The 71,293-nt window shown below is 44.7% G+C and overlaps 5 protein-coding genes across 10 annotated transcripts in view; 1 reads left to right on the forward strand and 4 right to left on the reverse strand.

Annotated features, from left to right (window-relative positions):
* Window positions 1-5,926, reverse strand: part of l1cama (L1 cell adhesion molecule, paralog a) — a 43,789-nt gene extending 37,863 nt beyond the window's left edge. For all 3 annotated transcript variants that reach the window (XM_067239796.1, XM_067239797.1, XM_067239795.1), the window contains exon 1: window positions 5,786-5,926. The gene's annotated coding sequence lies outside the window, so the exon portion shown is untranslated. The remainder of the gene's footprint in view (window positions 1-5,785) is intronic.
* Window positions 5,927-22,612: 16,686 nt separating this feature from the next.
* On the reverse strand, window positions 22,613-30,226 carry LOC136945496 (nascent polypeptide-associated complex subunit alpha-like). 3 transcript variants are annotated; one of them, XM_067239365.1, is made up of 9 exons: window positions 30,072-30,208; window positions 28,615-28,686; window positions 24,900-25,193; window positions 23,823-23,908; window positions 23,640-23,717; window positions 23,404-23,550; window positions 23,139-23,267; window positions 22,874-22,996; window positions 22,613-22,778 (listed from the first exon to the last, which is right to left on the reverse strand). In XM_067239365.1, exons 2-9 carry the CDS (start codon window positions 28,682-28,684, stop codon window positions 22,764-22,766), a joined length of 942 nt encoding a protein of 313 aa, XP_067095466.1. In that variant the 5' UTR covers window positions 28,685-28,686; window positions 30,072-30,208; the 3' UTR covers window positions 22,613-22,763. The 3 variants fall into 3 exon arrangements, with proteins under 3 accessions (XP_067095466.1, XP_067095468.1, XP_067095467.1); XM_067239367.1 differs by lacking the exon at window positions 24,900-25,193 and having other exon boundaries at window positions 30,072-30,226; XM_067239366.1 differs by lacking the exons at window positions 24,900-25,193; window positions 30,072-30,208 and adding an exon at window positions 29,617-29,673.
* Window positions 30,227-30,277: 51 nt separating this feature from the next.
* Window positions 30,278-35,166, forward strand: dtx3 (deltex E3 ubiquitin ligase 3). The gene is made up of 5 exons (XM_067239368.1): window positions 30,278-30,748; window positions 30,925-30,965; window positions 31,743-32,554; window positions 32,767-32,984; window positions 33,231-35,166. The coding sequence occupies exons 2-5, from the start codon at window positions 30,953-30,955 to the stop codon at window positions 33,304-33,306; spliced, it is 1,119 nt and encodes a 372-aa protein (XP_067095469.1). The 5' UTR covers window positions 30,278-30,748; window positions 30,925-30,952; the 3' UTR covers window positions 33,307-35,166.
* A 16,497-nt stretch (window positions 35,167-51,663) lies between these two features.
* rnd1b (Rho family GTPase 1b) lies at window positions 51,664-59,566 on the reverse strand. Its single transcript, XM_067240303.1, has 5 exons — window positions 59,447-59,566; window positions 58,910-58,997; window positions 52,477-52,586; window positions 52,094-52,228; window positions 51,664-51,909 (listed from the first exon to the last, which is right to left on the reverse strand). The coding sequence occupies exons 1-5, from the start codon at window positions 59,564-59,566 to the stop codon at window positions 51,664-51,666; spliced, it is 699 nt and encodes a 232-aa protein (XP_067096404.1).
* Window positions 59,567-66,778: 7,212 nt separating this feature from the next.
* LOC136945616 (voltage-dependent L-type calcium channel subunit beta-4-like) overlaps window positions 66,779-71,293 on the reverse strand; it is an 8,841-nt gene continuing 4,326 nt past the window's right edge. For both annotated transcript variants that reach the window (XM_067239541.1, XM_067239542.1), the window contains 2 exons: window positions 70,587-70,637; window positions 66,779-69,954 (listed from right to left, as the gene is read on the reverse strand). In XM_067239541.1, coding sequence (XP_067095642.1) covers window positions 70,608-70,637 — 30 coding nt within the window. In that variant the 3' untranslated portion in view covers window positions 66,779-69,954; window positions 70,587-70,607. The remainder of the gene's footprint in view (window positions 69,955-70,586; window positions 70,638-71,293) is intronic.

Genomic DNA, 71,293 nt, shown 5'->3' on the forward strand with positions numbered 1-71,293 from the left:
CCCATGGAAATGTCAATATCAATCCGACGCGCAGCGACAGAATAAGATAAATTCTCCTCTTGCTTACAGTCACTTTACAGTCACTTATACTGCAGAGGCTGGTTGGCTGAGAGTTAAACAGAGGACTACTAGATTGTGTGGACTGTGAAATAATTGGTGTCCGCTATTCAGAAAAGCAATCATATGTTATGCCATTCTATATTTCTATGAATAACGTGAGGCGAAGGGGCTGATTTTCAAAGACAGTTCTCTCCTTTCTTTTTTGCTGTCTCTCTCTCTTTTTTCAAGGAAAAAAACTGGAAGATACACTTGACATTTGACCTCACTTCACACATTTCTTACCCCGTAGAGATGAATCACCATGACAGTGAAGACATACTTGATGTTTGCATGTCGGAATCACTGTCTGACATCCCATGCTAATGCATACCCAGTAAACCTGGATGGAGAATTGCAGTGGGGATAGCTGTAAATGCCAAGAATCAGTCAACATCACTAACTGTAAAACAGTCATGACTTCTTTTCACCATCACTTGACAGTGACGCACACACGTAGACTGTCTACAGAACACAGTCACTTTCTTGACAGTCAACACACAAACACGCCACACACACCCAAAGTTGTGAGGTCTTTGTGAACTATACCACACAGAGGAGTGATTGATAGATATTTTTGGTCATTGATTTAGTCAATAAAGCCTCTTTTATAAGGCTTGACCCGTGGAGGATGAGAAGAGGGGGAATTCTTTGTAACTCATAGACAGATATAATTGTGGCAGGGGTGACAGAGCGAGAGGGGGAAGTGGTCAGTGTCTCCGAAAGGCAGACACAGAGTTTCTCTTCGTCTCCCTCCATTCCCTTGTTTTTCTCTCATCTACACAGTCCCATCTTCTGTCTTATCTCTGGCTCCAGTGGCCCACGCCTCCTTTCATGGAGTTCCACTGAAACCGTTTTGTTCACAAAGCGAAAATACATAATTAATGGTCATTTCCTGTTTTATTACGTTTCACACCGACAAGCTTTTTTTTCTGCCAATTTCAAACTGGTCCTTTGTGTGACCGCAGCTGCAGAGTCCAACAAGTCAAATGGATGGACTCCATGCTCAGATAATGCAATGATATAGATTTAGAATCATGTGTTTTACGAGGTTGCACTTTCATCGCTTTTTTGAGACAATCTCATATTTGTCTCCCAAAGCTCCTTAATGAAATTCACTCTAATAATAAAATTCAAGCATATCAAATTAATTTAATCATTATTTGTACCCCCGCTCCTCCATCACCAGGGTCAATTATATAAGTGACTTCTCTTGATTGGTTGTTGTCTCAAAAGGGGGGTTTCTGGGAAGTCCTATAAAAAAAATTCAAGCATCCATTATTCTGATTAGGAGTCTGGAGGTTTGTTTTGGTGTGCTGCTAGAACAGAATGCGATTACTGAAACCCCACTTTTCAAGTAAACAGAGGCAGAGGAAAGATGAAGAGATGGAGGCTGAGAAAGACCAGAACAGAGAGAAAGTGAGAAGAAATGATGAGAGGAGTTTTGAAGTGTGCTCCAGATCTGAGGGGAGTGATCATTTTCTGTTAGCGATGTCTGGTGACAGGTAAGCAGAATGAAGGCTCTAAACATAGACCTACAATCCATATTGTCTCCCTCCATCATACTCCTGATTGAAACCCCTGCTTTCTCTTTGATCACAATCCCCCAAAACACCCAACTGGGCTTTACAAACTGTTCTTCTTCACTTGTTCTTTAAATCCTTTTCTATTTCTTTTTCTGTCCCTCTCCATGTACATCCTGTCAGTCAGAGCCTCATTTGACACACCCTTTCCCCTCTTCCTCCTCCTCCTCCACCTCCTCCACCTCCTCCTCCATCTCCCCTTTTATCCCTCTCCCTCTGTATGCCTCTAATCATGTCTTCCTGGCTGGCTTGTCGATCCATCTGACCCCTTCTGTCCCTAAATCACTCTAACGTATTCTCCACCCCACCCCGACACATGTCAGCGTGCCCCCCACCCCCACCCCGCCCACTTTACACCTCCGCTGGCCCCATCTGCAGAATCTAAATCATATGAGGGCTGCTGCAACACGAGAAGGACACACACATTTATATTCACTCACATACAGAGACACACACTCTGTCTCACACACACACTCTCTCTCTTTCTCTCTCTTTCTCTCTCTCTCTCTCTCTCTCTCTCTCTCTCTCTCTCTCTCTCTCTCTCTCACACACACACACACACACAGACACACACACACACACACACCACACACACAGTATTCTACAGAGTGCTTAGACACGTTGAAGACCTGTATGCTTCACAATGTTAGGTTGCACCGGGGGAAGGACGACGCCTGTGCTAAAGGAGGAATGAAGTGAGTGCAGGAAAAGCTCAAAACATTGAAAAACAGCCTTCATTAACATTTCTACTGAAGATCCTGCTCTTATGTCAACCTAAAACTTACTCTTCTACCTTTAAAGGAAGTTTTCCCCAGGTGACCCGTAGGTGGAAAGCTTTGATCTGGAGATAAGGCTTGAAAACAAGACACTGAGGGTATCTGTAGACCTGTGTTTATTATCCTAACAGAATGTGTGTGTTAGTACAGTGAAGTGTGTGTTTGTGTGTGTGTGTGTGTTTTGAAGACTAGCTTTGACTGGCACTGAGAGCCCAAGGCCATAACAGGTGGTTGAAGAGTGTCTGGTGTAACTCTGTCGTTCCCTGGAGTTGGTACTAACTGTCAGATTGAGAACAGGTAGGGCTTCTTTTACAAAACACACACTTCTCGTTTACACAGAATGCAACTAGACTGAAGGAAAGGGGCCAAAGCCAAGCCATGATAATCTCGTACAAAAGAATTTGCGCAAAAACATTGCCTCTGAATTGTAAGCGTATGACTCTTTGATTGGTTGAACACAATTAATTGGGATATGTGTGATTACATATCATAAAACAAACTCGGCAAAAACAAATTGTTATCTTCCTCTCCTCTCCCTATCCTGATTCTCTGTTTTCCTCTGTTTTCCTGGGCTGCGATCTTCACAGCCCATCCTCCCTGTGACCTTGCCCTCTCTCCCCTTCTGTTCCTCTCCCTCTCTCGTTTTAGTCACAGACAATCCATCTAGCAGCACATATAGAACTGTACAACTGGGGGCTTTGCCATAGAAATGACTCCCTGTCTTGTACAGTACTCGCCCTCTCCTAACCCCCTTTTCATTCTCATTCTCTCTCCTCCTCTCTCTTCTCTCCCCTTCTCACTTGCCTTCTCTCTCTCTCTCTCTCTCTCTCTCTCTCTCTCTCTCTCTCTCTTTCTAATTCTCTTTATCCCTCATCCCTCTTAAATCACCTGGGCCATCCATCCTTCTGTTAGAACAGCTCAATTAAACTGGAAGCATCAGAGAAAGAGAGCGAGAGCGAGAGCGAGAGAGAGAGAGAGAGAGAGAGAGAGAGAGAGAGAGAGAGAGAGAGAGAGAGAGAGAGCGAGAGAGAGCGAGAGAGAGAGAGATAGTGTACAGGGAGAAAAACCGAAGGAGAGTGAGAGAGAAATAGAGGAAGAAAGAGAGGGGCAGAGGGAGATTACATTTTGTGCCACAGCCGAGGTAATCATACACTCCTTTTTCCTCCTGCAATTTCCCCAAGAACAGATCTGGGACCAGCTTCAGTAACATGTCTTCGGTCTCCCCTAAGCAAGCTCCGCTTCTCGGCAGCAAACACCAGTACACTTTGCTATTGCATTAAACAGTATGATAATGTTGCAGCAGTCTCATGAGGATTGTGCTCTCCACCCGCACGCTCACACACAGGAGCACGCACACGCATGCCTTTACACACTAATGCGTGCACACACTCCAGCGACAGGAAGGAAGCTTTATCTTGATCTATTGCGTGTGCGTGTGTGTGTGTGGTGTGTGTGAAGTGCAGTATGTTTATGGATGTCGTACAGATGGTAACCAGTCATTGTCAGGCGTGTCTCTGGCCCAGCTCTGCTGGGACAGGCTGCAGGCTACTGGACCAGAGAGAGGAGGAGAGAAGGGTATTCTCTCCCACCACTGTCTGTCGACACACACACACAAACACACACACACACACAAACAACACCAGCAGACATGCAGGGCGTTTGTCAACTGCACTGACAATTCTATCTATGACAATGTTTCAGTGCCCGGAGCAATTGATTTGCTCCATACAGGGAGCCAGATGTGTGGTGGGAGGAAGATGCTGTGCTGGCACCAGGCCAGGTGTGCCCCCCACCTCCATCGGTGCACCTACGCGGTCGGAGTGGACCGCCGCCCCACCCATATTTTCCATCTTCCATGGCTGTCTTTTCTTTCTCTCCCTCTCCCTCTCTCGCTGTCTCCCTCCCCCTCTCTCCCTCCTGTCTCCTGTTGATACCTCCCTCTCTCCTTCCCTCTCTCCCAGGGTCCCTGCGGACCAGAGGTAGTTGGAGGTTGTCTGCAGAGACCCGTCCCAGATCTGTCCCTGTCTCCCTCAGAGCCTGCAGCACAACTGGACCACACACAAGACCACACTGGACCAGACCAGATCGGACCAGACCTGGTTAGACCAGACCAGACCAGGCCGAACAGAAGCTAACTGTACCAGGCTAGATTAGACCAGACCAGATCAGACTAGATCAGGTTGAGTCGAGCCAAGCAAATTGAAAGTCAGACCAGGTTATTGCCAGGTTAGACCAGGTTTTTGCCAGGTTAGACCAGGCTAAACCAGACAGTCCAGGAGAAAACAGAACAGAAGCAGCTCTCTCTCTTTGCCATAGACTCAACCTAACCCCCATAACACTTGATACCACACAATGCAATCAGCAGCCAGAGTTAACAACATTATAGCACTGAGCTCCGAGGTGGGGGAGGGAAGGACGTTGAAAGAGAGAGAAAAAAATGGAAATGTATTAATGTAGCAAGAAACAGGGAAAGGGGTCAAAATAACCATTCAGTACGTGTGTGAGGAAATGTTTAAATTGGCGCTATTCACAAATCAACTAGCGAAAACCTATTAGCATAGAAAACATGTTTTCTCATTAAAGAGAACAATTCATTTAATAAAACCAATCAATAAACTAACAAGGAAAAAAATTATAACAATTGATGATCGCCGCAAAACAAAAAAACAAGAAAAGGCAAACCAATGAAATGTTGTGTCTTGCCAAAACTAGAGATTACATTCAATATTAATACCAAGCAAGACCCTGTTGCATGCCTTGCCCAGGCTGTGCTCTCAGCAGAGTGAACGCAGATGTGAAAAAGAGAATTTCACAAAAACCCTAAACTAAACCAAGTCATCCTGACTTTTGGATGTATTTGGTCTAATTAGAGCTAAAGAGCTCAACATGTACATCAGTAAAACAGCATAGAAAGGCCAGAAGACAACGTCTGCCATCTCTTGAACCACAAAATCAACCAAAAAGAGCGAGTTGCTACATTTTCTATTTTAACAATAATGTCAACTTACTTAGACTAAGTTACACTGCTAGGACAATTACGTAAGTTCAATTTCAAAACCACTCATAAACTCCACACACATGCCAGAAAACACAAACAAGCAGTAAATGCATACATTCACAGAGCCTACTTTTACAGGCTACCATCTTGTGCTGCTTGAGTTAAGCTGCAGATGTGACCAAAGGTGTGTTGCCACAGTCCTCCACGTTCCCCAACATCTCTGCCCCCCCACCCACACACACACATGCACACACACACACAATTAATGCTGCTTATTAGCAAGCTTTCTTGTTAACGACAAACTCTGTCATCCCTCATTCTTTCTCCCTCACCTCTCCACAGGTTTTTAAAGATGGCCTCTAGGATTATTCTTTTCCTCTGGGCGACTCCCCGCTTCCACCTTTCTTTCTCTTATCTTCAGTTCTTCCTCCCTTTTCTTCCTCCTCTCTATCAAATTGATTGTGCCCTCTCCTCTCTGCTGATGCTGCAGTGATAGAAAAACACACCCTCTTCACGGCCGCGCTCTTTCTCCCCCTCCCATCCCCTCCCTCCAACCCCTCCTGCCAGGGCCTGATTGGCTGGCTGCTGGAGGTGACATCACCCTTTTTCTCTGCCTTTGCCGCTCCCCATCCTGTTCCCTCCCTCTCTCCCTCCCTCCCTCCCTCCCTCTCCTTCTCTCTCTCTCTCTCTCTCTCTCTCTCTCTCTCTCTCTCTCTCTCTCTCTCTCTCTCTCTCTCTCTCTCTCTCTCTCTCTCTCTCTCTCTCTCTCTCTCTCTCTCTCTCTCTCTCTCTCTCTCTCTCTCTGCCTCTCTCTGAGGAATCTGACCATTCCTTTATTGTCTTCCCCCCTCCTTCCTCTCTCTTCATTCCCCCAGTGCACCCCTCCTCCCCTCCATCCCTCCCTCCTCTTCTTCATGCAGTATGCAACCTCTGTGTCTCTCTCTCTCTCTCTCTCTCTCTCTTTCTCGCTGGCTGGGATTAGCAGGGCCAGGTTCCAGCAGTTGCAGCAGCCAGACAGAGCAGTTAGCATAGCTTAGTTTAGCTTCTTCCTATATGCTGCCGTAAAGTGCCAGTATAACGCACTCATTAGCATACATAGTCTATAACCATAGCTCTCTTAACCTGTCCCCAAATCACTGGGTGTTGAAGCTCATAGCTCGTACAGGTAATGTGAATGAGTCTTTATGATAGTGGTAATGATCTATATGGATTAACGAGCCCACAAGATCTCACATATGTAATGGAAACCGTCACTAGGACATGGTATCTATGGGGCTTCCATTAATAACTGGTGTGTAATCAAAAGAGACGCTGGCGTTCAGACACACGTTACGTAACACGGCGCATGTGAAAATGATCCCTGACGTCTTTCATGTGTGCTGGGGCGGGGGGTGGGGTGGGGGGGGTGGTGGTGGTGGTGGTGGGGGGGTGTCAGGGACTGGAAAATGCAGAGATACACTGATATTCAGGAAATGCGGTATCATCGTGAGTAGGAGGCTGGCTGTGTGTCTGTGACATGATAGCAGAGATGGCGGGGCGATAGTGACGATGACAGCGGCACCATGACGGAGACCTGCAGCGCTGCTCACAGACCGTCTGAAGGTCTGACTCCATGAGCTGCCGCTGAACACACACACACTCTCACTTCAGTCCTGGAAAAAGAGTTAGATAACAACACCACCAAACTGGACATTAAAATAAATCTTAACCGATTATAACCCGTTAAAATATGTGCAAGAGCGTGAAATAAATAAAGTTACAAAACAGTTAAGGAATGAAATACAACAACATAAATGTACCCACATCATCCCACATTCCTCAAAAACTGGTGTGGGATTGAGCAATCCAGTCCAGTCTCATTAAACTGAATTGTTAGGCAAAGCTCCTCTGTATCTATGCTCCCTGGTCACTTCCGCTTTACCAACACGTATCCTGAGCTCATGCAGGTACATCTCTCTGGTCACCCCAAAAGCCCTCACCTCTTGCGGCCGCCACTCCTTCCAGTTCTCAGCTGCCAATGATTGGAACAAATGACAAAAAACCCTGAAATTGGAGAGCCTTATTCCTGTTCATGCTTTTAAAAAACTTCTGTCAGAGCGACTGGCCTTTCATTGTACGTGTTAGCTCTCCTCCATCATGAGCACATTGACCCTGCACATAGCTGTGCCTACTTATTTCTTTAATGCCATGGCAGACTTGCATTTTTGATCTGCACTGCACTTTTAATATACTGTACAGTATAATGTACAGTATTTTGCCCTATCTTTTGGATTGTGTCCTGTTTTTTATTTTTATTCAATCCCTACCTCATTTTGTATTTTGTGCCTTGTATTTTTGTGTAAGTATATGTTGTCTTGCACATTTGCGCTTTGTCTTGGCCAGGTCGCCGTTGCAAATGAGAATATGTTCGGCTCACCTGGTGAAATAAAGGTTAAATCAAATAAATAAATAAACTGTCGGCTGTGCCACCCCAGCACAGCTCCAGTGTGAGGGTGGCAGGGTGCCCCTCTGCCAACAGTGCCACCAGGACACGCCAGACAAAGACTGGGCGAGGCCAGCGGAGCCAAGCAGGATGGATGATTGATGACAGACACGCACACAAAGGGCCAGGTGAAACATCTGGACTCCAGCCATGGGACTCTGGGAGCAGACGGGGAGGCTGAGAGAAGAGAAAGGTTCTAACATGTCAAGATCACAGCAGACCAGGAAACACAAGGTTCAACATAGTCCTGGACACAACTTAGCTCCTTATTAAGACCTTGCTGTTAAACCTCAGTAAAATCTAAACATGCAATATTTAGCAGCTTAAGGGGACAGAGTGGACCAAAGAATGTGAGGCACTGTTTAGAGGGATCAATAGTGGTAATGTGTCCCTCGGATTTCTCTCTCTCTCTGCTTCCTTCCACTGGTACACAGGGAACATACTCTTCAACTACCACTCAAACTCCACTTATATGGATTGTCCAATCACACACCATTTCCTCGCCTATTCATTTGCTCAATAAGGATGGGGCGAAACACATTAAATAGGGGCACATTTGAAATTATTTTATGTTTTTAATCCATTCTCTGTTGCTCAATTCGCCTGTCCATCTTTGACCATCCCTCATTCGACAGAGCAAGTGGGTATGACGTCTTTTGTTCTCTCCTCCTGTTCTCTTACCTTACCTACTCTCTCCCTCTGAGTTCACTGTAAGTGAGTTACTGGCAAGCGGAGGGGTAGATAATATATGAGAGTGAGGGGGTATGGAGGGATTGAGAAGGGGAGATGGTAGGAGTGAACAACTTGAACACTGGGGATGCAGGAAAAAGAGGATGCTGTCAGCAGAATATATGAAGGAGAGAGACAGGAGAGAGAGGAGAGTGTGTGTGTGTGAGAGAGAGAGAGAGAGATAGAGAGAGAGAGAGAGAGAGAGAGAGAGAGAGAGAGAGAGAGAGAGAGAGAGAGAGAGAGAGAGAGAGAGAGAGAGAGAGAGAGAACACCATTAGTCTAAAAAGCAAATAAGACAAACAAGTCCATAGGAAGCAGACTGGTGGCTCAGAAAGACAGGAAGAGGAGGAGAGGAGGAATAATGAGCTGGATGGACTGGTAGACTGAAAGGGAGAGGACTATTCTGGAAGCTCTGTATCATAGAGAACCTTCTAGAAAAAGTAAGAGTTTGTGTGCTTGCATGTGTTCACCACAGATTGTGAAAAACAAGACATCTTCCGGTAAACTCAGAAAGAGGGGCCGGGAGGGAGAGAAGAGGAAAAGAAAGCGAAGGACATCACAAAAACGGGTCAAATGAGTGTTGCGGACAGACATCTAGTTGGAAAGACTAAATGAGCAACTGAAAATAAAGATAAAAAAACCAGAACGACAGCTAAGATCACTTCTGCCCCATTTCATCTCTTTTATCCCATATTGGCTGATAGAGACAGGGAGACGGAAAGATCAATAGTTGGGCGCAGAGAGAAAGAGACAGACAGAGAGAAACAGAGACAGACAGAGAAAGCGCGAGAGAGAGAGAGTGAGAGAAAGAGAGACAGAGACAGAGGAGCTAAAGAAAAAAGGGAAAGAAAAAAGAGAAAGAAAGAGAGGAAGACAAAGAGATGTGGAGGGGAGTGGCCTTCAGGCTGGTGTCTCCTAGAGGCTGGTCTGAATATTATCTCTCCAGCTGAAGCAGGTCTGGTCTGGTCTGAGCAGGGCAGCTTTTTGCTGCTGCGCCTCATTGGTCCATTGATCCAGTTAAATTCATTATGGTCTGTAAGGTCGCCCAGCCGACTCTGACCTGGCGTTAATCACTTGCTAATTGATGGGAAATGACTCTGATTGAGTTTCCTCCTCAGGGTCCGAGTGCTGTGGGGGGCGCTCGTCCATCTGACAGACATGACCAGATCCTCACCGGGGCATCCGATCAGCCGTGTTTACAGCCGAGCACATATCTGAGCTCCATCTCAATCGCTGCCTGACATTCCGTTCTGGCGTTCGGAGGCTGATCTGATTGTTGTTGCTGAAAACGCTGCTGATCATCACGGTTGAAAACAGAGGCTTGGAGAGAGGAGAGGGATTAACCAAAGCGACTTTAGTGAAAGGAGTCATAAGATGTCAGCGGTGCCGATGGTTGCAAATGGTTGACATGCAAAAAGGAAGGGGTTTTGCATCAGCATTTGCCGACTTCTGCAAATGACTTCGCCTGGCTGCGAGGATAGCCACATGGTTGCTAACTCCTTCCCAGGCTTAAACCTAGAAGGGCCGGACATCCAGAAGGATATCAGAAGTCTGTTAGCAAAAAGACCAAAACAGTGCAACATTAAACGTCCTGCCTAAGGAAGGAAGGAAGTAACGATCTATAATCCTTTCTTCCTGCCTGGATCCGGAGCTGTGTACCTAAGTATCACTGTGAGGTTCCAGATGCCCACTATGCCCACACTATGCCCACACTATGCCCACACTATGCCCACACTATGCCCACACTATGCCCACACTATGCCCAAACTATGCCCACACTATGCCCACACTATGCCCACACTATGCCCACACTGTGCCCACACTATGCCCACACTATGCCCACTGCTGGGCCATGCAAGGATGGGGGTGGGTTTATGTCCCTGTGGGGAGGTGAGGGAGGCCTGGGGATGAAAGGTAGAGGGCTTGCCCGTAGCCAAACCCAGTCTAACCTTTCGAGTAGACAGACACTGTCACTCTGCATTTGCATAGTGAGGCCTCTCTCTATGGGGAGTGTGTGTGCGAGAGAGAGAGTGCGTGTGCATGTATAACTTAAGGGGCCATCTCTTACCTGGGCTTATTGACCAGCTGAGCCCAGTAGTCTCCCAGAAAGAAATTCTCTCCCTGAGGACGATCCCACGGCCATCCATTCACACGCCGTCCTCCTCATATCAGATCACTGACAAAAACCCTCAACCTGTAAGCATATAGAAGAAACACCATAAAACACTTATCCCCCCCCCCCCCCCCCCCCCCCCCCAGAAGCAGCTTCTCGACAACGGTTGAGGGATCATCTGGGGTACGCTTCACCAGCTGTGGATGTTGGGTTCCTCTCCTCCTCAGACACGCTCCTCACAGGCAGGGCAGAAATAGCAGGGTGATGACAAGCCAGACATCCTCTGACAAACACATAACACCCGTACGCGGCGCGGGCCTCTCGTCGCCGAGGATCCGCTCGTCGCCGAGGGCCTCTTCCTATCAGCCTCTGTTAAGTGTTATGTATGTGAGACGTTAGAGACATGAGGACACGAGGAATAAAAGAGGGGAAAAACAGTCGTCCTTGAAGTTTGGAGGGGGATAAGGAGAATCACAAGATCCACTTCTTGAGCCGTCATACATGACTGGTCGAATTCAAATCTCTGTCCTGCAGTATTGTTCTGAGATTGGTTACTGTGTCAGGGTCCAAAACTCCAATTACGACTTCTCAAACACTCCAGCTTTCATTCATTTGGTGGGAAATGTGACAACCCCATAGTAGTACTGTAGTTTCTTCACTACAGACGATAACAATGTCAAATATCTGATATGGCTGTTCAAACCATTTCCTTACTGATAAAAAACAGTAAAAAAGATTTCCAAAAGCTGTCTTTCTCCCCCAGGGCCCTTGGGTCAGATTCCCAGACAGTTCAGAAAGAATGAATGGAACAAGTGCTTGCCGCACTGCCATGGAAATGGTTAATCACTGTCATCAATCCCCCCAGAAAAAAATATCTCCATTCACCCAATTAGGGACATTAAACCGATTATACTAATGAACTCACTCTACATCCCTCTCTCATATGGGGAAGGGTAGAGAAGTAAGCTTATATCATTTCTCCATCTGAGAGGGCAGTAATACTGTGATTTATACCCAGAGCAGCAGTCTGCCTGTTTTAGGCTGACGGCATCTTGGCTCACACATACCCAAAGTACTTCTTATTAATGAACTGCTCCACAGTCTCCAATTCCCTTTCCCCATTCTCTGCTATCCTCCATTCAAAATGATTGGTAGCAATATAACCTTCTCTTGAAGCTGTTGAGTTTTCAGAACTGTCTTTTTTGTATTAGTATTTTGGTATTTTGCTTTTACAATGTCTCAAAGAGCAATGAAATGTTCAGACACAAGCCACAACTGACAACATGCACACTCACTCACGCACACACATCAACCGGCCAACCATGAAACATGCCTGCAACATGAAATTGAATACATGCCAGGGTTGAGCGACCAGACCAACTGCACTGAAATGGAGAATCCATCTCTTGACAGGATGCATAGGCTACTGATCATCATTTCTGGCAACTCTTCAATCCACAGATCGCCACCTGCTGGCAGAACTAACACAATGCAACTAAATTCAACAAAAATCCATACACATGTCGCCATTGTTCAATAATGAAAAAAGAAATATGCATGTGCAATGTGTTTAAGCATAATTGTTACAAAATAAGCAATCATCGCCTAAGTAGCCGTACAGCACAGCAAGGAACATATTCTCACTCAAGCCCTGCCAGTTGGAATTCTCTAGGTGGACTGCTAATTATTTTTTTTTACTTTAATTGGGAAACTAAATCTAAATCCACCACCGACACACCATGAGCAAATATCTTCTCAACTGTGTGTGTAAATAATGTGTGGCCAATACCCTGGTGCTAAATTGCATCTGCTACTTGCCCAGGAGGGGGCCGAAACATGCTCGCTGGCTAATCTAAAACCGTGGGGTTTGCAGTTGGGGCCTTGAATCCTCGCATGAAGGCACGGTAATTTCATTTATCACGCGTGAGCACACATCGAATTGCACACGGTCTGGCTTGAGGAAGGAGGGCAGTGTAGGATGTGAGTTTTTGTGCGTTTGTACGTGTGTGTGTGTGTGTGTGTACGTGTATGTGTGTGTATGGACCTGCAAAGTAGGGGAAGATATATCCTCTGTTGTGGCAGGTTCTTTGGTGGAACAAATTCGGCACACAAGAGCAGGTTAGGGGAAGAGACAGAAGGAAGGGAAGGAGGGAGGGAGGGATACTAACACAAGATGCTTGTGAGGTAGAACCGCATATATGGCCAAATTCAGCACACTAAATGAGTTTTTGATTAATCTCAATACATTTGAATGAGAAACACACTCAAAACCTCGAAATAACGGGACAGAACCACTGGTGGATTCAGAGGGGAGGGGCACAGGGTTGGAAAAGGCATTGCTTAAGTGCCTTCTAGAGTGGCAAAAACTAGAGCAAGTGCCCTTTTGGCTGCATTTTACATGGTGAAATAATGCTTGAGTGCCATCTTGGATGCCCCTTCATGCAATAAATGATGACGATGTGCCCTGCAGAGCAAAACAATGATAACACGTCTTAATGAGTGCCCTTTTAGTAGAGGAAATGTGATGCAGTGCCCTTACAGTGGTCTGAATGTAACTGTTCCCTATTTGAGTCCGCCACTGAGTGAGATGTTATACACTGAGGGATCAGTTGCTTTCCAGATAGCCAAGTTATATTTAACGAATGTTAAACTTCATCAGCTTTGATTACACACAGGAGTCCTACACAGAAGACAGTAAATACTTTGGAAAATGAGAACATGAAACACAATTGGCTGCAATTCAAAATGTCGGTTCTTACAGGGGGTTAATTACGTGACTTGTCTTTGTGGCTGTGTTGACTTGACCTTAGATTCAGAGCGTCTCTGGAGAGACTGCATCCGCCTCATGTCCCAGAGTGGAACGGCCCCTCGGCCACTTTCAGCTGTGTGGCGCCAACTTCCTCAGAAGCTGGTGTGTCATATTGCTCCTCAAATGTTGTGTTTGTTGAGTACTTGAGTGCCTGTAGCTCACTCTCACTGTCTAACAGCAACCCTGTCTTCCTCCTCGCTCCTCCCCGTGTGAGGTACTTTGCTGAATGCGGTTGTGAACTTCTCAGCCTTTTCCTGTCTGAGGAGAACCTGGTGTCCCACGTCTCTCCAGACATCTTGGCACCCTGACGTTTGCCTGCTAAGAGCTCAGATTTTCCTTTCAGCTCCCTATCCGGTATCTCCAGGTCGTTCTGTGGTGTACAGCTCAATCTAGTAACTTTCCCAATCATCTGCCTTTTAAAAGTGGCTCCGCCAGGCTCCTGCCCATTGTAGATTGATATGTAGACTATCACTTACCAGCGTAGCTCATGTTTCCTGCCCTCTTCTTGCTCGTCTTGTCCAGGCTTGTCCTGAAGTGTTGGATCAAGCTCTCCCAACAGTAGGTTCCGGAACTGAATGGACATGCGTTGTGGAACTGCGGTTCACAGTCTGATGTGGAGGTCACCGGCAGACCATGATGTCTAGATGTTGTCTCCAGACTATCACCTTCTCCGCTGTTAGAGAGAACATCTTACTCATAATTCCTACTGTACCAACCGGCAATTGATTGTATCGAATGTGTGTTTGGAAAGCGACCACTGTAGGATTGATTGACTCAGATGCATCCTGGCCACCAGCTGACATCCATGATCTTTCAACAACCTGAGGCATCACTCAGCTGCCTTGTCCATTCCTGGCCACCACACTTTTCAAATGCACTTTAGTACCTCACCCCTAAGTGCCCTTTATGGAGCCAATGCCAGAGCCCTGGCTCGTCATATACCATATTGGACATATGCAAAAAGAACCAGCTTGAATTTGTCTCTTCTCTGAGTTTGTCATCCATAACTGAAGCCTCGTCCACTTCCCTCACCCTTCCCTTGGTGCAGGTTCTCATGTTGTGTGCCATTGACAGCCACAAGTCTGACCTTTTCCTCGGCTTGGTGTGTTTGTCTCTGTAGTGGATGTGAAAGGGGGGTTGCATTATTGTGCTTTGCTGGCGATGTGGACCACGTGGATAATCTCACAGTTGAAGTCTTGACAACCAACCTTTGAATGCGTACACAAGGCTTTGAGCATGAATTGTTCTCTGAGCACTTCAGAGAACGGTCAGTGACCGTTTGAAATCCCTTCCAATGCTTCCTATTGCACGCCAACACCAAGGCAAGTGCCTCATGCTCAGTCAGAGAATATCTCTGTTCACAATCTGTCAGGCTTCTGCTTACATAATAGACTGGAACCACACTGTGGACCATGCCAACTGATGCCCACTGGTCAAGACTTGTTGGAGCGCACTTGTCATAGTAAGCGACTACGAGTCTCAGAAGAGACTAAGTGTCTCTTTCAGAGTCTTAAATGCCGTCTTCAGCTCAGACCCAAAAATGAAATATGAAATGGTACTTTAGAAACTTCCAGAGAGAGTGTACAAAACCAAATTGTAGATTGAAACCCGGAGCAGGCGAGGGAGGAAGGGATGATGATGAGTTACGCGATGACACCTGTGACAGCAGTGCCATTGACTCTGGACACACAGTTGCAGTTTTGCAATTAGAATGTATGCCTTTCAGGTTCCTTGCTGAACTGCCACTCCCTGTTCACTCCATTGACAAACAGCAACAGTGTACAGTCACCAAGGAAGCACCAGGTGCTTCGCAGGTGCTTAACAGCCTAGGTGCTTCCCAGGTGCTTCCCAGGTGCAAATCCTGCCACAGATAATCAAAATTATGACAGGCCAAAAGACAGTGGCTAGATTTGAACCTGTGACCTTGCTCCTTGCAGTGCACTGTCAGTTACTGTATAGAAAAGTAAGCTATTTGTCCCGTGGCAAGCATTATAAGATGTGGCTGAAGTTTAAACAGCTGTAATTCAGTGATCTTTTGAGATATCAAGGCAGGGGCAGGCAGGCAGGGCAGGCCAGCTGGATGAAGCTGTCTTCAAATCAAATGTATTTGTATAGCCCTTTATCACGCAAGCATGTCACAGAGGGCTTCGCATACATTCCTCCTACTGGAGGAACCCTAATAAGAATACTAACAAAAAGAATAGGTTTCCTCCTACCGGAGGAACCCTAATTAGCTTGGCATTCAGCCAACAGTAGCTAGTCACCTAAATCAATGTTTTACTGCCACCTATTGGCCCAAACCTGATGACACGTCTCTCTGTGACAGAGTCCTGGTGTTGCTTTCACATACTTGTTTTGGTGAAACTGAAAGTGATAAATTTGCTTCAACCAGCTAATCCACATCACCAATTGTATTATCACATTGGATTAAACTTCTTGAATGCTCTCATTTACGGCAGACCGTGATGGATCCAGAGGTATTGTCGTTGGCGACTGTTGTGACGGTATTCGTTTACATCTATTCACAGCAAATTCCAGATAAAGATTTTTTTTTTAAGTTAAGAGCTGCTGGGAGTTGAACCCAGGATCTCCTGTGTACAAGACAGGCGCTTTCAACCAGCTAAACCACAGCAACAATGAATCTGGAACATTGGATTCAACTACTTGAAGCCTCTCAGAGTGATGGATCGGACTGCATAATGGAAACACGCCTAACATGGGGCTCGAACCCACGACCCTGAGAGTCTCATGCTCTACTTACTGAGCTAGCCAGGCTTAACTTGATGCAATAAAAGACATTATCGGATACTATTATCGTAGTATCAAGTAATCGTTCTTCCCACATTTACTTTCTGCAGTCTGACTACAGTACGGTCATCTGTGTCGCCAATTCCCACGGTCTCCAAAAGGCCTACATGGGTCAGAGTTTGCGTGGAGGGCCGCACATTCTCCCGTCAAGTTAGTTTTTTATAAATCACAACCTTTGTGTGGGAAGTGGCGTACACACATTTTCAGCCCCGTTTTGTGCGTACGCCACGTTTATAAATGAGACCCCTGGTCAAAACGGGTGTATCCCTTGCGCCAAAACAGACGACACAACTTCAAAATTTGTTTTTAATGTCTTTCTATATAATAAAGTGGTGACAACTCGCAAGCAAACTTTTAATGTTCTTATAAGCAAGTCCAAGGTGGATACACTAGGGTGGATACACTAGGGCACTAGGCTGGCGTTAGATATGGTTAGAGTAATTGTCTGACAGCTTATGTCAGTTTAAAAGGATTTGCCTGACATTCAAATAGGGGCGTCAGGTGGCTGAGCGGTGAAGGAAGCGGGCTAGTAATCTGAAGGTTGCCAGTTCGATTCCTGTCCGTGCCAACTGACGTTGTGTCCTTGGGCAAGGCACTTCACCCTGCTTGCCTCGGGGGAATGTCCCTGTACTTACTGTAAGTCGCTCTGGATAAGAGCGTCTGCTAAATGACTAAATGTAAATGTAAATATATATACAGCTCCACAAAGCCTCTTTCTGTCATTTCCACGCATGAAAACAGTAGATCTAATGCACGCTTCTGTGCATGCGGTATCCACCAGATACTTCAGTGTGGTAACGAGAAAGTTTCACGTGCGCACCAGAAAGTATCTTGTGCGAATATTTTTTTTTCCCATGTCCATTTAGGGGCTCGTGGGTCAGATAATAAGTAAAGTGCTAATTTTGAAATTAAAATGGTGAGATTTAGGCAATAAATTGCAACCTTGTGTGTTATGGGAAGTGTTTGTGTTTCAGACAGAAAGGTTGGTTTATATTTGGGGAAAGAATGTGTTTGTTTAAGGGTTTGATTTTATTTGAAAATGTAACTTTACTACTATCTATATCTGATTTCTAATAACCACGTACACATCAAATATCCATTGACATGGAATCAATTGATGGCATTTTTCCAGTTTGGGTTATTTTACAAATTTGATTTTGGTTGAGGAAATGTATGTGGAAGATTATGAGAAAGGGATTAGAAGGTTACATGAAAGATTAGTTTAGAGTGGATCATGAAAGTTTATGGAATGAAGCAATAGGGAGTCAGGTGGCTGAGCGGTGAGGGAGTCGGACTAGTAATCCGAAGGTTGCCAGTTCGATTCCCGGTCATGCCAACTGACGTTGTGTCCTTGGGCAAGGCACTTCACCCTACTTGCCTCGGGGGAATGTCCCTGTACTTACTGTAAGTCGCTCTGGATAAGAGCGTCTGCTAAATGACTAAATGTAAATGTAAATGTAAGAGAACAGAGATCATTGGTTTAAACTTTGATGTTTTGAAAAGGGAACCATGCATATACTTTGAAGATATATGGACAAACATTTTAAGTCAAAATAGTCAAATCTAGGGTTTAAGAGTTTTTATAAAGGTGTTAGATGCAATTTGGTTAAAAATGAGAAACAGAAATGAACTAAAATTTACTTTTATTTGGGTTTTTGATTGGAATTTGGTTTAAAGTTTTGTTTGAGTTTTATCAGAGCCTGGCATAATGTTTGGGATAAACAGTTAGGCTGTGATGAGGTTGTATTAATAATGGTATTAGCGCATAAAGAGGGTTATTAAAAACTTTGTTCTGAAATGATTTGGGAAGAATCATTAAGTCTGATAAATTGTGGTTATGATGGTTGGAGCTAATTAGCTTGTTTTGGACTGCAGCCAAAGCAAGTTATGAAGTTCTAGCCTTTATAGAAAACATATCTGGGAAACATGTTTGGTTAATGGCTACATTAAGAACATTAGTTGGTCTTTATTTCATTTGAGAAGCATACAGATTAAATTCTGGTTTGGGATAATGACAATAGTTTTTATTATAGCTTTGACAAAAAGAGGTGTGATTTGGTAAAATAGAGAATCTAAAATTATATACGTAGGTCTTAAACTTTTTAAAAGAAAGAAAAGTTTTTTGGGGAGTGAAAGTAATGAGACTAACGTTGATTTTGTTTAAATAAGGGAACAAAGAAACAGATTGTAATTTCTAGGCATGACTAATGTAAGAGTTGAATATCAAATGATGTGTTTGCTCAACAATGGATAAATAGGGCAATGATCACCTGGAAAGATAAGAATTCTGAAGTACTTGTGTTTGCTCTACTAAGTAGTCCAAATTCCTGAAAAGGTTATCATCTGTAAATGTGTAGTTCACACTGATAACATTGATTTCATTTTTCTGGGGAATGCTAAAGCAGATGTGGCAGCAAAAGAAGCTACTTTGTTCTGAATTTCACAGACAAGCAGGAGATGCTGTCTGAGAGGTCCGCTGGCTGACCTAAAATCAGGAGACTGGATTATGGTGACGGATTGAAACGTAAAGTCCTGGAAATGACCCGAGGTGGATGGGGTCAGTCCTGGCTAGTTTCAGAGACGATAATCAAGGAGATGGCATGGTACATGTGAGTCAAGCGTGAACTTTGTTTGATAGCGTCAAACAAAAGAAACGTGGAAGAAGCGTGTTCTGCGTCAAATCAAGGAAAACTCTGCACTGTGCCTATAGTACAGTTCATTGACGTTGCCGTTTTAATCAACTAGGCTACATTGCTTATGAGAAGATTACACAATCACCATGTACACACAATCATGGCATTGGACTTTGTGATAGAGGAACAATGTGAATTGTCTTGGGAATGACGTTCCGTCTTGTATGTTGAAAAACGAATGAACAATTCTAAATAGTGCTACGACTATGGATGTAATGATTTAACTGTTTCATTGGTAACAATGCAAATGTTAAATAGATTCAGAAGTGAAGTTTTACTCTTGATATAAGTAAACAACGTTTTCTGTGGAATAAAGCTTATACAAACACTCCTATCATGTATACGTTCTGACAGTTACGTAAAGATGTTTCAGTTGATTTTGTTATGTTCCAGGGCAGAACGTTGAATGTTTGAAAACAGTTATACGACTGTCGGAAAAGGTGATAACAATACTGTTTCATTTATGTGACTTGATGAAGTATTATTTGGGAGTTGCATTAAAGCGTAATGTTTTGTTTTTGAGAAACCTGTTTGTACTACTGAAAGTTGATAAGAAAAAGACATCAAGAACATGTAATGAGATTTCAGGGTGTGTGCCAAAGTGATGTGTCTTAACATGCCGAGGTTGTAAAGTGTCTTAGCCGCCCGCAGGCTAGAGAGAAATGTCTGTTTACCTGAGGTCCTGATTGATCAGTAGGAGATCACCTTCGGGGGAGGGGGAGCTTCTTTTGCCATCTATAAAATGGAGATAGGTTTGCAGGGGAGTACAATGGTTGATTGTTTTAGTGATGACCATGTAGACAACAAGTATGCATGTTCTTATATACTGATATCTTCTGTATTGATTTCTTTGTCACAATCTTGTTTCTATTTGATTTTATGTGGTTAAGGAGATCTGAGAATGTGTCCAGGTCTGCCGGTGAATGCATCCGACGTCAAATGACCACTCTGGGTTTCTCCATTAGGTCCAAGCATTCACACTACTATCACACGACTATAATGCTGTATAGTCTTATTGATTATTACACTTTTTTTTTAATTAATTATTTTGATTTTATGTATTTTTGATTTTATTGACTATGTAGGTGTGGTTTTGGAATAACACATTTTATTCAGGATAAACAGGAGGGAGATGTCGGAAAAATTGAAGATGTAACCTTTTATTCTGTATACAATTATACTGTGTTTAGCTTTGTGTGCAAAGACAGGCCTACCCCCAAATCTGAACTCTGGGTAACACTAGGCTTACGTAAACAAGGGGACCTGGGCTGATCACTATATTTCTGGAGGGGCCATAAAAGAGTTAATCACATGGTCAAGCTTAGAGGGTCAGAGAGCGCACACACGCACTCACACACTCAGACATGCACGCGCGCAAGGTCTATGCAAGGGAGCCAATAAAGGAAGAGCCATTTGACAGTTGTATGCCTTTGTTTTAACCAATGACTGTAAAGAGCGGTTCTGCTTAAATAGGTAGCTAGCACAACATGCTAGCGGACAAACTTTGTATCACCATGGCGTGTGATGTTTTGTCTCCATGTGGGCCGGCCGCAAGCAATGAAGCTTTCTTAACTTGTTCACTGACAGACTGTGCAATGTTTGATAGATTAATATTTCTGATATAGGTAAATCAAAAATTAAAAATAACCAAATATGTTGAGCGGGTAGTAAATCAGTAGTCCTGAAAGACTACAGATCTCCAGTTATCAGGGGATTTACATGCGTTTACACATCCTCACTGACAGGAGACACTGAATTAGCTGTTGGTTAGCCCTCGAAAATGTTCGCTGCGCACGGTAAAAAATGAATGTTGATACAGAATGTTGAGTTTAAACAAGATAAGGGCGCACATTCTCACATCTGCTCAAAAGTTTCCATGACTGCCCGCACATTCTCACGTCAAGTTAATTTTTATAGGCCTACATCACACCGTGTGCGTGAAAACCAGCATACTCAAGTTTTTCGTGGTATTCAAATAATTCCATAGCACGCGATTATTTGTGTATATTCAAATTCAGTTAATAATTTGTTGTTGTTGTTATTCACTGTAATAATTCCAAGGACCACTAAGGTGAAATGAATAACAGGCAGTGGCGATTTTAGACGCTTTTGGGGGGTGCTCAAGCACACCTAAATTTAATCTCAGCACCCCTAAAAATAATTAATTAATTTTTATTATTTTAAATACGTTTTTGTGCTAACGTGTTAAAACAATGTTTATTTATTGTTGACACATCATTATTGGTTCATTTGATGCTGGTAGTTCATGAAGAAAGGGACTTTGTTTTTTTTATTCATTTAATATTTTGAATAATAATAAATAAATGTATACATTGTTATACAGTGAAATTAGTGATTTATTAGTAAGGGGGATTAACACTTTTGCAAGGCACTGTATCCATGTCACATTCTCATTGGGGGCTGAGCCCCTCTAAAGGTCTGATCCTATACCCCTGATACCAGGTAATGTTTAGAACACCGGTCATTTATTAACCCAGAGTCAAATTACTGTAATTCCATTGGTATTGGCATTATTTTGTATATGTTAATACAGTGTTCAGTTTCCCATTTTCCGTCAAACACAGGGGACTTAGTTTTGGTTGTTTCGCCAATATTAAACCCCTGCAGTATAAATTATACGAGGTGCTGCTGGGAGCTGAACCTAGGATCTCCTGTTTACAAGAGAGGTGCTTTCAACCAGCTAAACCACAGCACCTATGAATCTGGAACATTGGATTCAACTACTTGAAGCCTCTGAGTGATGGATCGGACTGCATAATGGAAGCACGCCCAACGTGGGGCTCAGTTCTCAACCTTAGTGACAGTATACCTTAACATTTACAAGTTCCAGATAAAAAAAATTCGAATACAAAGTTAGGTGCTGCTGGGAATTGAATGCATGGAACCCTTTTTATGAAACACGTGCTTTCGTAGGCAATTGACTTCATGAAGACCAGCTAATCCACATCACCTTACATTGTTAGGAGTTATTGTGTCATGTTACTTATGACTTGTGTATGTTCACTCACTTCTGCAGCATTTATTTTCAATATTGGATATAGTAGACAGGACATGTCTAATGCATGACCAGAATTTATATATGGTAACCTTATATCCATTCCACACAATAACTAGGGCCTTGCCTTTTGTGGACCATTCTCTCAATTTCCCATTCTGGCCAATTCACTTTCAACACATTTGCTTTAACAAACAAACTTTTTCCAAGTGTGGGTATCAGTTACTGTTTCTATTAAACTTTTTTTTATAGGCATTATATGACGAATGTAACCTGATTTTTAGTTCCCGCTTTTTCCAACTTGCAAGTTTTGTAGCACTCAATTCTCTACATTCTAATGCCAGATATGTTTGACAATTGTACCAGCAGTGCTCTCAACAGGTCCTTTTTCTATGGATTAGACTGTATAGACGGGTGTTTTCTATGGATTAGACTGTATAGACGGGTGTGTTTGTGCATGCACAGCACACTGTAATTTCTTGCACAACCTTACAAAAGAGTTACAGATAAACAAGGAAAACACATTACCTTTAGCGTTAATCCTAAATATACACAGTAAATAGAAACCATTTATGTAATGCACCACTTTATTTCCTTCAAATAATTTAGGCTAATAATGTTGTACGTTCGTTCTGATGCTTCCTCCAAGCTCTTTGGTGTCTACATGGTCAACTCCTGTAAAAAATAATAAAGTGTCAGTGTCAGCTGCACTGGCAGTAAAACATGGCAGAATGTATTAAACTACAGGCAGAATAAATGTGGTTCTTTACCATGATGGCATTGACAATGTCATTGTTGTTGTTCTTTAGTGCGCGGATCGCCTTCGCTCGTGACACATTGGCTTGTGACATCACCAGTTCAATGTCCTTGACCTCCACGCCAGTCTCATCCACCTACAAACCATAGAATGCAGCGAATTTATGAAAGAAACAATAAAGTAGCTATATATTTTTTGTAAAAACACATTCAGTGTACATTTATGCTATGTACATGAGTAGGACAACAACACAGGGAACTGAACGTGTTGACACTCACCTCCTCTTCTTCACTCTCCTCCTGTACTGTTGGTGTTTGTGTGTTCTCCTGGATACTGGACACTGCCTCTCCCTGGACCTTAAACTTCTCTGCAGCTGCTAACTGAGCTTGTTGTGAAAGGTCCTCAATCTGGGTTGAATAACAATGGACCTTTAGACAATTGTAGGCCTACCTCCTTTTACAATGAACACAACACACCTTGAATGAACACAGATTTGATTAAACGATGACATAAGGAATTATCACAGCAATAGCAACTATATACCTTGGCTTCACCAAATACAATGTACGTGTCAGATGCTGGGCTCTTGTACACGTCTGGCTTCGGGATGACAAACAGGATGTTCTTAGACTTCCTGATGGTGACTCTCGTCACTCCTGCCACCTGACGCAGACCCAGCTTGGACATGGCCTGGTGAAGGATCGAAAAGAAACTCGTCAAATGGGAACCTGGGTAGATTCCTTCAAACTGAACTACAGACGCCACAGGAAGTAACTGGCCTTTCTTGCTTTCTTTTCACTTCTGCTCTGTTTTGCTTTGCTGACTGGCTCCTCGTCGATCTCAGCAGCGGCAGCAAGCTTGGGAAAGAAGGAGAACGTAGAAGTTACTTATATTCCGACTACAAAGTCTCAGCCTTGAAATCAAGTCTAGTTAAAGGCTCACCAAAAGGTGTGTTGTCCTACCTGAGCTTGATGTGTTTGTGCCTGGGCTGAATCTTGCTCCTCCAACTCTGGGACAGAGTCGTCACTGTCTGAATCTGTTGCCGACCCTACATGCAACCCCAAAATGTTCAATTAGAAATGCATCGCAACCAGATTCAACAGTCATATTTACTGGTATAACAAACTGGTTTCTTAATAGCCCCGATTATTTTGCCTTGAGAGAAACAAACATGTAAAATGTGTGATACCAAGCTTTACCAATTACCATGAATAGCTGTGATAACTTTCAGAACTAGATTACAAAAAACAGCTAGGCAGCCATATGGATGCATAAATCCAGGGTTTCCCGCAGCAGTTTTCAGTTAAGGCGGCCGCCTAAGCAACACACGCCTGCCGCCTTAACTACGTCGTCGTCCCCTGCATTAGTCTATTCCCCCCCCCCCCCCCCCGGTCTGACAGCAAACACCACCCTACCACCTTAACTAACACATTTTCTGCGGGAAACCCTGTAAACCCAACAGTGATTTAGCACTTAATTGCTAATAATTTTCTCAGAGTACAGTAAATATTCTCTCATACAAGTTACTAATCAAAAGTGGAAACCATCAGTAATTGTTAACATTATAATGTGAATAATAGTTTAATCACATTTATGAGATTTCAAATGCCACACCTGAGGAAAAGGAGGGAAGATAAATGTTTTATACTGTAAAGCCATCAACAAGTATAATGCTCTCGCACTCAACAGTGTTAGCAAACCTGGAGGATGCATGCTTACAGTGTTATTCTTTTTACATTCAACATCACGTATCAAACAATATAAAATACTTCAACATTTAATATCAAGTCTGCGTGCAATAAAATGGAATGTTCTTCATTCAGGCAATATTCAACTTCAATAGTTTTGTATCACGGTTCAGGCAAATTATCTCATTGTTAGTGTCTGAACACACAACGATTCACCCAACACATATCTCGATTAATATGCATCTACATTTTATGACAGGTGCCAGGGATTTGCCTATAGGTGATTTAATGTTAAGTTGTTAATGCCACTTCCGTTGCCATGCAAGACAGGCACAATATGAAGAGAAATACCCTTGTTGTTCTTGACCACAGGCTGGGCTGTGGTGGGGTCTTGGAGGTCTGGTGGGGGACCAGTGATGAAGATGGGGTTTACAGAAGGTGCAGAGACAAGTGACGGAGGGGCTATTGGAGGGGACTTGGTTGGTGGAGATGAGGGGTCTTGGAGTATGTACTCCTTTGGTGAAATCAGTGGGGGAAGATCGTCAACCTCTTCAGGGTACTGAACCAGGGCAGCTGCTGGGGGAACCGCTTTCGGAGCGACGACATCCACACCAGCAAGGGCAGAGGTGGCCCCCGAGGTCTCCTCTGCATTGCATGGAGAAGGTGCAGAAGACCAATGGACAAAGCTTGTTGGCGTTTCAAAATCGAGTGGCTTTTCAATGGCAGCAGGCACAGAGGTAGTGGCAGAAGCTGGTAATGGCGCAGCGACAACGGAAGCAGCGGTTAAACCCTCTTCCTCCCCAGCCGGCCCTTTGGGACACGTGTCTACCCACTCCTTGGTAGCCCCAGACCCATAGGACAGTTGAGCCTTTTCAGCGAAGGCCTCCGCAGGTGGGGCGACGGCCACGTGTTCCTCCTGTTCCTGTACTTGATCGACGGCAGCTCTCTTGGGAACGCTAAGGGGGAGAGCCGTCCAAAACGACATGGGTGCAGGGGCAGCAGGCTGGCAGGTCACCGTGAACGCAAACGGGGAAGCTTTGAGCGACGCCGCTTTCGGAGCGTCTTTGTGCGACGCCTCGGCCGGAGACTCCACTTCGGATGTCGAATCCTCTGGAGAAGGGGTCTCTGCCTTGGGGGCGATGCCTAGGACGGGGGCGACTACAGCCGAGGCTGGGGAAGAGAGGGAAGCTTTGGATGGCATGTCCTTTGATGGAGGCGCAGCACTGACATCCAGTTGGGGGGGAGATAACAAGGCAGAGGGTAGAGAGGAGAGAAGAGGAATGGCAGGTGGCTTGTGGACATGTGGCGCAACGCAGTTGACGTTTAGTCCCCCCTCAGACAGAGAGGGAGGCGGGGGTCTGGCTAGAGCAGATGCAGGAGCGTTAGATTCAGACGGGGCTGGAGGGGCAGCAGCCATGCCTGCAGCAGACGCGGGTTTAGTAGGCTGTAGTATGTTAGTGGCAACCAGCGGTCCGTCTCTGAAAGCACCATCGTTTTCCTTGGCGTCTTGGATTACCTTGGGTTGCTGGCTATCCCCGTCTCCACCAGCAGGAGGGGAACCCACAGGAAGGAAGGCTAGGGGCAAGCAGGGAGGGGTGGAGCAAGGGAAGAAAGAGGGCGATGCTGAGGATAAAGCGGATGGAGAAGGGCACTTGGTAAAGACAGGTATTTTTGAGGAGTATAGAGGTACGTACACTTTCTGGGCCCCACTTTTAGTGTCATTAGTTCTAGGACAAAAAGGGGAACTAGTGGTTCCTCTGTGTGTGTGTGGAGGGGGAGTGGGGGGTTAAAGAGCTTAAAGAATTTCACTTTGGATTTGCTCATGGGGCCTTGGAGGTGAAATAAATATTATATTTTTCCCTTTCTCGCAAAACACTAGAATTGAACATAAACCTTTTTTTTTATTCAACCAAATGTATCAGTTAGCTGTATGTTTACCATTTGCAAAACTGAGTGAGACTACACTACAAACTTGCTGTAGTGTGACTCAATATACATGTTACTTGGCAAACAGCTCACCAAATAACACAGATTGTTCCCCCACAAAGGCGCTGAAATACTTGAGTCACCAACACACTCCAATGAAAGTGAATTCTGCTACTGGCAAACGGACGAGCACATATCTCTGAAAACAGTGACTAGTGTCTCCATTTTCCAAACATGATTCACTAATGAAAACACAGTTCTCTTTCTTGAACAAAGAAGTTAATTAAGTTGCTTGAAAGAGAGTCACACCACCAGACTTGACTGCAATGGTTTGATACACTGTAGTCATGTAGGCTTGTGTGCAGTGCACTTCTAGGCTTTGATGATCTGCTTACTATTTTCACTTTTGTATGTCAATTTCAATAAAAGCATAAGCTTTTAAACCCAGTCAGGTCACAATTCACAAGTCCCAGTGCAGTTGCATTGCAAGATAACCATGAGGCAACCATAAAAATGTACATCTAAAATTCAAATTTCTCTAGAAGCACAATATTAGCAAAAAAGTCCATTCACTAGCAGATTTACATTTATGCATTTAGTAGTGATAATAGTGTGTACTTAAAATAAACATTGGGCGTCTTTCCTTTGTGTTTTAAGTTACATTTTTCCTATGTAAACCACAGGGATTTTGAAAACACTGGGACCTCTTAGTCCTATTTAATTCACCAGGGCTGCGTTTCCCAAAAGCGTTGTAAGACTAAAGTGATCGTAGAATCCATCTTATGACGGATCTTAGTTTTACGGGCCGTTTCCCAAAGCCATCGTAGCTAAAGTGGCTCTTGAAAATTCGTAGATTAGCCTACTCCTTACGAGCATGTTCGGGAAACGCACTTAAGAAATAACAATGGTTCCGTTATTTTGCTCGTAGAAAGCTACGATCCATCGTTATCGGGAAACGCAGCCCAGAGCGATTCTGGGTGACAAATTACTTGAAAATATTGGTGGTTAGTGTCCACGTCTGTCTGGACCTTCATCCTGGTCTTTAACCACATGGTGTTGCTGTAAAGCCATGATTACAGCACACTCCACTACATCTCCCCCACTCTTCGGTCAAATCCATTGCGATGACTTGCTCCATGCACCTTGAACGGTGTGATCTTCAAAATCAACCACAGGTGTATCAACGGCTGGCAACTCTGATATCATATTTTGACTTGGTGAAACTATGTCCTTCAGCTTGAAATGTCCTGTGTTTAGGAAACACAATAACACATATCTTGATGACTTTTTGGCGGGTTCAGTTGCAGCTTGGTCAGTGGAAAGCAGATGGCTGTGCAGAGTCAGCATACCTGCCACAGCGTACCTGCCACAGGCATTACAATCTTCCACTCCCATCCTTGTTGCAGTGGCAATCGAAAAAAACATCAGACCCTAGCCTTCATCTTGGCAAGCTACACCATCCTCAGCAGGGCTTTAAAGAGGGTAATTCTTGACCTCAAGTGGTGATATGGCTGTGGTCATAACAGTCCAGAAGAAAGTACAAGGAGGAGTAGGGAGAGTCGTCACAGAAACATTCACATATACAACTGTGTGTCTAATTTGATGACAAAGTGCGTCATCAATGCGTAGGTTCAAACTTAAAAGCAAAAAACTGAAGGGACAGCACAGACGGTAGCAATAAGGCTCCAACGACAGGGTCAGATTGATGACAGCAGAAGTAAATAATAACAGCAGTAAAATTACCTGACTTGATGTTTACTTATTTTCCAAACATAATTGAAACATATTTGCAAACAAATAAACTATTCAGTTGTTTTGAGTAAAAACTAAAATATCCACCCAAGACAGATTTGACCAATTTATTACAAAATGATACAAAAAATGAAATACAAAATACATACTAGTACTGTCAGACTGTCTAGGAAGGTTTAGGCTTTAAACTTTCAATACAACCCACATTTTTGGAAGATGTCTTAATAATGTTTTAATTGTGACTTTCTATAGAAAGCAAAAGCGCACCAGGATTATTGATTGAATAACAAATGACAAAACCTGTGGTTGTAATTACAGCCTTGTTATGAATGAGTTCCAAGGCCTTAAATGCCTTTGATTTAGCACGTTTAAGATGAGTATTACAAACCTGTCTCTGCCTGAGGCTGTAGCAGGTCCTGTTCCATAATGGGAACTGTCTCTGTGGCTTCTCCTGGCATGGCTGTGGACAGATGAAAAACTTCAGTAACACAAATGCGTTTCATTTGCTAAACCAACTGTAGCAGGGAGATACATGTCTATAGCAGTTTGGGAACTTATTTTGAATAACGGGCTGTAAAGCTCTGATCTAGTGACTAAGTGCATAGGGCTATTATGCACTACAGCAAGTAGAGATTCTTAAAACACTGTCAAGCTAAATTATATTTTTTAATTGAATAGTATGCTGCACAAAGAAAGTCCCCTGGCACTAACTTTCTAGCTTATTGCTCTTTATATGCTAGCTACACACTTATACCTGTGGCTAATGCCAGATACTGTCTATGCACTATACATGATATATTTACATTAGATAACATGTAGGCCTGACTGTATATTTGCCCATGCTGGCATATGTAAGGACCGGAACTTAACTTCTTAGTTGTGACATCCACACATACCTCAACTTGAAAGTACACTTGTCTAGCTTCTGGACTGGATACATTGCATACTAATATAGCTAGCTACTCATGTGTTGTTTATACTCGTGCTAGCAAGCGGGAAATTAGAAACTTAAAGGAGGGGGGGGGTAGCTAGTTAGGCTAGGTATGCCTCTTTTTCAAAGGTTAGCAAAGATGGTATTGCAACACAGTGAGCCGGCAAACTAACGATAAACGTGCTAGCAAGCTACCTAGCTGTCGAAGCACTGCCATTATTATTGCTATTGGAGCGTAGCTTGCATCAGTGGTGGTGCAGCACTGCCGCTTGTATTGAACCGTGTTAGGCTAGCTAGCTACGTTAGGCTACTTGGCCATCAAGTGAGTAATCCATTAAATCCAAACATTTTCAATCCATCTTTGTGATATAAAAGTAAAGAGACACGTATATAATAACAAAGAAATACAACTAACTATTTGGTGTTAGATGTCGTTAGATTGGCACTGGAAAAACTTACTGTGAAGGGATTCAGATCCAAGATGGTTGGCAATTAACTACAGTTACCACAATGCCTTAAAACGACAGGCTTCCGGGTTATTAATTCATTAACCCTTAATTTACCGTGTTGTAGTTGTAAACAAACTCAGTGGACACGTAATCTCGGAAAGGACAACCGACGTCTATATGAGAAAAATATATAGGGTTCTCATATATGACCTTTTATAGTTTTTTTTCTCTGTCGGAGCTGAGGTGGCCTACACTTGCTGAACAAGCTTTAGTTTAAGAAAAACTGCATTGCCCGGATGTTTTCAATCACCAATATGTTAACTGTATCCAGTTACTATGATATGAGCGGCAGAACGTGAGGGCATTTGACGCAAAATATCATACAGTGAAGGATTGACATGTCTTACACCAACATATAACATAGCACACATTGTAAATTGTAATATGCTGAATCAAAACACGTACCTGATTCACTAGCATTAATGGGTTAGGGTTGTCCTGCCTGTCAATCAGACGATCTATTAACACTGACATTTAAAGAACGAAAACATTCGTGGGTGATTCAGTTTTTAAATTGCTCAACAATATGATCCTTTTTTCATTATTCAATAATGTGATTCAGACCCACAGTTCAGTTCTAGTGACGAACTTCCTGCTTACATTTGTCTCAGTTATCAGCTGTTGGACATGGACTCAAAGGAAGAGGCAGGGAGACGTGACATTAAAGTGCAGGCAAGTACAGCATTAGTCTCTTAGCTAAGTAGGCTATAGAACAGCCATTAATAATACACATTTAGCTACTGTTGCACGAGGAAGATAAGAGTGTACGGGACGGGTGTGTTTTCTGTGTGTCGAAGGACGTAGCCAAACTCGTCGCTACTCGCGAGCAAGTGAAAAGTAGGCTAGGCGCAGCAGCAAGGATTCAATGGATTCGGCACTGCTAAAATGAAAACAAAATCGAAATGGATGTCTGCAACGAATATGTATCATATACATCTTGATTACACACGCCTTCTCATTAATACATACACTACTGCCTGTGAGTAAAATATAATTCGATGGAAGATACTCGTCGTTGTGTTTCATCCTCTAATCTAGCTGGCTAGCTTTCTATAACCTCACCCAGCGAGCAACGGCAATAGGTGAGACCCATTCCACTCCGCATACCGTTATCCGAAAATGGAAATTCCGCACTTCTATGGAGCTATAATAATCTGATATGCTAGCTGGTAGCCTTATGGGAATCCTATCTGCGGAACTGTCCTATCACTACAGTATCATACTTCCGTTTAAAAAAATATGTTTCTCTCTTCAACAGGACGATAATTGATCGATTAAGGGAATTTATGGGATCACAAGGTAGGTTAATTAATGAGTTTATGCAAATACATTTCTTTGTTTCATATGAGTGTCAATAGACCTTTCTTTTTAATTTATTTTTTTACAGTGAAACGTGTTTGATCGAGGAATTGAGGCGCAGTTTCCTTTGTTTACAGTCTGCATTGTAGAACAGCTGATGCGTCCATGCAATGCAGGTTTAGACACGTTTTGCGACCATTGCAACTTATACATTCGAGCTCAAGAGAAACGAAAACACTCGCTAAATATTCAAACAATCAACGTTATTTAACGTTTCAATTGTATCATATTTATCAGACAGGTCTCACACGGCATCGTTCAGTCGGGACAACTTTCTATTAATTCAGAGTAGGCTATAGTCTACACACCCCGGCAAAAGCTTTTTTCAGGAGGACATAATGTGCTCATAATACACGATAATATAACGTTGTATTGTAGAGATTATTAAGAATTTAGTCACATTAAGAAGTTTGGATGAATGTGACACGAAAGAGATATCCCTATAAGACAGAAGTGGCAAAATAGGCTTGTGAGAAAGTTTGATAGATTTCATAATTTAGTTTGTTGAAACAGAATTAAGACTTTCATGGGTCAAAATAGAAAAATGATTTCAAAATGATGATGCAGTATTCAACTTTGGTTATTCGTAGACCCTAGCTTTATGTTATGCATTCTTTTCTGCCACATAATGTGTTTTTGTGATTAAGTACAACTACAGACAACTGTTGATCAAGGCCTGGGGGGGTGTAACAAAACAGTATTTTCTCTGTCTTGCAGTTTCATCTGATGAGATGAGTGTGCGTGCGGGCCAGGGCAGTGACGAGGTGCTGGTGTCGCAGGCGGTCTGGGACTACCTGGCTGCCGCCGGTCGACCCTGGCTCATTGACTTCCAGGACAAGCAAGGCATGAGCGCTGGCATTGTCAGGCGGGGGGAGCGGGGGGGCTGCTGCGCTGTGCGGCTGCAGCCGGTGGAGGGCTTCAGGAGGTCCGTGGCCGGGCTCCTGGAGGGACCCATATCCAACGAGACCCGCAAAGCCTTCATAGACTTGTGCCGCTGTGCCCGGAAAGAGATGAGCAAACAGGATGGCGGTCCTAAGAGGAAGCGCTCCCTGCTCCCCTGCGTAGGAGTCCTGGAAGCTGACGGGGAGGGGAGCCTGCTGCCACCCCCTCCTCCGCAGCCCCGCCGCTCCCAGAGGCAGCAGCAGAGGTACAAGAAGCCAGCCGAGGACGAGGCCTGCGTGGTCCTCTCCATGCCCCACGAAGCTCCGCAGAGGAAGGAAATGGAGGTGGGCATGGGCTCGCCCAGCGAGCCAGAGGACGCCTCCTGCTGCTCCATCTGCATGGGCGACATGGTGGAAAAGACCACCCTGGAGAGGTGCGGCCACGCCTTCTGTCGCTCGTGCTTGGACCAGGCCTTTAAGGTGAAGAGAGCCTGCCCCGTGTGCCGCTTGGTGTATGGGCAGCTCATCGGGAACCAGCCGGCCAACGGCAGCATGATGGTGGAGAGAGACCCGGGTCTGGAGCTGCCCGGCCACGAGGGATACGGCTGCATCTGCGTCATCTACAGCTTCCCCCCTGGTCTGCAGGCGGTGAGCACACAGTGGACACAGTACATCACTCGAGCTATCTAAACACAACATTTAAACACTTACAATATAGCATATAGATAGTGTACATAACTCATGAATAGTCAAGGGATGAATTCTGATGCCCGGTGGTGATTTGTGTTCTCGACCTCAAGGCCCCGCTCATGTCCTCTAACCTAATGAAAGGGATGTTCTCGTGTCATTCTGCCCGGTAGCCGGAGCATCCTAACCCAGGGGTGCGGTACTCGGGAACGGACCGCGTGGCTTATCTCCCGGACAGCCCCGAGGGGAACCGTGTCCTGGGCCTGCTGCGCCGGGCCTTCGAACAGCGCCTTATCTTCACCGTTGGTACCTCCATGACAACGGGCATGCATAACGTCATTACCTGGAACGACATCCACCACAAGACCTCGATATGGGGAGGGGCGCGCTGGTAGGAAACTCTGGCTTTGGGCCGGTTATAATTTACAGTGGCTTGAAAAGGGCAGGGAATGTTCCCTGAGGCAAAAAAGGTTTTTAATGTTATAAAGGATTGATTTGAGAAGTGATATTTCACTATGCAATGAGAGGTACAATTTTAGCTTTTGTCAAGGGGCAGATGATATTCTTCTGTCCTTGACTAAATGTCACTATCCTTGTCCTTATATTCTTCACTGACAAGGTTTATTCCCCTTGACAGCTTTGGCTACCCGGATCCTACTTACCTTGTGAGAGTGACAGAGGAGCTGCGGGAGAAAGGCATCACAGTGGACTGACAGCTAGGAAACGTGGCATTCTGGGACATTCTAGGAACCTCTGCCTTTTCCTGCTGCTGGTCACGACTAGGCTGCAGGTTCCAGCCAGTCTGATGGCCCACCAGACCCAGGGGCCCAGCTGAGGAGTTCTCTCAGCAGCCTCAAGGATGTCCTGCCGTGGAGTCTTTGTGTCACCTTGACTGATTGATCCTGTGTTCATTGGCATTTCTTTGAGTTCTGCTAAACCCAGCGCTTTGTGTGAGAGAAAAAGACAAATACGAGTGCAGGGCATTCTCGTGTTAAACAACCCTGAACCTTTTTTGGCAATAGTACAGTTTAAAAATGCACTCTTTCGAGTGGGATCGTTGTGTACTTAAGTTGTAGGTACTTAAATATTGTTTTGAATTATCACGTTTGTTTGCTTAAGTTGACACAATAATTTTTTGGTACTGTTGATTTCCTTGCAAAGGAAACTCTTCATTCCCATGTTGCAAGCACATATAGTTTTCTTTCCCCTCCAGTAATGTTTATAGAATAAGTATTTTTTCTATTTAATTATGTTATTGATCTGTTATCTGGGCTGTGGTAAAGATAGGTGGCAGAATAGCACTGCTTCACTAGAATCTTCTAAAGAAATCATTCTGTACAGGTATTGCAATCGAAAGCACTCACAAGCACTTTGTCAAGTTGTTCAGTCAAGGAGGCTGGTCGATTTGTCCTTCTTCCCCGAAACGGAAGAGTGCTCCTAGCAAATGCAGGTGTTGGCTGCCAAGAGCTTTTACGTTAGCTCGGTAGCTACAAGTTGATGTCAGTTGCTTGGAGCTCTTCTTCATCCCTCCCTCTTCGTCTTCCTCATCTTCCGCCCCCCTTTCACCTTAAACAGGAGGAATGTTTATCCACGTCTCTGCTGCAGCGCTGGAGCTGATGTCACAGGAATGTCCTCAGCCAAGTTCTTTGGCATTCACCTTACGATCCCCCCCCCCCCACCCCCCCCCCCAAGATGCCACTTCAGTCGGGCAACAATGTACTCTGTTCTACTTAGCAGATTTATATGATGATGTCAGACTACAAGGGCACATAGCCACTCATACCAAATCAAAGGCACAACAGCTATCAATCTATGCCCCTTGTCCCTGTTACACTCTGAGGCTGGTTAGATTAGGAATTAAAAAGATCTGTGTGCTCTTTGGACGTCTAAATAAGTCATCTTAGTTGAAGTTGTATCTAAGGAATGATAACCATGTTCAGATTCCAGTCCCTCATAGGGACATGGTCTTGTTTGAAATCAATTTGTCTTTTTCTTGTGCCTTCCTTCTATTCAACAACATTGAGCATGTCCATGTTTAGAACTAAGCAGCTCTAATAGGCAGTTAAGTGTTTTTTTTGGGGTTGCATTATGTTTGTATGCTCTTTTGCTTTGAGTGGTATAAATTCTACAATGTATGAGAATACAGTGTACAAACAGTATTTGTATTTGTTGTTCTGGTCGTTCAAAAGCAAAGCTTCTCAAAATTTATGCTGTGCACATCATTTCAAAGGGTAGATTTTTCATATGCACATGCTTGATCATTTTCAACCACTACATCAGAAGATATGCATTAGGCCCAAGTATTGTATTAATTATACTTTTTCTGTTAACATCTATATAAATATTTTGCTGTTAAGGGGACCAACTCTTAGGACAATATCTTTGGGAAAGGATTGTCAATAAATCTATGCAGTACATGTTAGATGGGGCCAGAATGAAGGGATTGCACATTGCAAATTGAAAAGTTAACGTTTTGCTTTTCTAATTGCGTTGATTGGTATTTTATGAGTCTGTTGATATTCAGAATAATGTGCTTTACATTTTAATACTTGAATAAAAGGTTATGTTCTGTTCCTGTTTGCGGTAAGTTTTTCTTGTTCGCGGTGTTTTCTTGAAGAGGACATTACATTTACCATTTTCCAACAAAGGTCTGGACTACCAGCGGTGCATGCATTAACTTTTTTTATACACACTCCAGAATTTGAATCTGTTTCTGTGCATAGAGATGAGGGCTGGGCCTATGTGCAGCCCAGCCTTTCCAGACTATTCCTGACAAAATAACCCCAGCTCATGTTTACTAAGAAGGAATGGAAAATACTGCCCACATTTTTTTTTATCTCCAACAACAATGATTTAGAGAGCGCCTCCAAAACAGATAAGAGAGTTACAACCTAATCTTACAACCCAGTTCAGATTTTGGTACCAATTATGGATGGTAAGTTTATTTTTTGTTTATAGTTTGTAATGCATCGTTAACCATAAAAGTAATCCAGTCGTTCATGGTAATCCATTAAGATATTGAGTAGTTGTCTAGCCTGCATGCTGAGCAATCTTCATTTTAGTTATCCTGCTTATCTTTACAGAGTTCAGGAGGAGATTTGTCTAAAAGGATTGTCTGACCCTGAAGCACTTTGAAGATGAATTTATCACAAAAATAAATTCTACCAAGAAATAGCTGCCAATCAATACTCTATTAAACACATTTGTCAAGAAAACATGGCATGATTTGGTTTGTCATTGTAATTTCCCCTCTTCACCAATAGAGGGCAATGTTCTCCTCTGGGAAAGAAGTGCCTTGAATGTTTCTAGTCCTATTTAAAACACATGCTGTTTTTCAATAGTCGGAATATCTGTTCTTTACTCATTCTAAGTTGCCCTAGTGACCCCAAAATCTACAACTGGCTGCCACGTTGAGCATCTAAGCCCTTTAGAAGGAGTTAGGAATATAGCCTTAGCAATGGATGTGCTGCATTATCATCAGAAAACACAACTGCAACATGCTTTGTCAGTCTGGAGCCTCTGAATGTCACAATTATGATAGTATTGTCATCTTACAACAACAGAATATTCACAGCAAATCAGTGAACCCTCCACGGAAGATCTGAGTCATGCAACCTCTCCAGAGCAACGTGAGTCATCATGAACGACAGCTCATTTCATACATTCCCTGTCATTGCATCTTCTAATTTCACTTTGGCTATCAAAGGCTCCCTCCTTGATCATTACTGAACAACAAGCAGACAAAAGCAAGGAGAGGAGGAGAGGACTGAAGACTCAGCTCTGCTCTCCACACGACGTCTTCGAGGTTTCACAGCCCAAAGTCAGGACAGGCAGCACAGCATCTGCTTCAGAGGATGACTCATGTGTTTCTATGGGGCTCAGGGCAGCTTTGGCAACAGTGGCATCTGCATCTGTCCGTCTGGCGCGGACGTAGACACCTTTTAAGCGTTTCACTCTCAGACCACTCCGTTGGACACAGAATGCATGTCCATGTTTCACACTGGCTTCGTAGAGGTTTTTAGGATTTTGTTTTGTGGAAATGAATATTTAAAACCATGACAGGACTTGAACGTTGGAAGCTATCGAGACACGCATGACCATGAATTCCAAAGTACCCACATTTGTAATGGTGAAGGAACTTGATGTCCTCATCTGGATACTAACTGTGAGATGTCACACCATTTACCTGTTTATGTTTTGAGAAGAGAATATATAATAAATAAACAAACTATCAATATACAGGGATGTGGACAGAATTTGTTTCAATTTCCCCATATTCTGGTGTGTGATCCAGTTTGTCTGTCCAGCAAGTAATTGGTGTCTAGCATGGTAACAATGTGCTAAACATCAAATGTTTATCTTCACCGACCAAGCAGCCTCTCATTTTCATTACAAAGAGGTTTGTCTAAGTAATAATAAGTATGAACACCACCCCTCATATTCATCCAGTGTTGTTCTCAGTTCACTTGTCATGGCGGCCATGTTCTCAGCTGTGGCCCTCTGCTACGTCCACTGACCCCAACCAGTGTAGGACACAACTACCCACCCCAGATGAATACGGGCACAATCCTCCATTGATGTTCTTTGGCAGTAATTATATGAAGTTCATATGGGATCAGGTGGGTTCATCCCATGATAATTGATGAGTGAGAGGGTCTTAGTGTGTGTGTGTGTGTGTGTGTATGTGTGGGACAGGGCAGAGTTGGCCTCTTTAGTGTCCTGGCACTCAGGGACTGAGGGCATTTCTGTGGCATCTGCTGTTCTCAGAGCGCTGGGGCCAAGTCCATCTGGTCCCCCTCCCCCCTCCCTCCCTACACCCCTCCCTCCCTCCCTCCATCCATCCCATCTCTCCCTCCCTCTATCTGTTCTACAATATATAAACCTCCATTCCTCCCCCCCCCCCCCCCCCCCCCCCCCCCATCCTGCCATCCCTGCCTGACTTCCGTGGCCTTAACATATAGACCGAATATGATTGGTTGTACTCTAGCCTTGGAACGCATTTCATTGCAGAGAACATTTTTTCCATGTACACACACACACACACACACACACTAGTAACCATAGAAACACTGTAAACAGGGATACATCAAATGTACTTTCACAACATTGAAAAAAAAAATGTAATTTTGCCCAAAATAAAAGATTATATTTGACAGGCTGAAATGCATGACCAACCACAATACTCCAGTTCATGCAACCAACATCCACAAGAGTACCACCCAAATCCCTCTATTTTATAAATTACATGTGATGGCTTATGTAGCACTTTGAGGAATCAAATTATAAGCTGAGTAGCCACAAAATATGTTTTTTTGTGTGTGTGTGTTTAGTGTGTGTGTATGCGTGTATGTTTACGCATGTGTGTGTGCAGGTGCATGTGTGTGGGTGTGTATGTGTGCATGTGTATGTGTGTGTGTGTGTGTGTGTGTGCAGCTGCAATCTGTTCTCCTCTTTTGTCCTCCCTCCACAGACGAGCTCCTCCTCTCTCTTCATGTGTTTCTGGGTACGAAGGGCAGGAATTGTTCAAATAAAGCCAAATATACAGTAGAACTATGTATAAATGATCATGCAGCGCAGTGCTCTGGGTGGATTGTGAGCACGTCAGTGTCTCTGGCCGGCCCTGCCCTGACACACGTTAGCTCTGTACACATTGTCTTGACAACTGAGAACTTTTCAAAGAATGGAGCCAGTTTTACATTTAGTCATTTTTACATTTAGTCATTTAGTTCTAAGACCGAGATGGACCTAGTCAGATCCTTGAAATGGCTTTAGTATCACACACCTGATATCGTTAGCTAGTAGCCACTATAATCACACACCTGATAACCATCTGGTCATGATAACCATCTGGTCATGATAAACATGCACACTTTCTCTTCCTTCTCCTCCTCTCCCATGACCTTGAGACCAGACTGACCACAGTGCATTGATGGTGTTCGGCAAATGGCAACAATGGTAGACAGAGGAACAGCAGTGTCAACACCTCTATCAGGCTTTGATGTTTGCTGGTCTTGTTGATCAAGAATAACGTGAACCAAATATGATTGGATGTAGTCTTGAACACATTTCATTGCAGAGTCCTTTTGTGCGAGCACACACACACGCACACTAGTAACCATAGAAACACTGTACACACTAACCTCACATCCACTCTAACCATCATACACTACAATGACTATCGATTCTGTGATCCAATCACTGAATCATTTTGGTATCGTCGCACTGTAGTTGGTGGCAGAGGTTAACAAGATGGGGTGCAGTCGGGTCCTGTGTCTCTGTTTCCCTCGCTCCCTGCTCCACACACGCTAGCATTGTGACAGAATGTGAGCCCACAGCATTGACAAGCTCATTCTCTGAGCCCAAGGCTGCTTGCTTAAGAGCTGCGAAGGTGTGTTCTTGTGTGTTGGTGTGTGTCATTTACTGGGTCTGTGTCCCTGCATACATGGGCACAATAACAACCTTATGTGCATGTAGGCGTGTTCTTGTTTGTGTGTGTGTATGTGTGTGTTTGTGTGTGTGTGTGTTTGTGTGTGTGTCTGTGTGTCTAGGGTTTATCACATTCTGTTCTCTGATTCATAGCCTCCGCTACATGGCTTTTTGTCCGCTTGATTTAGCAGAACAGACCCCTCTGCTTTTCTTAGCAATGCTGACAGATTTAGCGACTTACTTCAGCACTGGGGCACAGGACCGAGGCTGGCAGCCATTGGGCTTTGGCTGCAACACAGATTGGAAGCTCCGCTCAAGCTGTTCCTCCTTAACGGCAGCCAGCGTCGCCGCCTTGAGAAGAATAGAGGCGCTGTCATCCCTCCTCGGTGCGAGGGAGATTAAAATGGTGGCCGGTAATTACCTCTCCGAACCAGTCTTACATCACAGACAACAGGGGGCAAATGTGCTGTCATTAGTGTTCCCTCACCCTAATGTGGAAGACCACTGGGCGGTGGACCATCGGTAGGCCCACTCCGAAAACCTGTGAGGGCTATGAAGAAGTATGAAACATGTGGAGACAGGAGAGATGACAACAGATGACTGGTTCCGAACCAAAACATTGAACAGTGCACAGGAGCACTACACTGAAACAGGCTTGTGTTCATGATTTGTTTTTGTATTACTACTGTATACAGTACATCGATTGGCTTTCGTCAATGGATGAATGGAGATAACCCTAATCATTGGAGATGGTACGATGACACAGGGATCATGTCAGAGATGATTTGCTTGCGAAGTGACGAGACATGAATGCTGAAGGAAAGGAAGGGTTAGCTGTTGAACAGCAGCAGATGACATTTAAATGTGGTTGCTATCTGTCTGCTTGTCTGTCTGTCTGTCTGTCTGTCTGTCTGTCTATCTGCCTGTCTGTCTGTCTGTCTGTCTGTCTGCCTGTCTATCTGCCTGTCTGTCTGTCTGCCTGTCTATCTGCCTGTCTGTCTGTCTGTCTGTCTGTCTGCCTGTCTTTCTACCCTTTGCCTTTGACAGCAGCACAGCTCGTCATCGCAACGTCACATCACTAATCAACTTCTGTTGTCATGGAAACAGATTTTTTTCAATAATTTACACCATGGGGAAAATGCAACACCTGATTACATGAGCGATGTGCCACGGAGCACCGCAAACCCTCCAAGTCCTTCTCCTCAACTCATGCATTCCTCTTCTATGTTTTCAATGTAAAAGGGTCATCTTTGGTTTCGAGCTCTCTGTGAACAGTCCTAGCCACACACTACACCCAAGCCTCTCCTAGGAACTGTTAAGGAGTGGTCCACAAAGGTACATGCTGTGTTAACACTTGAGATTCAGTTACCAGACACATCAGCCACATGTGGCCCTGCCCACACAGTATTTACAGTACATGTTGTTCTCACTAGCTGTGTGTGTGTGTGTGTGTGTGTGTGGGGGGGGGGGTTCTATTTCCCATCATGTCTAGTGATCTCAGGTACCATATTACTAAACTAGACCCATGTGTACTGTACAACTCTACTGTACAAATGAATCTGGTTTAAAGTGTATTTGAGTTTCTGCATGAAATGGATGCAGTGTTGTCTTTTGATTTAAGAGGAGCCAAGACAACAACAGAGTCTCTGTAGAGATCCAACAGAATACATCTGACAATGGCATCCTAATTGTCTGTACTGTTCAACATTTTGGAGATCTTCAAACAACATTTGAGTAATTATCACAAGGTAACATTTCAGTACACTGACGCCAGCACAGTATTTCAATGAATCTACAAAACACCAGTGTAGGCTACCTTTCAATTGAATTGAAAGCACAGTGAAAACCCTGTTCACCAAAGCCTTGCTCACACCCCAAGGAGTTGTGAATCAAAGACCAGGCCAGAGGAAGAGAGAGAGAGAGAGAGAGAGAGAGAGAGAGAGAGAGAGAGAGAAAGTGAGATAAATAGAGGGAGAGGAGGGTGGGTACACTGAGATGAGACTATCTTAACCAGGAAATCCTTCAGAGCCATCGCGTTGCATGGTAACATGGGGTAGTATTTTAGTACCTGGACCTGGGCACTGATTAAAAAGTTCTCTTTTATCTCTCGGCCTGCTCCTTTTGTGTTGTGTGGCGATGCGAAGCTAGATGAGGTGCTCTTATTTATGCTGGCCATTGCGTCACCGACGGGCCAGGAGTCTTCAGCCCTAATGAGGAAGACGGGAGCAAGAGGAGGAGGAAGGCGGAGGAGGAGGAAGAAGAGAGGGAGAAACTGTGGAGCTTTCGCTCCCTGCAAGAGAAAGAGAACAACAAACGGAGATAAGGAACACTCCAGAACGTTGTCGTCATCGACTCCTCTCTTCTTGTGCTGTTGACGCCCTCAGGCTTCTTGGCCTGTCAGGCTGTGTCCCCTACCTGGCCATGACAAAGATCGGATATCAAGGAACAGGGCGAGTTTGGGGATGTTTTCATTAGAATGTCTCGAACACATTTACCAATAGAACTGAAAAAGAAAACTTAAACCATGCGTCCATTCTAAACACTGTGTATATTTTCATATGGGTGTCTGGTTCTCCCTGGTTTATTTACCTTTCATTCTTCCTAAGAGGAAAAGCAAGGACACAGAATTATCCCACTTTTAGAAACTCATACCTGATGTTGTCATGACAACAAACTCCTCACCCAAAAAAACCTGAGACCACTATCAAGTGGCCACTAATAAACCATTACAGAAATTCCGCCAGCCACAATTCTGGCCTCTTTTGATAAAGAAGACTGAGCTAGCCAGACATGTTTGATGTAAACATCTCCACAGTGCCATCCCTCCCACATCCTGTGAGAAGCAGGATGTAGACCACGAGACTGCAGCCAATCCCCGTGCAGTTCTCTTACATAACCCTCAGTTCGCGCAATGCTTCAGTTCCCCCTTTGAGAACATTCAAGAACATCCATCTAGTGTGGTGTTCCAGAGTGCTGTTCCTTCACAGCTCCCTTGTCACTTAGGCTTAGCCTCTAACTCAGCCCTGCGCTGGGTCTCCTGCAGCAGATCAGCCACCAAACCCACCCCCCACCCCTACACACACACACCCTCCTTCCTCCTGAGCATCACCGTGACAACCGTAGTGACCACTCCACCACCATAGCAACACAGCTGGGATCTACTGGAATGTGCTGTGCACCGGAATGTTTTGCATTTCCCTTGCACCCTCAGTGCGATCTGGCCCTGTCCAGTCAGAGGTTGTGGATGCCTCTGTGTTCATGTGTGTGTGTGATTCACAGACACAGTGACCCAACCCTAACTCTAATCCCCCAGCCCCCCTGACCCTAGCGAGGCAAAAGCACTTGCCTTGTGAGCGGTGCTCACTTTGTGGTGACCGTGTGCAGGTCTGACCGTGAGGAGTGGGGGGTGGTGGAGGCAAAGGGGGGGGGGGGGGGGGGGGGGGGGGCTAAACACACATCTCATACTCCCCCACTCCACAAAAGACACATGCTCCAGTGTGTAGCCATGGTTCCCTATAGCAGTGATGATGAGGACAAAGATAGGCGGAAAGCAGTGGCCCGTATCTCCCTTTGTTGCCCAACCCCTCCTCCCCTCCACCCTACCACCCCTCCTCCCCTCCACCCCTCCTCCCCTCCACCACCCCTACTCTCCTCCTAGCCTCATCTCCTCCACCCATCCTCCTCTCCCCCTCCCCTCCCCTCCACCCCTCCTCCCCTCCACCACCCCTACTCTCCTCCTAGCCTCATCTCCTCCACCCATCCTCCTCTCTACCCCTGCTCCCCCAGCTCCTCTTCTCCTCTTGGCTCAGTCTGGATAGGGGGGGGGGGGGGGTTGAGGGAGGGGGTGCATCTCATTGTGCACAGACACACGACTCAAGCTGACGGTACACCTGGACACTCAGACAAACACACGCACACAACACACAAACCCTCTCCAACTGGCACAGACACTCACATTCACACACAACACTCACGCAGCAAGAACACACACAATTGATCACTAATGGACCTCTAATTTCCACAGGGAACAGCAACGCTCTAGCTCTCCCTATGAGGTTATTGTTCTTTTTTTGCTGTTCTTTACTGAGCCCGTCATTCAAAAAAGCAACACTCAGAGAACAGTTTGTAGGTATCAACGGTAGATCAAATAAAAAGTATGTCAACAAACAGTAATATCAGAGTCTGACAATCAGTGAGCGCCATCAAAACAGTACACAACAGTCTGCGACGGTCTGCACATGGCAATTAACTAAAAGGAGGGGAGCGCGAGACGACTCGGAGCAATCAGTGATGGCGAGCGCTCGGCTGACCTCATCCAGAATTTTAATCAGCACTTATGAACGTGAAGGACAAAACAGGGCTCTGCTGGCCTTTTCTGTGTGAATGCTTCTGCTGCAGCTTGGTGAGCAGGGAGCATGGCCTGGCTGTGGGCTCTGTCCTGGAGCCCCCTCGTGCTGTTGGCTTGCACACACACACACACACACACACAAATACACACACGCACATCATGCAAGCATGCACTCTCAGACCAAAAGCACACAGAGAGAATGAGCACACCAACCACACATAACGACCGTACGGATACACACGCGTGCACGACGTGGAAGGCAGCCAGATCCGGGGGGCGGGGGCACGGTGCTCAGACACTGTCACGTCACACACACACACACTCACACACGCACGCACGCACGCACGCACCAGAGCACGCCTCAGCCTTTGTGCTGTTGCCTGGTGATCACGGCAGAGCGACTGAGAGCGTGTGTTCTATTAGTGTCTCCATGTAGGAACCGCAATGTGCGCTCAAGTCTGTGTGTGCGTGTGTGTGTCTGTGAACATAAACGTGTGTGTCGGGATGGGACGACGAGGATTCTCATTGCCCACTGCAGACGCAGTTGTTTTCAGCGAGGCGGAAATTTGCCTCTCCTCCGACAACGGGTAAATGGATAATCCACGGGAGCCTGCATGCCAAACACAAAAGATAAGAATAAATGCGGGACCGTTTTTCACCCAGGTCGCCATGTGCTTGACTCGCTCGCCCACACAGAGACCGGAACACGTTTTTGACCCGTCCTAAATAACATGTCAGGATGGGGGTGAGGAGTTTGAGTTATTTCAGTGAACACAAACCAGCATTGAGGGGGGGGGGGTCATTCTCATTTGACTCGTTGGTGGTGCGCTGTGGGGTAGGGCGGGTTGGAGCGGGTCTTGGGGGTTAGAGGGACCCTCAGGGCTGGGTGGGAGCGGGGCAGGGGTGCTGTTCTGGGTGAGGTAGGGAGGTGTTAGGGGTCAGTTGAAGAGGATGGGTGGTGGTATTAGGCCCTCTGTGCTGCCAGCGAACAAGACCACCAAACCACACTCTCACTCTCAGTCTCACAACAGAAGTCTGCTGGAGAAACCTACAGTGATCTTGACGACAATGAAAAAACACTTTGTGTTTTCAAGGCTAGCCAGAACTTCGGGCAAACCATTGGTTTACCTTTACGATCCTGCACTCAAACCTTGCAAAAAAAGAAAAGCAACAAACAACAAAAGAAAAGGAAAATAAAATAAAATATTTTCAGGAGCAGATAAGGGCTGTAGAAGGGGCAAGGCATGGCCGAACCTCCGCCATCATGCTCTGCTGAACCCCATTCAGAGTATCCTTTTATAAACGAAAGTGACTGAATTGTAAATTGATGGGTTTGGATGCGCTGGCTTGGCCCTGCACTGCGGCAGAGGCAGTGTAGTGTGTGTTTGTGTGCTCTTCCATGTGTGGTGTGTGTGTGAGAGAGAGAGAGAGAGAGAGAGAGAGAGAGAGAGAGCACGCCCATACCAGACAGCTCATCAGTAATCAGAGAGCACCCTGACTCCTTCTGTACAGACGTGACTGTATGAACACATTAGTGGGCGTTGCTCAGTGGTGGGGCGTTCGCCTGCAGACCAAGAGAATCCCGATTCCAATCCACCCTGTGTGTCGCTTTGGATGAAAGCGTCTGCTAAATGAATCGATTTTGTTTACGATGGGTGATCCCAACAAACGTGTGTTTATCAGTCAAACACACACACGCGTTTTCTTCTCATCTGGTCAGTATACTGTCGCTGTGTTCTTCTGTGTCTTGCCTTGGATTATCTTGAAACCCAGAACAGACTTGACATCACACAGCACAACAGAGGGCTGTTTGGTGGTTCTGCTATTCCCCTTTGACCTCCCATTGTCCAAATACCCCGTCCAACAGTGGGAGAGCATTTCGCTTTTCTTCTTTCATCGCTGCCTCAACTGACAATCGAACTCACTTGCTACTCAAACGAATCTATATGCATGCCATTCTACAACCTAAGATATTGATCCTATACCCACAACATTTTTTATGCGAGTTTGATGGTGTCTCAGGTCCGGTGGTAGAGATTATAAACACATCCATTAGAACTGGCGTTTTTCCAGATGCCTTCAAAACAGCTTTTGTAAAGCCCCTATTAAAGAAACCCAAATTGGATAACAGTATACTTGCAAATTACAGACCAATATCAAATCTTCTATTTATTAGTAAAGTATTGGAAAAGATAGTATTAGTCCAATTAAATTCCTTTCTTGAAGAAAATAACATCTTGGAAGTCTCTCAGTCAAGTTTTAGAAAATATCATATCTTTTATGTAAAGCATCTGCAATTCTTGTATGAAATGTGCTATATAAATAAAGTCTTATTATTATTATTATTTACTTTCAAATTAATTACTGTCAGATAATTTATGGTTTGTCAGAAATATACGAAAAATATTGTAAGCGTGTCATGCTGTTGACCAACTGGCGCAATAACACTAGAGTTTGCAAACAAAGGACTTGGGCCCACAAAAGAACATCTCTCCACACCAAACAGAAAGCTCTGTTCTGAGAGCTCGCTGGATTGTGGCACGATGCCACATTGATGCCAGGATACCAACCCCCCACTCCAACCCCAAACCCTGCCTTCAACCCCCACACAACAACCCCCCACCCCAACCCACACCCAAACTACCACACCCACCTCAAATTCCCACCCAAACCCTGCCTTCAACCCCCACACAACAAACCCCCCCCCCCCTCCCTTCAATGCACCCTCGAGGTATAAGCCATGGTCGAGTAAGCAATTGAACTCCCCGTGCCCATCCAGATGTTGGCCTAATTTACTCAGACGGGCGGCGTACGGACCCCATTTGCATACCCCGGTGTTGAGTGTGAGCGGACGCCTCGCGCTGGGCTTGTTGACGTTGGCAGATTCCACCTCAGGTGACACAGGATCCATCCAGCGTAGCAGAAGTGACTTCCTGGGGAGTGAGCCTATGAAAAATGCTCAATGCTAATCTGTTGACGTCTGCATTTGTGAGCACAGTCACCTCACACCATTTTACATTTCTCGAAATTGCTGAGATGAATGAAACTGACACTGACCACTTGATCTCCATCTTAACCTGACAAGCACAACAGTAGTCTTTTTTGCAAAATAGTGAGTCATTTTCACATTGCTTTCACACACTGTGGAAATGCTAAACACAATGTCAAAACGAATTAAAATATTTAGTTTCAACTGATACAAATCACTCCCATAACTGTGAACCTCTTCTGACTGTGTGCGCCTTTTTGACATTGTTTGTTTTGGCAGTGTTTTTCCTTGTTGACGTTCTTTGTATTCTTAGTATATGAATTGAAGTTCAGGTTTGAAGTTTGGCTATAACCAGTAAAAAAAAAAGCTGTGTTAAGCAGGATATGTCAGCCCTCAACAACAGTGACACTTATGGAATTGGTACAAGGACAAAATGAAAAAAGGTAAACATTCATGCTCTTTAGTAACATTCTTTCTGTTCAAAACAAATTGTTTAATAATTTTAAGACAGAAAGCTCAATGTCTAATTTGTACTTTTCATGGATTATACTGTAATTATAGTGTCAGAAAATGGCACAAACACATAATATAGGGCTATGGGTAAATTGTATTTCCTGGGTAATTGTGTAATGATTGATTGAAAAACCTTGTAATTAGATGTCACATATTTTTTATCGAGGCAGCTGATTTTGTGAAATCAGTTTTTGCTTTGAAAGTCTATGTTCCAGTTTGGGACTGTGTTTTAAAAGTGAATTCTGCAGGATATGCTCAGTTTGTAAACTATAGCATTCTGAATCCAACAGGGGGATTTTAGGACTATTTGGGCTTGTTTAGGAGATTACACTGACAGAATGCAGACTCTCTCCCTCCCTTTTTCTCTTGTGCGGAGAGTGGGATTTAAACAGAAGTCGCTGAGTGGAAATACACAGTTCCACAGATGGTGCAAAGAGAGAATGCACCTCGTTGGTTCGTCAACAACAAACAAGTTGTCCCTGATCCAGTTTTCCCTGACTGGAAAAAATGGCTGCCAGATTAAAGCGCTGTTGTTCCTGCGTCATTAAGGCGGCTTTGCCGTACAGATGTGACCCTGAGCTCCTGTCTGTGGGAGTTCTGGGCTTAAGGCAGGAGGCTACATGCGGGCACAAGTGTCTGTTGGTGGGTCGGCACCCAGGCTACATGTCTCCTGGCATCAGGCCTATCTTAGGCACCAGCAGCATCTGCCTGCACTCACTCTTCCCCAGATGTGCAGAGTGTGTGTGTGTTGGGAGGTGGGGGGGGGGGGGGGGGGGGCTGGGGAAGCAGATGTGAGGGGCAGTGGCAAATGTCCTCGAGATGACAACGGAGACGCAAGATTTCAAACAGCCAGCCGAGGTGAAGGTGAGCCAAGTCTGGGGGCCTGCTGGCAAGGGAGCGTTGGTCCCCTCGGGGGGAGACGCCTCGCGTTCTTCCCGGACGTTCTTCTCACACCGTCTCTACAAGCGCCGGCCCCTTCCAGAGTGCTCTCTGAACAGCCCTCCCACAACACAGCATGTCTGAAATGCACCCCCCTGTCTCTGCTTGGCCCTGACCTCTTTGCCTGGTCTTGGGCAGTGACCTTCTGGCTGGCTTTAACCTAACGAGACGGGGCAATGCTGCCCTGTCCGCTTGGACCACTGTGTCTCCTCGCTAATGAGAGCTAATCTGTATGCACAAGGTGACTGCAGGACTGTAGAACTGAAGGCAGCCCATGAAGTCGTCACACTGGACTGGGACGTTGTGCCCAGTAGCTGACAGGTGTCACTGTCAGCGAAAGACTGACTGAGGCCTACTGGGAGGATTCTCTTTGACTTTCTGACTGAGTCAATCCAATAGTCCCTTTCATACCCTCGTCCTCAAGGCTATTGATCATTCATTTACACACGAAACGGTTGGTTGAAATAAGGATCCTGTCAGAGTGATGCAACTGACTCACGATGCGTGTCTTGTGTTTTCTCTTTGATCTGTGAGCTGAACAGGGGAGAAGATAGAGAGGTGTTGAGAGCTAAAAGCATGTGTTTTGGATGGTTTGTTGCATTTTAAAACCTGAAAACAACGGAGAAGCAGACAGGATCTTAGATTTGGAGCATCAAGGTTCGGACTCTGCTGCCTTAAAGGGTCCTTTGATAAATCACATTGCAATGTCATTCATGGGTGCCAGACGAGGCAAGCTTTATTATCACCGCAAAAGAACAAGAGAGAAAGTCCAATGTTTCAAAATAGATTTCAAACAAATTTACAAGTCAAACAAACAAAAAAGAAGCAAAAAAATAGCAACAGCTATCAAACAAATATTCACATCAACAACATCTTTTTGTACTAGGATGCTGGAACCAACATTTTCCCGCGACATATTCAAGATGTCTTCCAAAGGTTATAAAACGAGAAACCGTATTTACAATCATACAACTTTAATAAGACATGCTAGGAGTTTGACTGCACCAATGTACCACACACTGACGAATACCACACAATGGCTGCATATTTACTGATAAGATCTGAGAACTGCTCCTATCCCCATCCTAGATTCAATACATACTGTGTATACATATATATTTACACACACACACATATATATATATACACCTCATATATTCAACCTAAGTCTCATCCAGGAACCCTGCATAACCTCAGAAACGAAGGGCCAAAAGAATCATGGGGATAGAAGCAAATCTGGATCAATGATATGGATGTGGTTATGTCCCCCTGTAACCCATCCCTGTCTCCCTATGCTGCCAACCAGAGAGCAAGCTCTGGCGTTTTCTATGCTCAACTGTTGTTGCTAGGCAATGCTGAGGAATTCAGTGTGTGACCAAGAGAGGAGAGCCTTTTGTGCAAATCACCACCTCGAGTCCTCTGACTGACTTCCAGGGGTGGCCTCCACAGATTCTGATAACCATCTTGGGGAGACTACTAAAGACAACAACACAACAGTTTGCTTCAAGCTTTATGAATATTAAAAATCACTATTGAGAAAAAAAACGAAGAATGGAAAAATAGCTTTCTTTGGACAGGGCCAGCCTGTACCGTTTAGGATTGTGTGTTCTACATTTCCTTTCACCCCCCCTTAGCCCTTTGCACAAGTCGATTGTTAGGTATTTGAAGGCCTCAATGTGCATTACCAGTTCTGTCACATGTTAAAAGCTGGACCAATGCAAACACTGCTACCTGTACGCTAAAAGCTTTTTGTCCTGGACAAGTTTGGATTAACCTCCCTTCTTTAGCCACCCTCCTAATGATAGGGTTAGCGAAATGTAAAATGTACCTGTATCGATAGAGAGTTGCGTAACTTTTTCAAAACAGCTATCCTCAACCCACCTTTGTCTGTGTTTAAAATTGTATACTGTAGGACAGCTCGACAGTGTCACTGGTTGTAAATGGGTGATTGGGTAGGGGTGGGTGGGGGCAGGGGGGCGGGGGCAGGGGGGCGGTGGCAGGGGGGCGGTGGCAGGGGGGCAGGGGCGGGGCTGCTCTTTCTGTAGTTACATTTTTTTGAGAATTTTTTCCAACAGTAATGGTTTCAGTTTGTTGGCCACAGATGGAACATTAGCGTGATGACGACTGATCACAAAGCTGTATCTTTATTGCCACACAATTAACTTTGCGTCACAAGCGCTTAAATCCTTATTGCTTTATGGTTAAAAGCATAGATTGATGCTACGCGCACACACATAACCATGAAGCCAAATATTAAAGATTTTTTGCCATACATTGGACAGTCCTCCTTGTGGTTTAAACATAGTTTAAGTGCTGCTCATTGGAGTTTAAACAGATTAACAAGAAAAACATTTTGGAAGAGAAGAAAGAGATGAGAGTGCTACATTAGATTGTTGAAAACCAAATAAATCAACAGGCATATTTTCAAAAATCTGAATGAACTCTTGGGGAACATGGTATGAATGGCATATTCAACTGCATACGATCAGAGCCTTGTTGTTGTCTGTTTGCCCAACAACATGATGCTACAACATTTGATCTGACTTCAATTTAAATCCCGGATTTCCCAGTGTGTCCCCCACCAGAGAGTTAGGCTTTTTTCTATGTTGCACGGAGGCCCTTAAAGAAATGCCGTCTATAATAAAATAAAGAAATCCTGCCGTCAATTAGCCAGCTAAAGCTCAGCACACGGCTGCTCTATGCTGTCAGGATCCTGCCCTGTGCCCCTGGCCACATCAGACACATCCCATAGGAAGCTATGGTACTTCATTCAAAGCGCACATCTGTAAACATCTGAAGACAGCCTAATAAAAGGGAAGGGATGTATACCTTCCCTACTCAAAAAGCTCCGCTCGGCGCATTTACTTGTTTGTATCAAAAAAAAAAAAAGATTTTTAAGCTCATTACAAAGCTCTAATCTGTCTGTAGAGAGTCTGGTTCTCATGTCAACTGAGAGCCTACAGGAGCAGGGCTCTCTAGAACTCCACTACCTAGAAGCCCACTGCAGACAGGTTCACACTGTCTAGACAGTGATGACTGGAGTGTAACACAGCAGCCCACGCCATCACCACTTATCCCTCCATCCAGCACTCCTGGCTGCAGAGACAATGGCAACGTGGAACAGCTTTCCATTGTGGCAGGGGTCAGACACACTCTTCTCCCCACAGCTCTCTCTCTCTCTCTCTCTCTCTGCCTGTGAACGAGCCTGATTAGGAGGAACCGGCCGCTCAGCTCCTCTCGAGCAAAGAGGGGGGAAAAAAGAACAGGTGTGTTTGATCATTGCATGCAAGTTTTTTTTTTTTTTTGCTTTACAAAAATAGGCATTGAGTTGTCTTAAGAGGCAGTTACATCACAAGATTTAACATTGCACACTTTCCAATTTGGACAAATCAACATGTGCCTAATATAGAAGGTCTGGTCAGTGTCACCCCACAACAGCAGCATACTGTTTACAGGTGATAAAAAGAATGTTAACTGATGGTCAAACCATGGATTATTGGATTATTATTATTTTGTTTGAAAAAGCATGAGATACAGTCATGATAGAAAGTCATGGACAATGACGTGCTGAACAGTCCAGGAGGGAGTGGACACTGTGGGGTTTTTGTTTGGTCGTGGGGTGGGAGTGGGGGGGGGGGGGGCGGGGGGCGTGGAGAAGGATTCAGCTGGTGGAATCCTTCACTGATAAAAGCCATCGTATGCACCCCGCCCCGCACCACCCCCCCACCCCCCCACCCCGTGCCCCTTCCCCCGAAACCAAAGAGGCATCGAGCGAGGGGGGGAACGGAGGGGAACTGGGAGGAGAGTGAAGGAAGCCTCCGTCCCGACGGGGGACGGGACGGGACGGGCCTCCACTCACATGACGGAGCAGCTCTTTGCCTTCTCCTTCTTGAAGGTGGAGGACAGCAGCTCGGAGCGGCTGGGCAGGTGGAGGAGTCTCTTGGACAGGCGGCGGGTGGGGCTCGGCTTGGCCAGCGGCTGCAGCTTGTTGATGCACGCCAGGGCGGCGGTGCGGAACACGCTGTGGATGCTCTTCTCGGAGGTGAAGGCCGAACACTCCAGGTAGGCCTCGGCTCCCAGCTGCTTGGCCATGGCTGAGCCCTGGGGTGGGGTGGAGGGGAGAATCAGTTAGCACACATCCTCAGCGGACTTGGTTTTGGTGTCTCCTCTTGATCGCCTGCATCCCGAATTCTACCGAAACGTTGTTCGCCAAATACACTTCTTTAAATGTGTCACTTCGGAATCAGCCACGGCTGTCACAAAGGGGTGCGTTAGCTCTGCCTACCTGCTCATGGGTGATGGGCGTCTGTTTCTGATTGGACAGCTCCATAAGTGTGCACACGTCCGTGCGCAGGTCAGTCTTACAGCCAATGAGGAGGATGCGTGTGCTGGGGCAGAAGTCCAGAATCTCAGCCTTCCACTGCAGAGATAGGATTCATTCAGAGAAATTGTTGATCATTCGGTCTTTATGGACTGGCTTTAATACCCTGTATGCTAATTGATACTAATAAAGGACGCGTTGCAATGCACTGACTTCATCTTAAAGATACAGAGGAAACTACAAACATGGAGTCTACAGTAGTGATAGCCTACAACCCTGAACTGGGTTGAGGTCTGCAGAGGAGAAGGAGTGATGAACTCCTCACAAGTTGGAACGGATGGCATTACCTTCTTCAGGCCGCTGTCGACAATGTCTGGGCGACTGATGTCGAAACAGAGCAGGACAGCGTCCGAGTCGCTGTAGCAGAGAGGTCTGACGTTGTCGTAGTATGGTGAACCTGGGGGGGGAAGAGAGGAGAGAAAGAGAACCGTTAACACAAACCCAATGCCAGCCTCTGCCAAACATACGATTATGCCGCAAAGAATAATTGCATTGGCCGGAAGTGAACACTTGTATTTGGTGCGTGTTCGATTGATTACCCTCATTGCATCAGATCATTTCTTTGTTTTGAAAGATTGTATTGGACATTTGCAGACAGAGTGGTACAAAAACTAATTTCAAGGAACTTTTTTTTTTTTTCATTTGACCGCCATTTATTATTTGTTTTGTCACATTTTTTTAAGCACTTTAAAATGGAATCAGATCATTATGAAGGCTGAAGGTTGCATGCTAAGGTGTTGTCCTGCATGCTAAGGTGTTGTCCTAAGGTGTTATCTGGAATGGGCATCACTTCTCCTCTTCAGTTTGACTTTCCTGTCCCTGAAACAGGCCCTCGCCTCTCCCTATCTCTATTGACGTTTACAGATGGGAAGAAGATGACAATCGAGCCCTAAATCTTCATTGATCGTTTTGAGCAGTGGATTACGCAAGTGGAACGGGGGTTGGGGGGGGGGGGGGGGGGGGCGGTCAGGCAGGCAGACGCTCCCACTCATGCTCTCAGAATTCTTAAGTAAGACCCCCCCCCCCCGAAGTCCTCCGCCTGCGTGCGCTGAGCAATACCTCCAGTCCCTCCGTTACCACAGCAACAGCCTTGGAAACCACCATCTGCATCAGCCGATCCTCCCACCCCTCCATAAAGGCCCATCCCGACTGCCAATCAATCATCTGACACGCCGCAACTCTGCCCACCTCCTGCTGAGGAGGCTACGCTGTGCCACAGGGTGGGGGCTCCCTCGGCCACACACACACACACACACACACGTCAAGGTCCACAGAGCTAGCATTTACACATACACTCTCCTACGTTGTCACACACACACACAGAACATGCACACATGCACTTTGGAAATTATTTTTTATCTTGCTCTCTTGCTCACTCACACGCACGTTGGCTGTGCGTCCCACGTCACCTTCCATCAAAGGGAGCAGGAGAGGCCCAGAAGGCTTAGCGCACCGTTTCGGATTCCACACCAGGCTCCACAGTCACACTTCCACCAGCAGATCATCTAATATCTCATCAAATCTCACACAACCCAGCTAATGGATTCACAATGTAAAGCGCGACAAACAACACGAAAGCTGTACCACCAGAGCCCAAGCAAAGGACGCAGAAACAATGGTGTGTTGAGCAAGCATGGATCCGTTCGGTCATGAATAGTTAATGATTCTCCACGTTATCAAAGGGGAAAATTGAGTTTGCCAGCTGCCGGGGGGCGTGCGCAGAATGATGACAAGCTGCGCCAGGATACGATGGGGTTTGACGACCAAAGAAATGTCAACACTGCAGCTCCTGGAGACAATAAGAGCCGCCTGTTGCTTCCAACATCTGGATGCACTCCTTTGATAAAGTACCTCCATTATTAAGGCTGTATTGTTTGATGTCCTAATTGGCTTTCTGCACAGGTTACCTGCACAATGTATAGTACATCAATATACATGCCCTATGAATACATTTGACCCAGGTAGGCTAATTGCGGTTCATCATCATTTGTAGAGCGGCCCAACCGAATACAATAGTCTAGCTACTATGTACGTAAATACGGAGACCATGCTCAAAAGCGCCCTAAGAGCAACGCTCGACCTGGTGGTAAAGGATGTGCCATTCAGACGTCAGAACAATGAATGCAGCTGAAAGACTTTGGTGGGAGGTAGGGAGGGCTCACTTCAGAGTCTTTGTCTACTTTGAGATGGCTAGCTGGCTAACCTCTGTCTGCCTTCCTGTCTGCCTGTCTGTCTTCCTGCCTTCCTGTCTGTCTGTCTGTCTGCCTGTCTGCATGTCTGAAGAGAGTTCTCTGCATCTTGGTCCTCCCACGCAGGGGTGGCAGTGTGACCTCACAGGGCCCAGTGTCCGAGCGTGAGCCTGCATTAAACAGCCACTGATCTAAACGCAGCGATCGATGGACAGGCCGGCCGAGGAGCCATTTCAATTAAAGTGACCAATTTGTCACCCCCCACTGAGGAGAATGAAGGTGGGAGGAAGGAATGAGTCCCAGAGAGCGAGCAGGGGGGTGGGGGAAGGTGGGGTGGGGGAGGGGTGGAGGTGGTGGGGGTAGGGGGACGGGAGAGAGTCGGGCTGGGTGGAGCTGGGATACATCTTTGACTTTTTGTCAAAGGTGGCTCCAAAGGTGGCTCCAAATGGAACATTCCGGTTCTATATTCTATATATATATATATATATATATATATATATATATATATATATATATATATATATATATATATATATATTAGGTTTTAAAAAGGAAGACAGACAGGCAGACACTGCTTGACTCCCCCAGGGTAAATTACACCAGAAGAAAGAAGAGAGCAGTCAGAGGGAGTAGGTCTGGGCTGGAGATCAAGACGTGAGCAGAAAGGGTTGAGGGGAGGTATTCCAACCCTGACTGTGAAAGGCCTTGGAGAGGTGGAGATCCGGCGGCTGCATGCGGTATCAACCCTCTCCCAGGCGCCCCGTTTCTAATTCTGGAAACAGACGTTCCTCCTGTCTGTCTCCAGTTGCTGGGGAGCATAGGAGTCCCAGGGGGGCATAGGAAGAAGGGGCCCCCCCTCCCCCTCGCTCTCTCAGCCTTCCCCCACAGAGACAGATCACAGTGAGACCCCCGGTGCCATCCCTACGCCCCCCTCCCCACCACCCCACCCCAGACGTCTAGCATCACAGAGGAGCAGTACGCTACAGACAGGTTTGACAGCATCCATTCTGAAGACAAACCAAACCATCCCACTGTTATCAACTGCTTACCCTACAGACAGACACACACTTTTACACTATGACACGATGACATGATTACAATTCCTAGCCGGTAGCCACTGTATGGTGCAGAGACACACCATTACACTTTTACACTACTAGCCTACTACACTATTACAGTTCCAGGCCGCTGTGCCCTACAGCCCGAGACACAGATAACCAGACCACTCCCTTGCTCTCGACTGCACTTCCTCGACATGTTCTCTCTCTTCACCAGACTGCTCCCTCCTTCTGCCTGGCAACAACGCATGGAGTTTTCTGAGGCATGAAACGAGGAATTTTGTGTGTCTGTGTGTGTGTGTGTGGGGGGGGGGGGGGGGGGTACAGAAGAGAAAATGTAACACCTAATTCCAATGGCTCACGTTCCAGGAGAGTTTTCCCAGAGCGCCCTTTTCTCCTCCATCCCTATCTCAATGATACAACGCCTGGAGGAAGGATTGAGAGTGGTGGTGGAAGTGGAAAATGGGCCAGCGATAACTGTGTGTGTGTGTGTCTGGAGTGGTGGTGGTGGTGGTGTGGGTGGAGGTTCAGGAGTGACAAGGGGACAGGCCTGCCATCAGGTGGGGGAGGGTTTTTAATGCTCTCTTGAGGTGAGGGGGCAATTGATGAAATATGCATCCTCAATGATGCATCCCTCGATATGCATCGTTCGGGAATTTCTAAGGATGACATTCCTGAGGTCAGTTAGATTTATGATAGACTGACGAGATGACTCACACAGACACAGACACACACACACACACACAACACAGAACACACACTTGGGGAAAGATACCTTCGTGGATTGTTTGCCATTGCCAACTATGAAGCGGATAGGGCATCCAAACATTCCATCGGACCTGGAGAGCTCTCCACCCTCAGGAGGGAGACAGACAACTGAAAGGCTGTTCCTATGACAACCATATCTGAACCACCCTCACTTCACTCAGGAGGCACATCATTAAAGACAGTCTCTCACATTGATCAACATATTGCCTCATCCAGTAGATCTCAGATAGCTCTTAATGACATAGTGCTCTGCTTGTCTTATCTAGACGTGTCCAAGATACTAGCCAGGTCAAAGGTGGCTAAAAGGGTAACAGGATCAGCTGAGAAGGTTTGGTAATGTTGTTTGTTCAGATAAGACCAGTTCACACACTGTCTGCACTGATGGGGGCTGGTCTGGTATGTATGTATGGATGGATAGGATGCCCTCAGACAGCACAACAAACAACAACAAAATTAATGAGTTGATCTTTTTTGCTCTGTACTTCTCCACGCAGTGAAAGTGATTCATGTGGATCATTTGTAAAATATTTCCCCACTATGTCTGAGAAAGAACTAAAAACTCTTGTTAAAAACGGTTACCCTCAAAGAAAATAACCGCCTTTGTGAAATGGGAGCATAATTTCATGTCTTAACTACGCCTATACGTTTTACAACCCCGATATATTGCTTCATCAGCCATTTTGCATATTGCGGCGACTCATATCGGATCCATTTCATTAACATATTACACAACTAATCATTGTGTCCGGAAACAAAGCTTGTATCAGCAAGTCTGTTTTAAAGGGGTATAAATTACACTCTAACAAGGTTAATAATTCACTGTACATGAGCTACAGTCCTGGGATGGTGTTAAGTGCAGGATGAAGTAGGGGGCTTTTTTTCCTAACCCAGGGGGGGGGGCCCTGCCAACCAAACCCCGACATCCATCCGATTGGCTGACCTGATTAAGACCGCTGGATTGATTTTTGGGCCGTAAATCCTAGTTGGGTCTCAGTGAGAGCTGGTACAAAACCTGATGATGAGGTCAGTCCAATCAGTGGAGAGGAGACTGTAACGAGGAAGACTGTTCAATGGCGCATCATGGGGGCCCCGGCACCGGCTCATGCAATTAGAGCAGATTAAAGTGTGGGGGGGAGGGGAGGGGGGGGTCTGGGGGTCAACCAGGCCCTGTCTGTCTTCATTTCTGTCTGTGGAGGCTGCTGTGTGTTAGGTGGGATTCTTTCAAATGAGTATTCAACTCATGTATTCAAATAATACATGTTTCAGATACTAATATATGTGATGGTTTCTATATGGTCACTACAGTCAATACACTATGACAGAGGTTGAGGAGAAGGACTGAAAACATACAAGGGGGGGGGGGGGTAGATTAAGCGGGAAAGAAAGAGTGAGAGAGATAAATGTGGTGGGAATGATCAGAAAGAGGGGGGAAAGAGGCAAGAAACAGGCAGACAAAACATTTACACATAAAGAGGAAGAGAGAGGGAGGGAGAGAGACATGTAGAGGCAACCGCAGATCCCAAACACACCCCACTGATTCTCTGCTCCGCGCCCGATAAACCCCCACCAACTTTCACCCCTACTGCTTGCTTCCTGTGCCTGTCCACAGGCACCTTACCGTGCCAGACCAATCAGATCAAAGGACAGGGGTCAGGGATTGAAAAAGACCGGATTTACAGCTATAACCAGTCTGTGTCATACATTCGTGTCCCCATTCAGCTCCTGATTGAAGTGAAACGAGGACGGCCGTGGAGAAATCCCTACCCTACCGCACACACAAGTGGATCTGTTGCATAAGGGCTTCGCAGCATGCAGGCAGAGGCACGCGAGTACACATGCAGCCAGCCTGACCTCGTGGATGGGACACACATCCACAGTAGAGGGGCGTGACGGGGTCGGACCAGGTGCTTCTGTACACCACAAGGGCAGATCCAGGTTACATGTATCCAGGTCAGTAGGCTACCATTAAGACAGCCTTAGGGAGATATTTCCCCTGACACCATGACCACCTGCACTCTGGGTTAGAATAACATGCACAGACGATGGTGAGAGAGGTATAGTCTACGTGACACACACACACACCCACGCACACATCCCACAATTACACACATGTCCACAAACGTCAACAAGACAGAAAACGTACGTGCTCCAAAGTTGTTGCTACCGCTGTGCTCATCATAAAATGAGTGTTTTACTGAGTGAAAAGCTTCCAACTCCTTTAAGCTCCACCAGCCACATCATGCAGCCCACACCTGAAAAGGGCTCTTCAAAACACAACAATCCTACAAGCCTATCCTATACTTTTAATGTGATATCACTGTAAACGCTGTAATGACAGGGACCCAAAACTGCTCACAGTCATTAGATTATGTAGAAATGGTGCGAATGGTAGTAAATTAGATGTAAAAAGGCCCCGACTCATCACAAGCCATTTTTGATTTAATCTAGGACTTCAACAGGGTCTTTATGAAACCCAAGTAGACCACTGGAATTTTTCAGACAATCATGAACCCAGTAACGTCAACCCATTCGGACACAACAGAATCCATACTGAGATTCAAACACAACATCAAAGACAGAGGAACCCATAGCCTCCAGACACAATATGTCACAGTGGCCCCCATGTTGCTCTTCTGACATCAAAGTGAACGTGAGGCTCCAGCGGTGCAGGGAGGCCATAGCCAGAGGAAATCATCATCATTTACCTGACGTGTCCCACAGGCTGAGCTCCACGCGGTGCTCCTCAAGCTCCAGACAGGCTGTGTAGTTCTCAAACACCGTCGGCACGTAGGTCTGAGGAGCAATTAGCAACATTGTGTCATTAGTAGTGAGGTGTCAATCACACTCCGTCAACATTCCCCCGCCGGTGTAATGGAATTGATCTAATTACAGCAAGATATAATGTACATAAAATAATTCAACGATTGAGTGAAACGTTATTATTAGATTGCCAAAATTTTTAAGAATCCAAATGAAGGCGAAAATATATACATATTTGATCAATTCTTCATAAACGCTTTAAGGCTACCAGAACATTGTCTATATTCAGTGATAAGACGTTACAAATGACGATAGAGATTCCAATAAAAACGGAATTCTAGGAAATGCGCATCATGCAGCCAGTCTAAGGCGGAGACAGCTGGATAGAATAAGCCCATTTCTAACTTTGCTGAAAATCTGTCATTCTCATTAACAAGTAAATTCGTATAATATTACAGATACATGAGGATCAGTACACATACCTCTGGATAACAGTCTTTTGCCAGGACTTGCAACATTGCCGTTTTTCCGCATTGAACATCTCCTACAAGAACCAATTTACATCTAACCACCGACGGTTGTGTATTTCTTCTTTCCTTCATTGTAATACCAAAAGGCAAAAAGAAAGGCTTAAAAGAAAGCGTAAAAACGTTGAGAAACACAAGTAAATTTCCTAGGTTCGGTGTGCCGCTCCGTCTTGTAAGCCACGAAGGATGTCCGCAGTTGATATGATTGAATTTACCACTGCGGCGATTTATACACGGCCTCAGTAGCCAATAGGCGCGCGAGGTTTCCTTCACTAACTCGCATTTTTCAGTGGTCTGAAAAAGGCCTGTTCTCTCTTCGATTACATCCAGAGAAGCGACACACGGTTGACGTTTACCTGTGCAAATACACAATAATGGGTTATTAGACACACGACTTGGTTTGTTGTTCTACTTTATTCATCTGGTTTCCATAGAAAAAAATCCCAGTTTCCATAGATAAGACTTTTGAGCGAAATAAATGTTTTTAGTCAAACGTGTATGCTGATATTGTTTCAGTAACTTGCACCCTGTTATCATTCTACCATAGTTAGACCACAGCTATAGCCTATGTCAGTTTTCCAGTTGACCGAGTAGGTCTTTCTACTAGTCGACCCATTTCAGCTTGTTGCTTGGCTTGCTACAAATTAAATCATTAGATTGACTTAACTCCTCAACATCAATAATGCCAGGGACGAGGAACTGACCTCACCACCGCTGTATGGATGTTCGTTCAACTGAACTACTGGATGAAGTCAAGAGCATTAATAGAGAAACACTTTCTTTTATCGTTCAAATTTAACAGACAATGGATTATCACACGTGAATTGAATACTAAAATTTCTAATTTAATTAGAATACTCTAGATTGAACCTATCTAGAGTATTAGGAAAAGCCTGCCTTATTTGATCGTAATCTGATCACTTTCCCCTGGTGTGCTATTTGCGGTCGTGATCTACTGTATTAGCACACAAGCATGATTAACTTTACGGGTCAGATCTAATTATACCAAAAGTGAGAACAAATAAAAACATGGCTAAAATGCATTGGGTAGGCCTATCCCTCAACAAACCTATTTTTGCAATAGCCTTCCAAAGACTAAATTGAGGAATAGCACCTTTCCCCAGTCAGTATAATGTTGTCATCCGGGGGTATTGCACATGACCATGATCCCTGGTAGTGGTTTGATCCCCCAGGAGTCTGGAGCCCTCTGCAGGTGTCCATCGTCTGCCTGGAGGATCAGGTCAGGGGAGGGGACATCTCCAATCAGACGTGCTGCCTTTCACACCTCGAAGGCTAGCACTGTATGGATATCACCCCTCCCGACAACACAATGGGAAATTAAAAGGCTAAGTAAATTAGGTGGATTCTCTAGTGCCTAGCTACCTCCCAGCTAATTCTCTTACTCCTGCTCAGTCATTGCCCACGGTAGGTTATTGGCCTTTGGGTCAAAGCAATTTTGCCAGGCAGTGGAATTCATCCTTCATACTGACATTCGTCCACAGTTTACAACCCAATGCATCTTCCCTCAATCCCACTTTGTTCTATCAGCATATATATGAAGGAAAGACACAACCCTACTGGGAGAGAATCACGTGACATTGTGGGAATATACATACAGTATGGGTTTGTATAGCGTCAGCACATCTATAACTCTGTATATTGTATATGTGGATATCCAAAGTTTCATCATTTCAAGACCCTTTCAAATAATTGACTTTCTTTTTACCGAATTGAAAATGAATCAAATAGATTTTCTTTCCTACAAGCAACACCCCATATTGACAAAGCAGAGGCGGCGTTGGAGGGTGTGTGTGTGTGTGTGCATGTCTGTGCGTGTGTATTCGTGTGTGTGTCGTAGGGGGGAGGTGCTTGCTCGTGCTTAAGCACCCCCACGGAATGGTAAACACCTACAAGAAATATCAATAATCTTTGCCTAGTGAAATACTGCGTATTTCTTGCTGTGTCCTCTTCTACTAATTCTGTCTGATAGTGTCCTCCTGAATCATGGCACACCACACTTTGGTGATGTGTTTATGATTAAATTCCCTGGTTTAAGAACAGCTACACTAATACACTCTTGGATAATGTTCAATGAAGATGATCTCTACATGTCATAGTTGTCTCCTTTTTAAAAGTCAGTACTGTATTGTAGAGTGCCTAGACAATTGTAGTATTGTAGAGAGTACATCTACAATTTACAAAAGTAATCTTCCGTAACTGAAGTCTGTGTCCCCTCAGCGTCACCCAACTGGTCTGTTGACACTAGAAACTCTAGTGTCCATTTCAACGTGTCTCTATGAGAATTCACCTGGGGCCTAGACTCTGCTCCTACATGTGGGAATATAGAGAATCAACAGTACAGTATAGAACATAGAGAGAATAATAAAATGGTCGACTAAAGGGCTGCAAGTAATCAAGGTCAGAAGTAGCAAACTAGAATTAACTCCCCACCTCCATCAGAGACACTGACTGTCTCCCCACCTTCAAGAAAAGGCTCAAGGTGCACTTGTTCCGGGAGTACAACGGTACTTAGGAATGATTTGCTGGACCTGATGTTAGTTTCCTCCAGGATCACAAATGACTCTTATTGAGAGACTTGTTGCTCTTGTTGGTTAGCTGTAACTGATTTAAAATGATTGTACTCGCTGTGAAATATATTATTGTTGCTTGCTTTTCTACAGGTACACTCTTGCACTTTTCAGGTTCATGTTGTTTAATTGGGTGTGCTCAAGCCTTCGGCGAGAGCACAACCTTTGTTCTCTCACATATATATTTATTTATTTATTTCTTTATTTATTTTCGCCCCCCTAAGGATCAGTCAATATTTGGACTACATACACAACGGCGGTGTCAAAAGGTTCGTCTTGGTAGCGATTGCGTTGGTTGTATTTTTATTTACGTTCCGTTGCATGGTTTAAGTAGAAATTGCGTTTTTGTGGTGAAAAGTGAAGCTAACGGTGGCTAATTTGCTAGCCACAGTCACTGACGTTACTAACGTCACTACGTCACTAACGTCACGAAAACACGCGTGACTACCTGTAGCAGAACATTCGTTTCACATCTGTTAACTTGGGGGATAGCTAGGCTAACTATAGCTTTACTGCAAGGCAGCTGTAGGAACGCCACAAGCAAAGAGGCCAGGGTGATAACTATTTACTCATTTTACTTTGTGATGTGAAACACAATTATGAAATGTAATGTACAATATTAGCTGATATTATTAAGGAAGTAGGCCCACATCTACTTTTGGAAACGGTAGTCTAGTCTAGTCTACTATTTCACTGAAGCATTAGCATCATGACATTAGCCTCTGTTGCCCGGGCAACACATACTACAGTGGTCTATGATGCATCTGTTTTCAATCTTTAAAATAAACATTCCTCACAAATACATTTTCCTTGTAGGATTTATTATGACATTACATTACAAGTAAACGATTTATGGGTGAAATTATCATTACCTGTGGTTTCAAACCAGTGTTGCTCACTGCAATGCTGTAGCCTACGCGAGACACTACAAAAACATCTACACAGCTGTAGGAAGTCAAACGGCGACAGAACATGTTCGGCACTCCCCTTACTTAATCAAAAGTCTATCTAACTACTAACCTGAACTTCATTGCCACAGCCTAACCTTTGCCAATCTGTTCATGAAAATAATTAATTTCAGCCTAAACCGTACAACGGAACGTTAAATCCAATTCAACCAACGCAATCGCTACCAAGACGAACACAGCAGTAGTCTACTAGTACTGTACCGTAGTAGTACAATTTACCGGGGCAGCTTCTCCACACAGGGCTATATCGCATTTTGCGTTGTTACTGACAATGATCGCTACCAGTGAGCTTTTTATGAATGAGCGATTTTCCACTAAATAAATGTCAAGCTTATTTACGTTTTGGGGGGCATATTTTCAGTTAGCAGATGGGACTGTCTGAATCGCGATTCCATCTTCTACTGCCGGGTAACGTCGTAGAATAATCTTCAAAGGTTTTTTTTATTAATGAATGAATGCAATGAGTAGGCTACATGCCTGAAAATATCACGAGAAGGGAAAAACTTAAAATGACGTTTAAGTCATAGAGATTAGGTCCATTTTTACACCGGTCTGCCAAATTTATTCGTTTTGATTCAACGATGAGGCTGCCTCTTGCAGGGGAAATGAGAAGACATCTATTTCATTCTACACTTCACTCGTATTTTCAGTTGTAAATGAGCAGCCAAAAAAAATTCCTTTAAATCTATTTAATCTTTATAAATAATAAGTATGCATTTTCATATAAAATATACAGAAATCTGTTGTAAAAATTTCATTCAAAAACGGACCCCTGTGCAACCGACGCAAGCAAGCACACCCTACAATTTCCCCAGAAATTGTACCCTCTCTAGTTGTAACTTGTTTAACTGCATGCTCTTGTGGTTCTGGCCTTTGGCCCTTATTTGGTTTTCACAATGTATGCTTCATGTTTTGGCTACCCGCAATGTTTGGGGCTATCTCGTTGTTGACCTATACAATTTTGTAAAGGTATCTCTTGGAAGTCACATTGGATAAAAGCGTCTGCTAAATGAATAAATGTAAATGTAAACAGTCATGTCCCTGCTACGGATATGTGGATCACTTTGGTACTATCTTCTACTAACCAATTTTCTTATTGAACTTTATTGGAAACTGCTTTATTTATTCATATCAACTGCTATAGTCATCGTACTTACCACAAAGCTTAGCAAAGGTAATGCTTGAGGCTAGTCTGCGAGTCACCTAGTGCACAGCAACATTCCTATGGACACACATTACACTTTGAAGGATTAGTTTAAAAAAATGGTCACAAAATTCTAACATGCTATTATCAGGTAAATGCTTGTTCATATGATTCATCTAAGGTTGAGATTGTTTCCTAATACGAGGTGTGCTGTGATACAGTACAATGACCCCTAAACATATTAAATCAATAGGCAAGATTAGCGCAGAGATCACATAGACAGGATCCGGGCTGAACTTCCTCTCACCTCACCTCTCATTTGGGTAAATGAGATATTGAACAGTAGGTTTGAGGCTCTTCCTGATGCAGACTGCAGGGTAGAGGGGCAGGTGGTTGTAAATAATCATAAGCACTAAAGTGACACCTCCCAATATGGTGTGCGTGTGTGTGTGAATGTAATGTGTACATGTGTGTGTGTGAGACACTGTCAGGAAGGAGCAGTAACACGTGTCAACCCTGACTCACCCCAGAATGTTACTGCAATATTTGTAAACTGAAATTAGCATCTGTGCAAAGGGAGCCTTTGAGCAATGCCAAAACACGAGTGGCACTGTGTTTCATTGCAAACGTAAAATAAATCAAAAGCTGTGCCATCATGCCCTGCTACAGAATGGGGGTCACAGCTGTCAGGACATAGCATAAAGTGCAAAAGCTTGCATACTGTACATCTGATCATTTCAGAAGCAGAATGAAGGCAGAACCAGATGGTGTTGTGCATGTACATTATCTGTGATGCCTAATGCCTGTGTGTGTGTCTGTCTGTGTGTGTGTTCACACTGCATCTATTTACAGTTTGTGGAAAGAACCTATGTTAGGTCATCTGAATCTATTTAGGACATGTTTCGTCGCAGTAGGAGCATGTGTGTTTTTCAGAGAAAGAGAGAGAGAGCGTGAGAGAGAGAGAGAGAGAGAGAGAGAGAGAGAGAGAGAGAGAGAGAAAAAGACAGAGCGCGAGAGAGAGCAAGAGCCATAAAGCGAACGAGTGATGTTGGCTGTCAGAGAAAGCCTGAGTTCTATCCTCAACTACATGACAGATGGTCCATCATCATGAGGAAATGGACACATAGAAAAAGTAGAAATCAGCTACTGACAGGAAATGGAGCAGAAACTGTGTGAGCGAGTGCGGCATATGGAAACAGTGATGTCCTTTTGGAATAATTATCGACAACAGACAAAAAAAGCGAGAGCATTGTTTCAGTTACCCCCCCCCCATCTACCCCTTCTCCCTCTTGTACAGTTCTAGTACATCTTGCACCCTCAGTACAGTACATCTTGTACCTCCAGTCTCTTTTTTGCAGCCCAAAGTGTCACTATTGAAGGACTAGGAAGTTGCCTTGGGTTGTGTAGTAGCTAAACAGCTCAGTCAATAGTATTTCCATTGCAAAAACGTATGCATCTAGTGGCATTGTATTCTTTGTATTAAACTCAATGGCATTTCCATCCTCTATGGAGGTGTGTATACTGATGAGGTCTGTGTCCATCCTTGCCCTCAGTGTCAGTTTTGGACAGGGAGGTCAGTAAAGAGGCCAGGGGAGGCCAGCTGGCCCAGACCAGCCTGGTGAGTGGCGTCCATGCCAGGGTTGGTGGGTCCTGGCTCTGGGACACACCAGCCAGCACTGCGGCCCAGCTGTGGAGAGTGGTTGGCAGTGTTATCTTAGGGCTGATGGGCATGAGGGATTATGTTGTGGGAATTAAATAGAGATGCTAACTATTATGATGATCTCTTTCAGGGTTTTATTTTTTTTTGAATATTTGGGATCTGAATACTAAATCATTTTGGTTCATACTTTGTTACAGCCACGTGTTTACATATTTTTAAATTTCTGTCTGCGTTCGCAGAGTGTTTTGTCTTCCCTTCTGTTTCTACCCTCACTCTCATTGCTACATTCAGGTGTCTGTTTGTGATTGGCTCCATTCCTTGTCACCAGTGCAACTGCTTCAGACCAATCAGCAGTTCGTCTGTATCCCAGTCAAACCTCACCTGTCCTCTGTTTTCCGAAGTCGTCGTTTGTTTCTGTGTTTGTTGGTCAATTTGGTGCTGGGGTTGTGTATATAGTTAATGGTGGCTATTCTGTGTTGGTGGTGTTTTGATCTCAAGGTTAGTTTGAGTAGTGCTTTAAAATAGTTTTCTAGTAGTGTCATCATCCCAAAAGGAGGAGGGAGACATAAAGGGAGGGAAAAAAATACGAGAAAACAATAGATAGGAATAGAAGGAGGATCCATTAAAAGATCTCTATCCTTCTCACAGTGTAATACACAATCGTGTATAAATGATCTGTAATGGAATCCTCAGCCAAGACCTGACTGTGTCATCTCTGCCCTCTGCTGGGGCATGCTGCAACAGCACAGAATTATCGCTCAAGCACATTCTCTCATAGCTGAACATAGAGGACACAGTGTTCGGTACACAAGGTGTAGGTCATTTAGTGGGCTAAATACAGGGCTCGCCCTGAACTGAGACATAAAAAAACCTTTCAGGCGTAACAAAAGCAGACAGTTGTAAACACAGCTAAAATGCTTTGTTTATTGATTCACCTTTTTATTTTCCATTGTGTGCTGCAGAGAACAGACTGATTCTGGCCACACGCTCTTGGTACAGTAGGGTTGGCTGTATGTACACGATTCTAGAGCCATGGGACATGTGGACATCATTATCATACTGAACACCCTGTTCTGCATTGGAGGTGGGCACAGCATTAGATTAAGTGCATTTATTGCATTGTAAAGCAAACATAGAAATCATAGTAGTGCAATTTGACCCAGTCCTTGACAGAAGTGGGTTGTTGATAGTCTCAGCTACTGTTAGCCAATGCTCGACTTTGTATTGCATACAGAATTTAGGTTATGTCAGAGAAAAAGACAAATCAAACAAAATGATAGCTGTTTGAAATAGAAGTGTGCTTTGGAATTTTCGAAAGATTTGATCCTTTATTTTCTTGTAGTTGCGGTTGAAGGGATGACCTGCGAGATGAAAGAGTGTTCTGCACGAGGGGGCTGATGTTGACTGGATGGAGGAGTTGCAGCTGAGATGTGTCACATCCCGTGGTACTGTTGCACAGACTTCTTAAGCCTTGCACAAGCACTCGGAACCGCTAAGGATTGTCCATGTATGCATTAAGTAAAATAGTCCCAACTCATATGTGCTGCATATGAAGAAGAGAGAGAGAAAATACACATTTGTAAGGAAACACATGCGGTCTGAGGCTTCAACACTTCCTGTCTTGGTAGAACCTCTTTCAGAACTTCTGTCAGTGTTTGTCGATTTTATTTAGCTATTTTTTTTTAGCTTGATACTAATAAGGAAGAGCAGAGCATTACATATACAGTATATACAAAGACATCATAATAATACATGGGATTATTACACAATATAAAAAAAACTAAAAACATTTTGGATATTAACTGAAATATGGTGTGACCATAGACCTGAAAAGCCTTTCTAATGGCAGAGAAAATAAAATGTATGTCATGCACACATACTTTGAATGATTAAGTGTGACGTACTGGTTGAATTCATGTATAGTTTCACACAGTGTGGAATTACACCAGATAATGATTTGCATTGCTGACACAGTCACTAGTTTGTGTGTGTGTGTGTGTGTGTGTGTGGTAGCGAAGGGGGGCTCACTCACTGTCATGCAGTGGTCTTTGACATATCAGGAATATTTAAAACAGGCTGAATAATTTCAAGCTATTGTAAGTCAATTTTTCTAATGTTTGCATAACACTGTCTACAAATGACGAACATATAAGGCTGATCTACATTGAAGATGGAAGGTCATATGGTCTATTTACTTATATTATTGTACTCCTACTTCTATCAGTTCCATTTCTTCTATGCATGATAAAGCAGGTTCTAATAAGAAAAGATATAACCTGATACTGTATGTAATGCACAGATATCACCACTAGATGTCACTCTCCCCCCTATAAGAACTGTGTCCGCAAGAAGTGCGGCACATTGAATCACTTATTCCAAGAGCGCTGTTTCGGTCATTAAACTAGTGATGCAAAAATAAACCAACGTAGCTGTCTTTCAGATTGTCAGTTAAAACACACAGTTTGTGTGTGTCTGTTTGTGCTTGTGTGAGTTGGAGTATGTATGTGTTTGTGTATGTGTGTGTCTGTTGGTGTATGGTCACCTGACATTGTTGGACCTTCATAGACAGAACAATAGTGGAAGTAAGGGCTTAACAGTTATATCATGGAATGTATACATGACTAGAGACAGGAGGCTGTTAAGTAATGTAAGGCATGCAACAAATACATTCTTGATTATGTGGATTTTGTTTTTGGAGTGTGTGTGTGTTTGTGTGTGTGGAGCATGCTTTTCTACCCTGTCTATTCAGTTCATACACCACCGAGTCTCTCTCACACTGTCAGATAATCAGGGCTAACGAACGATTATTAAAGTATCTGTAAGGAAGATAATTGCTTGGGTCAACATTTGGAGTTTTTTAATTGCATGTGTGAGATGTGCAAGTTAACTGTATCTCGAGTGAAAAACAGGAACCTAAACAGACACTTCCTGGGTTTCTAGCCACTCCATTTGGTGCATTTCAACTTTGTGCTGTTAAGGGTTGTGCTGTCACTACACTGCCATCTTGTCTGTGGCATTTGGAGTGCTTGCTGATACATTCAAGGACATGATTACAATAACTAACAAAGCAAGTTTGTGCTTTCATGCATGTTTGAGTCTTCAGAAGATGGATCAAATCGAGCTTGTTAGATAACTACTGTGCAAAAATACAACAAAAACATGTTTAGGGACAAAAACAAATAAACTCCCCAAAACATTGAGCAAGCAATCAAAATAACAAGCTGTAGAAGAGGAGAAGACCATAGTGTTCCTCTGGGGTCTGGACACCCATATAAATCGTGCTGACCACTCTGCTACCTCCCAGTGGACCATTCGGCAAACGTTTGGTTGCTTGTAGGATCTGATCTCACAGAGAATTGCGGTGAAGGAAGACTTGGTACCAATACTTAAGGACGTGTGTTATTTTCTTTCCGCTTTCAATTTTGGGACCAGGAAATAATGGGCAGGAAGCTACACATTTGTATTCTGATTTGAGAGTTTTTTGTTGTTGTTGTTTGGGTGGCAAAGGCTGCCGCGCTACAGTCAAAGCTTTGTGAAACGCTGGGTTTCTGGCAGGGTGGGGTGGGTCTCACCGTAGTGCTGGAACAGTCCATCTGTGGTCAGGGGGGGCCAGCCCTTAACGGACACACATGGAATGGTGCAACAGTATTGGTCAGAGTTAGGGGGGTGGGGGGGTCTTAGTACTGACAGAGGAGGTGGGGGACGATGGTGGTAAGAGGGGGCCGGCTGGTGGTCGCTAAGCTGGCTGAGTTCTAACCAGTAGGCGCGCTGCAGCAGGAAGCAGCCCTGAGACGTGGTGTGGAGGGGGAGCAGGGACTGCTGGCAGGGTAACACGGGCTGGGGGCTTCTTTACTGGTGATGGTGGATCTTTGCTCTTTTCAGCCATCTTTGTCCTCCAACTCAACCGCATTCTGTTCCCTCCACCCCCCGTCTGTCTGTCTCCCAGGCTGTGGGTGTTCTCTCCCTCTCTCCCCCCCTTCGCCCCTCGGCTTCCTGGGGAACAGACAGGGCGTGGCCTGTGGAGATGGTGGCAAGGCCCACTGAGGGCCGAGTGACCTCTGGTGACCCCTGTTGACCCCCGGCCAATAGCAAGGGCGCTGATCCTGCAGGGAGAAGGGAGGGGGATGGGGGACATGTTTTAAGGTAACACCAGTGAAAGTGGTGAGAGAAGGGGGAGGACAGGGATTAGGGTCAGATTGTCAAGAGATGCAACTGTCCATTCACAATGCTTTGTGGGTGTTTCACAGCCAGACCTGTCCTCTGCTACCTATAGGTAATAATTCGGCGTTAGTCCACGAGCAATCCCAATCTAGGTGCAGTGTTTACAGAATTAGCTACCCATAATGCACTGCCGCCTATCACTGTTTGTTAACTTGCAATTTTGCTCACAGAACCTTACGGTTCAATACCTTGGGGAAGGCATAACTCAGTGGAAGTGCATTTGACCTGTACAATAAAATTCCCTCCTGCACACTGCTTTGGATAACATTGGATAACCACACAAAGACTGATCACTTTTGAAAGGGATTCTATAGCGTAGTCCCATTCACCTTGCTATTTCCAATTATTACAGCGAAATGAAAACACAGTAGGCCTACACTTGACAATTCGAATCCAGTCAGTGGATATTTTTAGAACCATTATTTTATTAATTTGTGTCAAAGTAAGTATGAGCCACTTGGGAAAGAAAAGAAAAAGGAGCAAAAAACAACAAAGCAAAAAAAAGCAAACTCACCCAGGTGTGTGGCAGCAGGGATCACTCTATGAGTTCCTGAGTCTCAGAGAACTGTCAGTGCATAAACAAAACTCAAATGAGTCTCAGAGAACTGTCAATGCATAAACACAACTCAAATGAGTCTCAGAGAACTGTCAGGGCATAAACAAAACTCAAATGAGTCTCAGAGAACTGTCAGTGCATAAACAACACTCAAATGAGTCTCAGAGAACTGTCAGTGCATAAACAACACTCAAATGAGTCTCAGAGAACTGTCAATGCATAAAGAAAACTCAAATGAGTCTCAGAGAACTGTCAGGGCATAAACAAAACTCAAATGAGTCTCAGAGTACTGTCAGTGCCTAAACAAAACTCAAATGAGTCTCAGAGAACTGTCAGGGCATAAACAAAACTCAAATGAGTCTCAGAGAACTGTCAGGGCATAAACAAAACTTAAATGAGTCTCAGAGAACTGTCAGTGCATAAACAAAACTCAAATGAGTCTCAGAGAACTGTCAGGGCATAAACAAAACTCAAATGAGTCTCAGAGTACTGTCAGTGCCTAAACAAAACTCAAATGAGTCTCAGAGAACTGTCAGTGCATAAACAAAACTCAAATGAGTCTCAGAGAACTGTCAGGGCATAAACAACACTCAAATGAGTCTCAGAGAACTGTCAATGCATAAACAAAACTCAAATGAGTCTCAGAGAACTGTCAGGGCATAAAC

This window comes from Osmerus mordax, chromosome 7 (genome assembly GCF_038355195.1).
Source record: "Osmerus mordax isolate fOsmMor3 chromosome 7, fOsmMor3.pri, whole genome shotgun sequence".
Taxonomy (NCBI): domain Eukaryota; kingdom Metazoa; phylum Chordata; class Actinopteri; order Osmeriformes; family Osmeridae; genus Osmerus; species Osmerus mordax.

Coding starts and splice junctions, on each gene's coding strand:
- rnd1b (XM_067240303.1), bottom strand. CDS start 59,566: ATGAAGGAAAGAAGAAATACACAACCGTCGGTGGTTAGATGTAAATTG. Junction 52,229..52,476: donor TCGACAGCGGCCTGAAGAAG/GTAATGCCATCC, acceptor CTATCTCTGCAG/TGGAAGGCTGAGATTCTGGA. Junction 51,910..52,093: donor CGCCCATCACCCATGAGCAG/GTAGGCAGAGCT, acceptor ACCCCACCCCAG/GGCTCAGCCATGGCCAAGCA.
- dtx3 (XM_067239368.1), top strand. Junction 32,555..32,766: donor TCCCCCCTGGTCTGCAGGCG/GTGAGCACACAG, acceptor TCTGCCCGGTAG/CCGGAGCATCCTAACCCAGG. Junction 32,985..33,230: donor ATATGGGGAGGGGCGCGCTG/GTAGGAAACTCT, acceptor TCCCCTTGACAG/CTTTGGCTACCCGGATCCTA.
- LOC136945496 (XM_067239365.1), bottom strand. CDS start 28,684: ATGCCAGGAGAAGCCACAGAGACAGTTCCCATTATGGAACAGGACCTG. Junction 23,909..24,899: donor TGTGGTCAAGAACAACAAGG/GTATTTCTCTTC, acceptor GGTTGCATGTAG/GGTCGGCAACAGATTCAGAC. Junction 23,551..23,639: donor GTGAAAAGAAAGCAAGAAAG/GCCAGTTACTTC, acceptor ATCCTTCACCAG/GCCATGTCCAAGCTGGGTCT.